Source organism: Ixodes scapularis, unplaced genomic scaffold, assembly GCF_016920785.2.
Source record: "Ixodes scapularis isolate PalLabHiFi unplaced genomic scaffold, ASM1692078v2 PGA_scaffold2__306_contigs__length_199485367, whole genome shotgun sequence".
In the NCBI taxonomy this organism is placed as follows: domain Eukaryota; kingdom Metazoa; phylum Arthropoda; class Arachnida; order Ixodida; family Ixodidae; genus Ixodes; species Ixodes scapularis.
Window position 1 is genome coordinate 170,321,186 of NW_024609857.1, and position 72,089 is coordinate 170,393,274.

The following is a 72,089-nucleotide window of genomic DNA, read 5'->3' on the forward strand; positions in this document are numbered from 1 at the left end:
TCCATGTTTGAGAACAAGCACATTTGCCCACAGAAGCAACACCAGCGTGCAGAAACTTGTCTTCGGGAAAACGAGTCAATTGTGCATAATGCGCCAAACAGAGAGAGAAAGAGAAGACTTGCGAAAGAGGAAACACTAATGAGGGAGTTACAGCCAAGGGGCGAACGGTCAACGCTAGGCACCACACACCCTTGATGCGACCTTAGAATAGCATCCAGAAAATGCCACGGCCGTCTCAATGCTATTTCCAGTGAACGCCGGGGACATCAGGACGATGTCTCTCACCATAACAGATAAAAGACGGGTATGATTATACAACAGAATTTAGGTTCAATGGTGATTTATTCTCTTTGCACAATGAACGGCACGAATTTGGCATTCACAAACAGTTGGCCGTACCCCGATGCATGCAGTATGCCAGACTGTAGCAGTGGAGCCAAATGGCACTGCTCTTTTTGTAAATGAGAAGAGCTTCTAGTGCCCCATTCCAAGAGGAAACCACCGGAAAGGCACCGTGATGCTAGCACCGCGATGTCGGCACCGCGATGCCTCCGCTCCCTTCACGAGCCGACAGTCGCGCAGAGACGTGAGGTCTGAAACCAGGCTCCTCCTTCACAGAAGCAGCTCCTCCCTTACAAGAGTAACTCGACGAACGACACACTAGTCTCTGGGTACGTGAGCTTGCACGAACGACTCTAGTTGATACGCACGCTCCGTTAGTCAAAGTCGTGAGGTGGAGGTTTGGCAAATCTAGCGATGCACCGGGAAGAGAAAATTTGAAGCGTCTTTTAACGAGAACCCGCACCCGTGGGTTCGGCAAGAACTGGTCTCTAGACCTCCCGTCACGAGAGCGAGCATTAAAATGCGGCTACGTTTTGGTTTGTGTGCACACGCTGGCACTTTGACGCAGTACCACAGGAGGTATTTACACATTGTCGTCATCAAGATGTTGTCTGCCACAAACAACAGTTCGACGGTGCGAAAAATCTGGCAAACGCTGACAGTCGCCACGGGCTGCAGAGCGCACAACTATGGCCACCGGTGAATGCTCCCAACACTCGTGGCGTCTTCGAGGCCAATCGGTCCTTCGCGTAATGGACACCGATGCCGCACCCATTTTTCGGGACGTAGTCCAAAGCAGAGGTGCTTGGCCCACCGGCGTCACGCGTCTGTGGCACGGCCCTCCGTAAAGGTGCCGCCGAGACCGTCGTTAACTTTGGAGTGGGGACCGAAGCGTCATCAGCGCACGCGCTCGATCTTGGCCACGTACAAGGGGCCAAAGTTGTTGGGCAGGTAGGGCAGGGCCAGGCAACCGTAGCGGCTGCCCCCAAAGAAGCGGAAGGTGCCCTCCAGGGGCCGCAGGGCCGACGACAGGTCCACCACGGCAAACTCTAGCGGGGTCGTCTCCCACAGCTGCTGCAGCGCCATGTGGACCACCCCGTCGTTCTGGATCGGCGACAGGGAGCACGTGCTGTACACCAGGCTGCCTCCCGGGAGCAGGCACTGCAGGGCATTGCTGCACAAACCCACCGCAGCGGTGACTCGCGGGAAGCTGCGCCGCCCGCAACCTCTGCCCAAGCTTCCCCAGCCCATACTTAAAGGAAAGCTGAAACACTTTTTGAAAGAATTGAGTTAGACGTGAATTCTGGCGTATTTTTATCCCATGAATCTGAATATGACATCATTTTCCCGAGGATGTAACTGAACTTTTTCCACGGGGATGTAACTAACGTCGTGACACCATATTAGGATCTTGGGGCTGCCAAGCGCATGTCGCTTGTGTGGGCAGCACATGCGATATCAAGCTTGCCAGGTATATTTTTCCAGTGACGCCAGTCGTGACGTCTGTTTTTGACCCTTTTAAAAATAGCGAGAGTGTGCGTCCATGGCTTTGACAGGCGCTGAAGAAGCGCGAGAGCAGGGATTTCGAAAACTCCTCGTATGACGTTAAGCTCCGGGGAGGAAGGGCTTTGGCGGTACTTTCAAATTTAATTTCTGCGGCCTCCGTGCACCAAATTGAAAAATAATCTCGATATTCGTGATCTTGGAGGCCAAATGAAAACGATTTAGGTGCTTTTCCTCAAATACAAAACTGCTTCAGCTTCCCTTTAAAGTTCAAGCTGACTCATCCCCAATATGTACCAGCTATCTCAAATAAACCCCCTGGTCAGACTGGATAAAATTCCCAGGATCTATATGATGGTAGCTTTCGACAATAAGCCTTATCACCTCTTTTAGGAAACTAAATGCGGGTGAAATAAATGTGGAAATAATTACAAAAATAAAAACAAAATTCCTCAGTTATTTAGTCTCTGGATCAACGGCATTAATATTTGTCGCAATACTAGCATAGATTAAAGGGGAACACTACCCAGGAAAAAAAAAATTCTGCAAAAAATGATGAATTCTAAAAATGCCTTATCTACATCCCCCAATATCTATAGAGTATTCCGAAAAATTTTCATTTGTTTTCACCACAAAGTTATTTTTTCTATAAATTATTTTCTGTCCACCGATGCTAAAAACAAAAAGGGACAGGCTCGAGCACTTTGAACAAATTTTGCTCTGTTCCACTTTCTGGAATAAATTTCACTTTATGAAAACTATTGTTTCGTAATGGGATAAAAGGAAAGGCTTAGTCATTATTTTTCCTACCTGGAATTGAATGGGCAATGCAATTGTGGCAAAGTTTTTTTTAGTTTGTGGATGTCTTTTACAAAAAATGTTCAGATTTTGTCGACAACATAGAAGGCAAAAAATTTTGTCAATTTTTCGGCGCAACGTCAGCATAAAATAAATTAATAAATTTAATAAAATAAAATAAAAACGACCATAATTTCTTTCGCAATTCACGTGCACAGATGAAACTTTGCACTGCATTCTATCTTGCAACTGCCAGTATGTACGGTAAATTTAATTCATATTAAGCTGCAGGTCCAAATATTCACCCTTTTGGGTAGTGTCCTCCCACGGCCTTGTTCCTTTCTGCAGACGGGTCTAACTCTCGTCTGCTAAGGCGCAACTCGCAAAGACTTCCGTTCTTGAACGAGGTAAATGCGTATGTATGCGTAGCGCAAGTTTGTCTGCCGCTTTTGCAGGAGTTGTGGTGACGTCAGAACGCCGAACTCTGATTGAAGAATAGTGGGTAGATTTCAAAGCCACCTACCTTGAGATCCACCCACTATTCTTCAACCAGAGCAAATCAGAGATCGGCGTTCTGACGTCACCACAACTCCTGGAAAAGAAGCAGACAAACTTGCGCTCTGTATTACCCGCGTGTGCGGGGGCGGCCGCCACAGTGCAGGGCCCACCCACCAGAGCATGTGCATCTGCTTCTGGGGCAGGGCCAGACGCTCCTCCATGCGCTTGGGGCTGAACAGGTTGTTGTCATCCTCTTCCAGAGAGTGGCGGTCGTTGGAGCAGGGCACGTCCAACAGAATCTGTTCGGGGCAAGACCAAGCTCCAATTCTTTTCCTCCAATTGGGGAAGGGAAGTAGAGGCAAAGGCAACTCCAACATTGCTCAACGAGCATCCCCAATGGCGGAGGAGAAAACAGTTCAAACATTCCCATGCGAGATTCCAAATAATAATACAAACACGCTCAAAACTACGAAGTGGCTGCGAGGGGAAAAAGGAAGTGATCATTTGATCCGGGCTTCTGCTCTCTGCTACGGTCGTCGGAGACTTTTTAACAAACGTTGAAAGCACATTTTTTTTTGGTTTCACTCGAGAGATCTATGTACCGTAGGAATGTGCGAATGTTAGATTTTAGATTCGAAGAGGCTTTAATTGAATATTTTCTAATCAAATGTTGAATCCTTTCACTACTGCACCATGCTTAAAGGGGCCCTGCAAGGGCTTTTTTACCAGTTTTTAATTTGCACCGAATCTGAGCGCACTGAACGTAGTAACTTGGTGAAACGTTTCTTTTCTCAAAATTCGCTTTATTTTAAAAGTTATAGGCAAATTAAAATGACAAAAACAAGCAAAAAATAACCTCCCTCATGACGTCCTTGGTTGCTTGAGTGGCCGTGAACCAGAGGAGGGATAGTGAGCTCATCGAGCGCTCACGGCTGCCGCACTCCGTGTCGACGGCGCGAGAGGGCGCCACTAAAGCATGTTCTGGATAGGCTGTACGCAGCGGGTGGCCAGAGCGGCTCTCACTGCATTTGCTGCGCGATTAAACACTAATTCGGCATGACACTTCATTGGCCACAAACGACATCAAACACGGGGTAAAGATCAGTTCAGAATGAGAGCCACTTCGCGCTGCCATACCGCGAAACGGTCAAAACGCAAGACAAAGCTTCTCTCCGAAGGCCTTCGGAACGCTCGGAGCCGGGCGGATCCTCCTGTTCATACGACCGCAGCGCCGCCGTGCACATCCGGGACCTTTCCGTGTCGGCGCCTGATCCCACTACTCTTTTCTAGTATGCACCGCCTTTTCCACCGCTTGGTGGCGGGTATGTCGACGGGTCATTTCTTGTTTCCGTACTTTATAAACTGCATTTGTTTCTTTTCTGATCTAAAATACTGAACAAAAACTACTTTTACAAATAATTGAAACGGTTCGCGCCACTTATATTTTGCATTTTGACTAAAAAGAAGCTTTTAGCGGCTCTGACCAGTAGTAAACCCAAGACCAAAGACGTCACATTTTGCGCGCTTTCGGTACCGCGGGTCGCCCTCGTCGATGGAGGAGTTTTCCGCGTCGTCCAGTTAAAATATGACGCACTGACATTTAGTCACACTTTCCGTGCCCGCTGGCTTGCCCGAACCCCACGAGTCGTGGAAACTGCAAAAAAGATAGACGCTTAAATATGATTGCAGGGCCCCTTTAAGCGAAAATCCAGTTGAACTCGCAAAGTTTCTAATTCCCAAGCTTCCACTTGTCCATTTCTAAGCTAATTTTATTCAACATATTTAGTGGACCTTGGCCTCGGGGAAGTCCAATGCCTACGTCGAGATGGAAAGTGAACGAAGCATTCGACATAAAGTTATACCTATCGAGATGCCCGGCTACACCTAATTGAGGAGATGAATAAATCAGGGTAATATGCCAATGTTTTTTTCTAAATTTGAAATTCAACAAAAAAAAAAAAATCAGGAACGATGAACGCTAGTTGTTGGCACATCTTGGCCTAACATTTCCTCTCGCGTAATAGCCGCAGTTTAATTTAGAAAACTTTACCGTAGCGAAGATACAGTATACCCTCACTTGAGCAAACTTTAAGAGACCTAAGGAAATACCTGGTTCACTTAACAGAAAGTTCACTAAACTGAATATATTCACTAGAACATGGAACAGTATAGGGCACAGCATACATTGAGTCAAGAGTGTGAAATGCAATTTATGGAGCCACATACATTGATATGTACAAAGTGCAACACAGCGCAGAGAGACAAAAGGCCAACAATGTGGTCGATCACTCCCGCCGTGGGAAGAGGTGGCCTGCCTGTGCCTCCACATAGCAGTGGCAAGCATATTTTTATGCACTAAATCTAGAACGCTGGTCCTTCACGCACCTAGGGCTCTCAAGCCGGGTTCCCCGAGCCAGCAAATTTCTTCGACCCTCTCCACACTCTGGAAAGCATTTTTCCTGTTGAAACACTATTCTAGTACACACGTTTTCATTTCAAGAACCGAAGTAAAGCAAGTGCAGCCAGTGGCGGAGTGTTCTGGCTTTCCACCAATGAAAAGGCGTGACATCGCGTAGACTTCGCCACTCTTCATCAGAAGGTGGTGGGATCTACAATTAAAGACCGAAACCAAAACCAACTTAGCAGAGCAACATTCTCTAGTGGCAAAGAGCCGATAAGCAAGCTTACGTTACGCCCAATTTTACGTCGCTTCTTTAAACTGTTTCCAATAAACATATTTTTGTATCATCGGCTTTCTCAAGACACAATGAGGAAAAAAATCGTTGTGTGTTTTAGCATACTGACAGTCTTTAACGGCAACCATGAAGCGCTAAAGCAAAAAGATCAGTTAACATCATCGACATTGCCACAGATTTGATGAACTGGGATTGATCTGATCTGCTCCATGCCACGAACGTAAGTCTGTATAGTTCATTCTGTCGTAATATACCTTCGTTTATGTTATTACGTGGAGAATCGGTTTCCTTGCGTATGGCGGTGACTTTCAATTTTTACTCCGTAATTTGTTCTCTTACGTTCCATGGGTACGCATTTTGCACTGGCGAAGTTTGCAGCATGCTGTTATCGACACGGCCCTCTGTACTCTTTTTTTCTAACTTTATCGAAGAGCATGCCATTGATTGGTAACACAGCCGTACCAACTGTTTACTGATGTCCCGTGGGCCAGCGGTACCTCACGCCGTGTTTGTTATTCGGCTGCGCATCAGGCCACTTTTTTTGGGGGTTCGAAGCAGAACTCGAGCGTAGTGCTTTTGCAACGTGCTGCAATAAAATCTAAGTGCATGGTGAACGCTAAGTGCAGTAACAAAGATGTTCAGTTCGATTTCCTGTTGGCACATGCACAAAAATAAACACGTTATGCCGATTACTGAAGAAACAATGACTGTTTTAGTGGTACAGCGTGTGTTTTATAATTTTATTTTCCGGATGCTCAGGATAGGGCACCGTTTTACAGGGGTTTATATCCAGCTTTGACTTCTTGCACATGCCAGAATCAGTTTTGCCGTAGAGGAGGACAGGTTCTTGGTGGGATAGCCTGGTGGCATTACAGTTTTTCACGTCATCGCAGTAAGGTTTGTTTATGCTTCTTGTTGCAAATCCTATTTTATGTCACAACAGTTTTGTTTTAATGTCACAGGTTAAAATATTTTTAACTTAACTTGAAATGCATATCCGAAGTGCACTAATTACCATCAGAGCTTCTCTGTATCCCTTGTGTTCAACAGATACGGAGTTTCCCAATTCTACTGTGTATTCAACAAATGTACCGGCCTGTACGTCTTTCCCCTCCACGCATTCACTGTATTCGCGACAGCCTATACATTCTGGAGTGTTCTTCGCCTTCCCGGCGTAGGCAGCTGGGCAGCCCATGCAGAGGTCTGGGAGCTGAGGCTTTGAGATTTTGCTTTTCTTGCCTGGTCTGTCCTTGGGGAGAGGAGCTCAATGATTGATGGCATCTACAGAATGCAAAACACCTCTCCTACGGGTGCATACAGCTTGTCCTCTGCCAATGAATGATTTCTGCGCTATTTCATCAATGTCAGTGGGTCACTGCTTCGAAGTTCAGGTGTTCTATGTCGCACTCCTCACTAGTGCAGGTCAGCTCTCCGTCGTGCTGCCTTCTTGCGTAGGATGTGCTTTTTGTCCAAGTGATATAGATGACATGTATGCCTAAGCACGTAGGCTTCTTCCAAGGAAGTTCTGGTTTTCCTTTCCTTTGTTATGCATGCCATCTACAGCATACTCAAGTTTGCCTCATCTGTTTTTGTTGTTATATAACCACATTTAACACCATACATATCAAAACTTCAACATTTGCCTGTGGCTTGCCAAGACAAAGTTAAGGTACTTTTCTGATGAGAATTTACCGTACATATTTCCTATTTAAGGCATCCTTGTTGCGTTGTCAAAAGGGCACATGTAACTGGTAACCTTTTTTATTCTTACAGGCGAGAAACCTGATAAATCAAGATCCAGGGTGGAGCTCTACAGTCAGGAATTCAAGGAGTCGGCCAACACAAATACCCTCAAAACTGGGAGCACTCCTTATGGTTGCATTTTGATTTGACAGAATTAAATCGGTCGAAGGTGTTCTGTGTTGCGCTCTTTTTAGGCACCACATATAGGCATTTTGGGTCTGTTGATTCAAAGGGTTCATAACAGATGGAAGAGCTGTGGAGGAATCCCTGCCCGGCAATCTGGGCACTGTGGTGATGGTGGATGGATGTGAGATACGCTCTTCCGGGATCCCAGCCCAGCTTACACTTGTTGCCAGAGTGGCCTTGAGGTTCGTGGATGGCATTAAAAATCCTCAGTATAATCAGATATAGCAAGGTGGATGTGAGATACACTCCTCCAGGATCCTATCTCAGCTTACGCTTGTTGCACGGGTGGCGCTGTGCGTGGATTGCGGTAAGAATCCCAATTATAATGTGAAGCAACATGGTGGATGTGATATACGCTATATTGCCAGAGCAGCCCCAAGGCAGTGGATGGCAGTTTGTGAGTTTACTATCCCACGGACCGCCTGGAGAACTGATCACTGCAATCTAAGGAGCTATCTCAATGAAAGACAGGGCTTAACGTAATGTTTAGACCCCAATATAAAGTGCATCTGACACTGATCATGCATGAGGTGAGCAAGTGCAATTGCAGAACAATGCTCCACTTTCAGCATGACACCGACACTGTGTCTTCTTTCTTGGATGGAAGCAGAGCTGTCCATTTTCCTTCAAAGTGTAATTTTCTGCAAATAGGTTTAGAAACCAGGAAGTCAAAATGGCGTCCGACACCTCTGCTGTAGATGGGCAAACTAGTGAGTGCAGTACAACTGCAAACATTTTTTTCGTAGGGTGAAACTTTGCACTGGTGATTCACGGTGCAGTGGAAGACAATAGAACCTCGTTGATATGTTCCCGGTTGATACGTATTCCTGGCTGTTACGTTCAAAAGCGCGGGTCCCGTTTCACTCCCATAGAGATACTTGTACCAGTTTCCTGTCTGTTACGTTTGATTTCCCGGTTGTTACGTCCAAAATCTGCACCTCGGTGCTCCCGAACCCATGCTCCTAGGCTCCGTGCGGCGGATTTTCGGTCTTCTGTTGGTAATGTATGCCTCTCTGCCTCTCCGCTGGATTCTTCAAATTATCTAGTCGAATCCAAGTCCAAATCCGTACGAATCTATAGCGGCTAGCGAGCAAGCGATAGCGCAATCGGAGTCCGTTTAAGATAAGTAGCTCAACCAGCTCAAAGATTTCAAAGTTTTAACGTGCTAGTCTCTAGCGCGTTTTAGATTTTGGATCTTAAAGGATTCCGTTTCTGTTGGACGTTTTGATGGAACTGATGGCAACGCGGCGGGCTCAGTGTGGCGCCCGTTTCGACTTCGGGAGCTGAGAAAAACTTGGTCGCTGCTCGATGTGAATGAGTGCAGTTGCCAAAAATCGTGCTGCAAATGATTTCTAGGAAAATAAAGGTACCGTTTTATTTCTCTATTAGCCTCGTGCAACATTCATGGTTCTATTTTCCCCACTGAGCAATATGAAAAGTTGCCCCTCAAAGTAGCAATCGTGGTCGTGCTTTAATTGGGTAGATACGGAATAGGTTGACTGCCAGTTCTAAACAACTGTGCCGAAAGAGAATGCCCAGCTATATGGTAACTAACATGGTAGTTCTCCGAACCCCCAAAAGTCATTCTGAAGTAAATCCCAGTGTAAGGATTGCTTCCCCTCACATCTGTAGCCCCACCATTATCAGTTGCTACGTTTTGCCGGACGATACATTTTTTTCCCGCGGTCCCCTGAAAAACGTATCAGCAAGGTTCTACTGTACATACAGCACATTTCAATGACTTCGAGAAGCCACAAACAAGGCTGTTACTTAATGAAAGGTATAATCACAACCACACCACAAGACACGGGAAGTGAGGCGTGTATAAAGTCGAGAATCCAATTTCGCAGTATATGAATGGTCCTTAAAAAACAGTTTTGTTTTCTGGGGTGTGACAAACAGAGTCCGAAGTTTCAGCCACTGTCAGCAGAGCACATGTCATAAAGGGACATTACAGAAGTCCATTGTTATTCCATTCCAAAGGCTAAACATTGAAGATCTCTCCACCCCGTTCTCGTCGCCTGCTTTGCTCTCCTCCACTCTCCTCCTCTGTGCCGCCTGCTTCAAGTGGGATGATGACTGGTTCAAGGTTCAACCTTGGGACATCACGTTCCCAAAACTTCACCTCCATTTTTTTTTTTCCACATGCTCTACAGTGTCATGCCAATGGACAGCTGTTACATTGTCCACTGCTTCCTTGAACAGCCTCTCAGCGTCAATGGGCTTGAATCTGATGTTCGTGGAGGCGACCTCCCGCTTGACTCGTGCCCATACCAACTCTATGGGATGTAGTTCGCAATGGTACGGTGGGAGCCTCAGTACCGTGTGTCCGGCGTCTGTAGGCACGACGTCAACCTTGTACTTCGTGTAGCGATCCTTCACCATTGCCACAATGATTGGAAGGTCTTCTTTCTTTGTTGTGCAAGTCCAGTCTTGGCTCTTGAAAGAGAGCCACTACTGAATCTTGTCCTTCTTTGTTGCCGTTGTGGGAACAGCTTCAGCCTTTCTGCTGTAATACGGCACATTATCTATAACAATTACGCTGTTAGGCTCGATGCGGTCCAGCAGATTAAGAAACCATGCTTCAAACCTGCTCGAGTTTATTTCATCGTGGTGCTCCCCCTCTCTTTCTTCCCGCGGAACACATCCAAGCAGCCGGACACGAATGTCACCTGCGTGAATGGCAATCACTTTTTCACCTTTTCCAGAAGGAGCCTTTAGCCAGGTCGCCAGCCCAGACATAAAGGCGTGACCTGCAGACTTTATGGGGCTGCCAGTCCAAACCTCGTTAACTGTGAGGCCGGTGTTCACCTAAATCTCGTTTTTGAAGCAGATCTTGCGGTTGTCGGCTCTGTGCTTCCCGACTGCCCTCAAATACCGCCGCCTCCACTCGAGGATGCGCTCTCGCTCGATTAGGAAGGAGTTGTGATTTTGTTTATGTCCTTCGAATCCCAGGTCCTTCAGCGGACGATACGGGACACTCCCGGGACAGGAAGGCAACACGTCGTCTTCCTGAAGACGATTTTCTTCAGCGTCGGGATTTCCCCTCGACGCAAAAAGTTGTGTGGGCAGCTTCTCACGGCCGTCAACGTGTGCACGTCATGATTTGAAATTCTCTTCGTTTTGTCAGCAGATTTCGGGCGCTTCTTCCAAGGAGTTTTCGCAGCTCCCTCGGCACGCTGGAAGGCACGCCCAATATCGTAGATCGAGCTAACACTGATCCCTGTTGTGTCGGCACTCAGCTAGACGACTTGCACCCCATTTTTTTCTCGGTACTGCCGCCGCATCCAAGAATAAACGCTCGTAACGCCCTGTCTAGTCTGGCTCGACAAGACATTTCCACTCGCGTGACATTTGTAGTACACCCGAGGGGGAAACATCTTCGAGAGTGAGTGCCAACAACACGAACTGCGCAGCCAAGCGTCACCATTTTAGAAAGCGAGCGACGGCAGCTGTTGAGGTGGCTCCGAACATCTACTTTCAGATCTTGTGGGGCAATCAATTAGGTGAATACGTGCATATTAAGGAGATATACTGTTTATCCTATTAACGAATATGAATTTATTTCATCTTAAACAACGCTAGATTTTTCTAGAGCAAACTTTTATCGGAACTACTTTCCAAAACGAATTAATGCGTGCGATGGCACGCAAACAATAAGCGTGTGTTGAGAAGGACGCACCCACTTTTTTTCTTGAGGTGAAAACGAGTATAGAAAATCAGAATCGCCCATTGATGAGTAGCTATGTGCCAATCAGTATGGGAATTATTGTTCAGAGGGCCTCCACAGTGTCAATGCCGAAACTGGGAAGGGTTTTTGGGCCGTCAGTAGTCAGGAAAAAGGTTCCTCGAGATGGAACGGGGTGAGAACCCCCACCACAGACAGAGTCACAAGTACCTTGTCGAAGGAGTCCTTGGCCAGCTTGTTAGGCTCGAGGATGTTCTTCTGCTGGATCTGCACTGAACCCAGCTGCGAATCCGGAACGTAGCTCTGCACCGCCGCCTGCAGGCGCTTGAGCCTCGAGGGAGACTGGTCGTAGGCCTCACACCGCGCTGGAAACAAGAGGGTCAGACTGGAACAAGAGGGACGAACTCCAGCCAATTGTGACCAACCCCGGATTCAGACCGAGGAGCAGCGCCCCCTCACGACTATCACGACATTCCGAAAGATGGTCGTCCCCTTTTTCTCGATTCAATGACTGCAGGACCAAAAATTTCCAAACGCCGACCATGCTGTCAAATTAAGAGTAAATTTTCGACGGGACTCCCTCCAGTTGCCACACTCCTGGCTAAAAGGAAATGTGCTGGTGTTGCAAATGGAGTGGGTTCGAGGGTAATGCCGCACCACGTCCCCGACTGGACTTAGCCCACTTAATTTTAACGCGGTTGCGGAAAAGCAATGCAAATATGCCAAACAAAAAACTGCCACCAGCGAGTTCCTAAGATTTCTTATTCCCCCTTTCAGGTGTCGGTTGAGCGGGCTTAAAAAGATGGGGCAAATACGCAGATATAGTGAATGCTGAAATCAAATTAAGGGAAGACCCTAATCCTAGAACATCTTAAAAATCTTAAAACAAAAAGACCAATATCAATATTTTTTCTTTTATTATTTGACGACAATAATCGGCAATTCGGGTTTTCCCGCTGAATTTGGTGGGGAAATTGAAGCGGTGTAAGACAATGTACCGATTCGGGTTTTCCCATCATACCACATTTAGAGGGAAAATGCTTCTCGCTAATTGTGCGGGGAGGTCGGATTAGTGCACGATTAAACGCCGCTGCAAGTATCCCCGATGAACCGGGCTACAGAGCCATAACGGAGGACGAATGCAGTCTCGCAACTCAGCAACAATCTCAAACCTGACCAGCCTTCCGGAGACGGATGTGCGCACGCACCTGGCAAGAGGGTGAACCGCGTGGCGAGGAGCTTGCCTCCCGGAGCGGCACAGAAGTCCCCGACCACGTCGCCCTTCTGGAGGTCCAGGGCGAGCACCGGCAGGACGGACGCCCCGTCCATCAGGTAGTACTCTGGGCACACGGGCAAGCCGGTCACAGCAAGGGCGGTGTCCCGGAGGAGCCCGGGATGGCGCCGGGCGTTGTGCACTGGGACGGCTCAGGTACGCCGCTAACTAAGCTCACTCCGAACGTGCCAAGTTGGCCCGTCGACACCGGCAACCTATACGCCACTTTGAATGAGGCCGAGTCGCCAAAGTTGGGAATTCGGCCGCCTCGGCAAAATACGTTGTTCCGAGGGGTCAGCTGGCCAGTGGTGAAGAATGTCACTACGGGGAGTTCCAACACCATTTGGTTGTACAAAAAATGAGTACAAATGGGACAATGACTGGAGTGCAATGGAACATTTTACGAAGACTTTGGGTGGCGCATTTATCCTACTGAAATTTCACAAGTGCGTGCATTTATAGAAAAAAACGTGTGAAAAGGGTGTTTTTTCGGTGCACAGGCGAGAAGAATGAAAACGTCTGGTTCATGCCACTATTTGCAGATGGCACCGTACATGCTCATATCCGCCGCATTTTCTCGTTCATCTAGAAGCTTTCGAGGTTTGTGCTACCAAAGAGACACGTGGAACACAGCAGTCACTGCATGCAACCAAAGTGGAGCCCTACGGTGACCACCATCAGTGCCAAGCATAGTCCTCGCAAGTAAGCGTCTGTAGCGGGGGTTCTGAAACTGGGTTTCACAAAACGCAAGGGTTCTGCAGTCAGGTCTCATGTGTTCCAAGAACAACCGAATTGCAGTCCTCCCCCTTGTTTAACCTTCCACGGACTGAGCCATAAATTGAGTTGGTGTTGCGGGCAAAGCAACCTCACCCTTTGCACGGATATGTACATATATATTTTACGTTGTGCCCCAGGTTAACCCCTCTGCCTCTTTATTCTGTCAGTGCAATAAACTCTTGTTTACTATCTAAAGCCTCTATTGCCCAGTATTATCATTCAGCAACAAGGGGTAGGGGGTGGTTTCTTGGGACTTTTTGAGGCTTGCTGGGGTTCCCTGGGACGAAGAAGTTTGGGAACACCTGGTTTATAGCCCCTGACGAGCAACACCGATGCCAACACTCTGCATTTCCAGCCAGAAAATAAAAAAGCCCCAGAATTCACAGCTATCTTTGAAGCTTCACAAAACAGGCGCACAGTTTAAGATCTGAGTAGTGCTCCGAGGCACTTGCACTGGTATTCAACAGTGACAAACAACTGTGGCAATGCAGGTCATATGAACATTACTACTGGGTGACCCAACGAGCGACCAGGCTCTTTAAATCTACCACAAAATTCGGTTTCTTAACTTATCGCTCTACGACTTTGTGCAGCGTTGCCCACAGATGGTGCATTTTTTTTGTAAAATTTGCAAAGAGCAAACTTACTTGAGGAAAAAGTAAAGAAAGAAAAAGGCTTAGCTCCTATGGAAACACAGCGAAGCCACCAGTCTTCAAACAATACAGCGCCGTTTCGCATGGGAGACAAGAGACGGCGCAAGCGGTCGCGACGCCAACTGCCGCCAACGAACAGGCATACAGCGCTGAGAACCGGCGTCTTTAGCCGACGATCTTTTCGACTCAAAAGAGGCGCAAGCTTTTCTGATGTCAGGTGCCAATGCATCATTTTATCATCCTTACTAATAAAACATATTGAATGGACATATAATCGATTAAAAAAATGGTCTGTCGGGTTATTTTGACTGTTTTTTTCGTGGTACTTTTGTCGTCTGCTTTGCAGTTCCTTGCTGTTACCGTGCCTGTTTTTGGTTCTGCGACTGTTGCTGCCTGCGGAACGCACGTCGCTTTTGAGTGGTAAAGATTGTCTGCTAAAAATGCCGGCTCTCGTTTGTTGGCGGCAGTAGGCGTCACGAACGCTTGCACCATTTTTTGTCTCCCGTGCGAATTGGCGCCGTATAGTTTGAAGACGGGTGGCTTCGCTGCGTTTCCATAGGAGCTAAGCCTTTTTCTCTCTTTACTTTTTCCTCAGGTAAGTTCGCTCTTTGCAAATTTTACAAAAAAAGAAATGCACCATTTGTGGGCAACGCTGCACAAAGTTGTAGCGCGATAGGTTAAGAAACCGAATTTTGCGGTCGATTTAAAGAGCCTGGCCGCTCCTTGGGTCACCCAGTAGATCAAAGTCAGCTAATACAAGTCGAAAAACGGCTATATTTCTACAAAAAACGTGATCATGGGTTTTATGGTATTTTAATCTTCATATTTTACGTATGCTTCTCGCTAATTGTGCGGGGAGGTCGAATTGGTGCACGATTAAACGCCGCTGCAAGTTTCCCCAATGAACCGGGCTACAGAGCCACGATGTGCATGTGCATTTCAAGAACTCCCGGCAACCCAGAACGGCATAAAATTGAGCCAGTTTTGTGAGCACGGTTTTTCAAATTGTGATGTCACCCGCCATCACATTTATGCTGAGAAGTAGGCCTAGCCGTCTCCTCTCCAAAGCAGTACTCTGTAGCTTCAAATTCTCACAAAAAAATTTTTTTTTCCTTGACACATTTTTTTTTTGTATGTAATTTGAAACATTTTTGCCGATTTGCACCCATGAATTTTTGTTGTTAATATTGTCCTATCATAACCAAATTTTGCACGCATATGCTTTAGAGTATATAGAATGCAACTATTGCAGTTTGGCTGGAATGTGTATTTGTTTCTATTTATAAAGAAATTATGAATCTTTTGTTAGCCCTTCAGAAATGGTGTCTTTGCAATTTTTATTTAATTTAAAATAAAATAGGTGTCACGCACACTATTTTTTTTTTGTTTATTGTACCCAGTTGTTTAAAAGGAGCGAATTAGATTATTTTACTAGGCTCTTTTAGGTCTGTTTCCATGCCCCACGTGTGCACAAGAACATTTTTTTTCTGCATGAGTATGCCGATGCTGAAAAAAACTTTCAGAACATAAAATACAAGCTATATCAATACTAACATCAGATTTATAAAAAGATCAAGCACTAAAAACTGTAAAATTTTTATTCAGTTACCGTAAATAATAATAAAAATGTTTTCCCCTGGCGCATGCCTGCTTCCTAGAGCACCTGGCTCCCTTCTTGTGGCACGTTCGCTCAGTGGCATTCACTACCCTAATCAGCACCCCCTATGGGCAGAAGTGATGTAATCAGTGGAATATTAGATGCACATTGCTTGTGATGAAAAGTGATTCTAATGTGGTTTTTATAGCAAGCCTTAAGTTTGCCAACTAGAGCATCGTTAAAAAAAACGGTCCTTCTCCGCTCCCCATGGAGGCATGGGTGGCGACGAATGCTATTCACCCGTACCTGCTCGCGTGCGGGCAACAGAGAAGAACCGTTTTCAACCGACGCTCTTCCGTGAAGCTTGTTGGCCGACAGATCTAAGAACGCCGAGTGCGTACGTTGCGAGCACTATCTGACAAGCTCATAAGGGGTGAATGATGCTTCAAATATCAACACCAGCAAGTTTTCACTTGTTTACAACCTCAATGCGATTCCTGACAAAAGTTGACAATTTCCTACTTACGATCGCTTCTACCATATTATGACAGTGACAAGCCCACAGGAAAATGGAACAGTAAATACTGCACAAAAAGGGTGACGACATGGAAGGAGTAACCAGCCGTTTAAAAGAGCACACATCTTAACGCAGATTTCGTCCCCAAGGGCGCCAGGCCCCTGGGTAGGTTGGGGCAACTTGCGTATGCCAAAGAGATTAGACCGACACTGGGGTGGTACCAACAGCCCATCTTTGTATCGAAAGCAGGAGGAAGGCTATCAAAATAGGATCCATATAGATATGCAGACACTACCCATTGTCACGCTTACTACTTGAAACAAGCTGGGCCAGAGCACCACAATTCCATTGTCTCTGTAAGGTATTCGGCATGCATGCATAATGTTGCACAAGCCCATCCTTTTCCTTAAAGGGCAACTCCGCTTCTTTTCCAGTAGTGCAAAACTATACAGTTCTCTTTGTTATCATCTACCAAACCCCCATGGCAAATATTACGACGAAATTCCGCCTAGAAGTTCATTAAAATCGCTGTCAAAGTTTGACAAGCACGAATCCGCTGGTTTTGGTTGAGACGTGCGGGCCAGACAACACTGCCCGGCTGCATTTCCGCTTCCTCCAAATTCCTTCTCCCGGCACGTCCGCGACGTCATCAAACATGTACAGCTTCTTCTTTTTTTTTCTTTTTTTCAATTTTGTTTTCTTTCCCGGGGAGAGCACGGGTGGCGCCAGCGCCGTGAAAGACGTGAGTGACGCGCTCGGCCGGCCCGGCACTAGACTATTGATACTACTGATAAGCCGATCGCCTCGTTGAGCGCGGCTTGTGTTACATCGCATACTTTTGAACACCAAGTAAAAGGAGGAGAGGGAAGCTGCTTTTGTAAGAATTTTGAGTGACAGGTTAATCTTCTATAATCTTCTGGGAGGAGAATAGCGACGCCTGTGCTAATCCAGGAGGCACAAAGGAGGATCCTGATAAGAGGGGAGCTGCTTCTTCCCCTTGTATATCACGTGGGTGTACATGCTTAGTGATGCCGAATACACAATGTTGTCCGGCTTTGCCACCGTTTCGGTTCCGGTTTGTGATCATGGCTAGAGTAAAATTGTACGAAAAATATTTTATTTTTCGCGAAACAAAGGATTGGGGATTGTTTTTGAGTGCTTCAAAAAGCAAAATCGGCCACTATCTCAAAATTTTTTAAATTAAACGGAGTTGCCCTTTAAATTTCAGTCCTGACCAGCATGTACCTTACATCTGGTTCAACTGAGCATTAACCCCCCATTTCGATGCATCTAATTTCAGGAGGACAATCACTCTGCATTGTATTGTAACTGCATTAATAGCCTTTTAGAGGAGAAGCAAACATATTTTTTAACCTGCACAGAATTCAGCATTTCTTTGAAACTGCAAATAAAACTAGATGAACTAACACCCAAATGCAAGAAAACATCTAGACGACACGGCTTAATTGAACTTTTTATGTGGAGATGTTTCGATGAAGATTTATTTTCTTCCTTCGGTCAAGTTGCTTTTTGTCACTGACGCTCATACCAATTAACCAACTGAATCTTGGGAGCTAAAGGAGCGTCATGCTCGTGACAGCCATCTGGTCCCGGCAACTGAGGTCACAGAAGCAACCGGTTAAGAGCAGTCGCCTGCCGACCGATTTTTCAGCCCAATCGCCGAGTTGCTGAGAAGTTGAGCGAAACAGCAGTGCCTCAGAGGCGACGCATTACATGTGTTTACCGACGTCCGGAATTTCGTTCAGTGGCAGGCGCAACCTTCGTATCCACACAATGCATTCGTGCGCAGTACTTGCCATGCAAGTCTCCATAGATGCTCCGATCAACGCTATTAACAGGGCGCTGACACTCCGAAGGTCGTTTCTTGTTTTGTTGCCTAAAACGATGCAAGTTGTAGCCATAGACACGCAAAAGTATGTTTCCCCACACATCCGCAGGTCTTTTTATCTTTGGTGCCCTTCTCTCTCTCTTGTCATCTCCTCGCCTCTTTTTATTTCGGACGTAATGAATTATAAAATTTAGAAGCTTGCTAAGCGACATTTCTAATAACATTTAATAACAACATATGCAAAACATGTTTTTTAACTAAATTCCGAACGCACTACGTCCCAGCCCTCCTTTTATGAAACACCGCAAATCGGAGTCCAGAGTAATGTCGCCTCCTGGTTTTTTAGTACAGCGGAGCTGTTAAGGGCTAGGTTCCCCAGGACCGTGTCCAGTATATTGATATGAACCTACCTGGACAGCTACCGCCATCTATAAGCGATGGCGGCAAGCACACAACCAGTATGGTTTCCGCCGTCGCTCGTAGATGGCGCCAACCTTTCCAGCTATCACAGAAGATTTGATAGTTGGGCGCGTTGGTGGGAATTCATCGTAGGAAACAGCGCAAAAAACAGACGACGACGAAGAAGAAGCACACGTAACGAGCGCAGCGCTCGTCACGTTTGTTTATTCGTCCTCGTCTATTTTGCGCGCTGTTTCCTACGCTGCTAAGCTCATATCAGTTGTGGTTTGGACTCATGATGGGTCGGCCGCGCACCCTACGCAGCAGCGCGAATGGGTCCGCAACCGCCGCAAAGCCGCTGTCGCCCCAACTTCTACTGCGTCCAGCGCTTCAGATTCCCTTGCTAAAGAGCACATCGCTCCCCTGTACAGCCGCTGCCAAGAACAGAACCAGCGATGTAAAGGGCGCCGGTGGCCCAACGCCACGGGCGACGATCGTGCCACGCAGGCCAAGCGCAAGCGCGAGGCCCGGCGACGATTGCACTCCACGCCGGCTGAACAGTTCCCGGGTGCGACAGCAAGGTTGCGGAGGGAGCTCGTGGAGAACCCGTTTGGCGTCACGTGCAGCGTGTGCAACCGACTCTGGTTCGCCGGAGACTTATCCACGATCAGCCGCGTGTCGGACGAGAAGCGGGAATCGGGCGCGTGCGCGTTGTGACAGTGTATCGAGTACAGCTCCACTGGTCTTCATTCTTCACGAGAGTGGAAAGGCTGAATGTTTTTCTCCCTCAGAAAACATGGCGGCGCCGCGGCGCACGGCACGTATGGCACTGAAGAAAATTGGCGAGTCGGGGAATCAAACAGTTTCCTTTTTTAGGTGCCCGACGACCACTCAGACTTACAAAGGGAAATCGTCAAACGGTCAAAACCACTGGGTTTGGTGTCTGTGTACCGTAGTTTCGGTAATGACTTCGCCGAGGCAGCCTTTCAATCAGAACCGGTGCGACGTGGCCCCTCACGTTGCTGACAATAGTCTACTGTGCGTTCCCTTCGACTTCACACCGTTTCAAAGAAGTTGAGATCGCTGAAAGGGCCTTAGAAGGACTTCAAACTCGCGAGTCAAACATTGTCTGCTCGCAGCAATAGGCGGGACGCACGGAGGAAAGCAGCTGTTCGCGGATCGCAGGCAAACACAACACTTCGGATCACGGCGGTTCAGAGGTGTGAGAAAAACTCGAGTTGCAGGACGACTCAGTCTTTGACGTCACTGCACTGGCACGGATTGCGAGAGAACTTCAAATATGGTTTTTGGAAATTGTTTTTCTACTTCATAAATACTGGGTTCCCTAGTTTCGATTTTTGAGGGTAATGTCCAGGCATCGTATTAAATTGTTTCAAATAATAAAAAGAAAAAGGATTTTGATGCATTAGCGCCTTTTTAAAGAGCATTCAGTTCTTTATAACAACCGGCGCCCCAGTTTGAAATGGATCTAAAAAAAAGACTTGGCTTGCCAACAAATAAGTGCCGCTATCCGCTTGACAGGTACATACTGTGCCAAGTAAGCTCGAGTGAGTCTACGTCAATTTAGCGATTGTGCTTTCATTGTACAGTTCACAAGGAGCCTCTCTAGTATAGCAAGTTTTTCTGTTGCGGCGAAAACGAGGAATGTGAAGCTGCACAACAACTAAAATGAAAAGGAAGATAAACGGGAACCCGTGCGGCAGCAGGAATCGACGGTGGCTCTTGAGAGCTTTCAAGAAGTGACCCGGAGCTAACCACTTGCCCTGGCCATTACATGCTCAGGTGTGAACACCGGTGGTGGCTAACCGTATGTGCTCGCCAAGCGCGCGACTGCTCTGGGTTGCAAGTGTAAATGCACCAGGCACCTCACCTCCCTTGAGAAGAGGAAAGTGTAAACTGCAAATATGAGTATACTGTTTTTCCTCGGAAAGACCACAGTAGCATTTTTGCTCAAAACAAAGAGTAATGGTCGGAATAATAAGTTATTGACACAGAATAAGCATTGCGTTTTCCCTGTAAAAGTTTTGAGAATCAAACGATCAAATTTAATTCTTAGAGACTTCAAGAGTCACAGTGCGTCGAATGTCTCCAAGTACCCTTACGAGATTTCTGCGGTGCAAGTAGGAGAAGCTGCTCGTGCCCAAAATTTTTGCCGGCTGGAAGAGGGAGGGCAGAAACCAGCCAGGGAAGAATGCTGGACACAAGGAGCACCGCGGGCCGACTCGGATTACAGAAAAAGAAGCGAGGAGACCCCGAGGTTCTCCGCACGGCGGGCGGCAATGGTGTTCCTGCCTCCTGTCTGGCTGGCCGCACATCTCCCCAGGGACCCCTCCACAGCACAATGGATGCTAATTTCGCCGGTGCAAAAATGCGCCAAATCGTTGCACAAGGCAGACTTGCGCGGATGGCACACAGCCATTGAGAAATTCGCGATGGTGTCATCCCTGAACGGGCACGGTACATGCGGAAAAGTGCGGTTGCACGCTGCTGGCCAAGCTTGGCTTGCCCGGACTGCCGTGCCGTGAAACAAAAGGCGCGGAGGCTTGACTTTTTTAGCTTTTATGTTCCACATGGACCTTGCCCTGGGGAACGTGGAAAGGAGAGAGAAGAATCCAAGAAAAGACACAAATTACAGGGACTGCAGCGACATGACAGATGCATTCACCCCTCTCGTTCCTCTCCGCTCGGTAACTTCGCTCTCTCTGCCTTTCTCTCTTGCTGCTCGCTGTATCCGACCTAGGTTTCTGACCCTCCCCCCATTGTCGCGTGTCCACGTCTCAAAATGTTCTGTGGAAAACCCTGGTTATAAAAAATGAATGCAGATAACAACCTTCTCACTTCTGTAACATGTGGTGTTAAATTTCCAACCAAACCAGCAATAATAACAAAAAGAAAACTGCACATTTCAGAAAGGTATATAATAACAAAAATTGTGCTGTGTGTACATTTATACAGCTGGAAGTTGATCTGTCCCATTGGGCATCTGGTGTTTCAGATGTAGATGAGCAATTTAGCCACTGCAGTACAACTGCTAGCCTGGGGTCTTTTAACGTGCATCACGCAGTAGTGATACACAACCGCACGCCGGTACGATGCTCATCCAGATCGAAACGGGCAGGGGTGGGGACTCGTAGTAACCGCGAAGCATCCAAAAGCGTACCCGAGCACAGTGTCCCAATCCTGTCAATCCTTCGCGCAAGGTCTGCCACCGTGCTCCCGTGAGACCGTTCTGGCAGACCCTCATTGTTTAATTCGCCCGTCCCGACCTTCATACTGCGTGCCGCCGAGCGTGCGGGCACTGCCTGGAATGCATCTTTGACCCGTGTGTTTAGCATCGCACATAACCCACACTTTGAAAGCGGCAATATATTACGTCGCAAGAGCAGGCACGTTGCGCTGCCAGACGTCGTAATCCCGACGGATGGTCGTAGAAGTTGATGCAGAAAAGAGGAGCGAATGCAAGCGTCAACGTTGTCTGAACTTCCAGATGTCGAAGTTTCTGTGAACTGTCGAACTGGAGCAGATTGGGCATCTGCCGTAGCTGCCTCCTACGTTACCGCCGGGACCGTGGCAGGCAAGAGCATGACACAAGAAACACATCGGATGAGAATCAAGAGACCGCAGAAGAGGATGCGGTAAACGCACCTATCAGAGACGCCTTTTGGACATTGCACCCCAACTTTCACGCCGTGCCCCACCGGGCACACAAGCAGGATGGATAAATGGATGGTAATGGCTATACCCTTTGTAACGGGCAGCAGCTTGCACCACCTAGCCTAACACTTCATCGTCCCTTTTAGGGGCGATGTGAGCACCGGCGTCCGTGCTCACATCGATTGCCATCCCATCTGTCTTTCTAAAAAAAGAAAAAAAAATGTTTGCACAGTCGACAGGATTCAAACCTGTGCGGGAGACCCCAATGGATTTCTAGTCCATCGCCTTAACCACTTGGCCACGACTGCGGAACGAGTAGGGGGCTCTGGGATGAGGTAGTAACTCAAGAGCTAGGGATGTCATGAATGAGGCGTTGCATGTAGCCGCTCAACGTCTATACAGGAGAGGGCGCCGCGGTCAAATGCGTATATATATTTTAAAAAATCAGCACCATCAGCACTACCTATGAACAAAATCAGTATCATGAGCACCACCAGAGCTTTGCCCCAATCAACATCATTCACCACGTGGAGATGCGGTAATTTTTTTTTTGTAAATTTGTATATATTTTATTTTAACAGAACCCCACCCCCTTTAAAGTGTTTCCATTGCTCATTTTTTACCCCTCCCTAGATCTTTTCCACCAATCTTCCAATCTCCTCTCAGTTACCGCAATTCTTTCCCCATCCATTCATCCCTCCATGTCTGCAAATCCCAGTGCCCCCTCCAAATCCATTGTCATCGCCCCCAAGAGGGTGGGACAAAGCCCCGTGCACCTTAGAATTACTACATGTTCTATAGTTTCTTTTTCGTGGTTGCACATGTCTCTATACTCTGATCGGCCTTATCTCGTTGAATGCATTTAGATCTCAGCTTGCGGGTTTGGTTTGTCAACTTAGTGTTTAGACTTTTCATATATAGATACTTGTACACTTCCCCTGCCCAGCGTGTATCCTCGACTTCAGCAAGTCTTTCTTCAAAGTTTACTTTACTGATCGCTTCTCTACCCTCGAAAGATGCCCACCCCATATCACCCTGTACTCCCTCAGATGAGTGAAGGGATGGCAGTGGCCCGACCTCCGGTATAGAGCAGATGCCTGCGCCGCTAGGCGTGCGAGGAAGTCCTCACCCAGCAGGTCGTTCGCCCTCCTCCGTGGCCGCCTAAACTCGGAGAGGTCTCCCGTGCCGAAGAGGGCGACGGTGAGCTTCTCCGGGAAGCGGCAGCCTTCCCAGCGCTTCAGCGGGATGCTCAGGCCCGCCTTGGGACGGTAGAAGTCGTAGTAGGCTCCTTCGCTGACCTGCTCCTCCTGGTAAACCGTGCGGGTGCTCGGCACAAAGCTGAGCAGCGGGCTGCCGCCGCCGGCCGTCAGCGAAGAGCCGGGCCGGATCAGCCGCGCCGAGTCATCGAAGGGCATCACCGCGGATGGGTCGTGCTGCTCTGGCTGCTCCTCCGGCTCCAGGAGCTCTAGGCCGCTCCCGGAGCGCTCCGGAGGTGCAGAGGCCGCCGTGCGTCTCCGCTCGTAAAGTGCGCCGAGACTCAGGGCTCCCTGTGCCTGCACAGCGAACGGGGTAAAGGAGCTGTCACGCCGCTCGTACGTCGTAGAAAACACTCTTGCCCCAGACATGCCTCAAGTGTGTTCCAGGCACGTCTGCTTCGTGCACGCTTTAAATAAAGACGGTTTTTGAATGGCGAGGACAGTTTCTGCAGACTGTCTTTTGTATGATGCATTATGAATTAAAGGGAGACATGGGCCCTTGGAGCCAAAAAATCCACAAACAACAGTTTTTTTCCAAAACGATGACTTTGAAATCTACAACCATTTTTCTTTTGATCTTTCAAGTTTCTTATTCTGAAGATTAATATTTAAGCCATAGTATCACTTTATAATACCCATATAGGCTGAAATTGCACTGAAGCTGGTGCTAAAACAACACTTTCTCAAAACAGAAATTTTGGACTCCTTGCAAATTTTCAGAAGGGATATTTCAGCATCTAAGGCGGACAGAAAGATAACTTTCTAGCACCATAGAGCTAAATGTGCAAAGCATGCAATGTTGGAAACAGATTTTTCAATATAGGTGTAGGAAATTTTCTAACTGAAAAAATGTTTTTTTGCTTGGTAGCCACACATTGAGCACTGAAGTTCAACATGTTGTAAAGTCACTAATAATGGTTCTGTCTAAAAAGTGCTTCCAACATTGCATTGTATCTGACCATATGTTAAAACATTATTTTTTTTAAATGATTTTTCTCTATTGTTTTTGAAAATGAAGTCTATTTAATTATTATTTTCCTGAAAAGTAACCTACTAATTAAAAAAAAATATAGAGATATTTGAAGTCAGCTCAAAAGTCTGAACAAGCTTGTGCTGTTTCATTAGGCTTGGCCAAACAAATAAAAAAAAAGCCCCAAAACCAGTGTTCCCACTTAAAGGCCGACGATCAGTTACGGGATTCTGCAAGGCAGAAAATCCTCCTCACCATGGGGGAGGAGGAAACAGGCAACGGTGGACAGGGTGATAGGGGAGAGAGGAGGAAGCGGGGGACAAGTGGATACGCGAACTGGTCGTCGGTCTTTAAAGAGATGCTGAACCGAAATCTGGATTCCACAAAACAAGTGGCAAAAGCGTGCAACGGGATGCTACGAACACCAAAACATCACTCATACAGTGATATCTCCAACGGATGACCGTATTTTAAAAAAAAAAGAGGCGCATTCACAGAAATGGTTACGTCTTGTTTTTCGAGAAGGAGAGGGAGCGACCTCGCGTCTTTTCCACCTCGCTGCCTTGAGGGAGCGAAGTGAAGAGAGGAGGAAACGAGATATCTTCCCGTCACGTGCCTCGTCAGCCTGGTTCAATCTCGACCTCCTTCTTCAAAAATACCGCCGTCCATTCGAAATATCGCCTTACGAGTAGTGTGGTTGTGATTGTAGCGTCCTGCCTACATCTCCTGCATTGTTTTTTTCAAGCCTAAATTTCAGTTCACCATCCCTTTAGGAACCCCAAAGGGGTTTCTAGAAGAAACCTGAGTATGGTGGCTGCAAAGAGACTGGTGTGTTTGCCTCGCAAGTGGTCCCTCCATTTCTGCCCAAAGACATAGCATCACACTGTTGCCTGCCGCCATCCCGGAAGAGCATTAGACGTGGAGAAGGCAGACGCCCGTTTGCTCTAGGTCCATTTCCAGCTAATTATATTATGAACTTTTGGGGACATTTTTTTCTTTCGAGATATAGCTATTATTCTTTCCGGTTTGGACTAATTTCTGGACGAATAATTGTGTTTGACGAATCAAATATTGCATTAGAATACAAGCCTCTGCTCTGATCTTTAAATTATACCGCAAACCTAAAAAAAACAAAAAAACTTAACGAGCCACACAGAATGTGCATTTCCCGTAGCGAGGAAAGAGGGAGCCCAGCCAAACCCACCTGGAGGTCCCGCAGCGTCTCGTCCGACGTCCCGAGGAAGGAGTTGAGGACGGCGCATGGCTTGTTCGGGCAGAGCAGCGCCAGCCGGATGGAGGGCCACTCTGTCCCATACACGCCGCTGTAGAACTCGTCAAAGTGCCGCAGCGCCCTCTCTTTGCCCGAGGCGCCAGACCGCCCCTTGGCCTGCAACGGAGCAACGGTTCCCCATTTCACGGTGGGATGCATGGATGTTAACAGCTGGACCCTTTATAACAGGCAGTAGACCTAGCGGGAAAAACAAAAACACATTTCCTTCCCTCACTCTACAACCTTCTTTCTCCTCTGCATTTTAGAGCGCAGCACTTAGGCACCCGCTTCCCAGTTCCGTGGCATCACTGTCGGCATAACCGTGCTAAATTTAACAAGAAAATTGACGTCACGTGACCTCAACAGCAATTCAATTTCCCGTTAAATTTAGCGGGGAATTGAGTTGCTGTTGAGGTCACGTGGCATCAATTTTTCAGCTAAATTTAGCGGCGAAACTGTGGGAGGAGGGGAGGGTAAAGAGCAGGAGGAGGGGAGAGGATGAAGATGGATGAAGGAGGATGAGGGGAGAGGATGAGGAAGGGTAGGAGGAAAGGAGGACGAGAAGCAGAGGAGGACAGGAGGAGGAGAGGGCATGAAAGAGGAGGAGGCACATACCCTCCCCTTTGTACCCTTCCCTCCTCCTTCTCAAGAGCTGTGCTCTAATTTTGCATTACAGGGATTTGTAAACTTCTTTCAATTTTTTGTAAGGGAGAGGATGTTTTGCCGGCAGCTGGCATTGGAGCTCGGGAAAGAAATTGCCGGCAGTGTTCTCTCGATGGCTGGCTACCATCGAGGGGAGTCCAACTCCGCCAAAATTTTCTAGGCACTCTCTGTTGGAATTCCAAAGAGATGAAAAGTGTGTATCCACATCTCCGATTGACGGCAAGTGCAAGTGCAGCCGTACCTTTGATCGGACTGCCACAGGAACGCTGCCACCACACCTGGCTTACGGTGCAGAAGAAGGGGGGTCCGGGGCTTAGGTTACATTTTCCCGGTGTTATACATTAGAGGCTTTTAGGAGTTCTGAGATTTTGTTTTGCTGCAAAAGTTGCTGTCTTCAGTGTCAGTGCCTGCTAATTATTTTACAGCGCACAAGTGAGTGTCACACACACCGCTTGTAGGGCCCACGAGTTTAATTCCTTTTCCACGGGCATTTTGATAAGACAATGAATTTAGTCTTCTAAAAAAAAAAGAAAAGGTGAATCAATGCAAGTGATGGGCTTGCCGATTCTAGACCGGTTAATGGGCGTCTAAAGCAGTCAGCACCCTTTTTCCAACGTTCATTGGGGGGATCAGTGGCTGGGTGGGTTAGCGCACACCAGCTCAAAACACGTAGAGCAAAAGCTCGCTTTGCTGTGCTGGCTGCGGGCAAAATGTTTACGTCCTTTTTGTAACTCTCACCAGGCACTGTGGGATGTTGCCAGGATGACCTTTTGGGGATTAGGCAAAAAGCATAAAACCCACACCCCCCGTCTGCTCCCCCAGCGAAGGAGTAAGACTACAGTGTACTAGAATACGGGGTAGCGTTGGGACCGGCGTGGCTCGGCAATGGGAGCTGGTGAGGCTGCGTCTGTAGACAACAATCTCGGCGCTGCAGTCGTCACGATAGCAGTTAGTCGTCGCAGTTTGCCAAGTATGGCAAATATTGCATCAGGAATTCGTAAGCATTCGCAACATGCGCCTATCGTAGCACATGTGCACACAACCCTACTAGCGTACTAGAGATACGGCAGTCTCGACACCTATCGCGATCTTAACCATATGCGTCTTGCGAGCTGCCCGGATCCCAACACTACCCCGTATTTCAGTACACCGGAGTATACACTTTTGCAAGAAAGGCTCCTGTGCGCTGCCATTTTGAGCGATGCTGGCGCCCCGTACCGTTTCCGCCATGCTGGGGTGCGCCAGGGGTACGTCAGTGGGGTGCGCGATGACAAGATGGGGCCGTTTGCTGCCTCGCCGATGGCTAAAGTTAGCGGCACACTTACTGTCTCGGAACGCAGGAGGAGGTATCCACACAGTATCGTAGTATCACATATTGTAGACGGGACATCTTTAAGGGTTGGAGCTGACTTTATAACGATCGCAGCCTCTGTTCCTGCATGTTGTGGAAGCCAGAGCTGCCGCGAGCGCAGCCATCGTTGATGCAAAGGCCATGCGACTTGTGGCGCATTCTGAAGAGCGCCTTGAGACTTTAGATATTTTTGAAATTTTTTTATTTGTTACCGGTTTAGGCATTTTATTTAACTGTCCTTGCTCTTTCGCGGTCGAAGACGACACGTGTACGTTTTATAATTATTTTTTAAATTTCTTTCTGCCCTCAGTGGTGTATGCTTCGGCGAGAGACGCTTGGCAACATTGTACGACAACCAGCAAACGTCCTGGCTGGAGAGTAGGTCCGCCTCACCTTGGCGCGCGGTTCGAGGTTAAGCCGGGATTCCACTTGCAAAGGTGTATAATAGCAAAAGTTTACTCAAGGTGGTCCACATTTTTGTTGTGAACAGCTCATTCTAGTTATGCGCATCAATTATTCTCGGAGCTGGTGCCAAAAGGTGAAACCAGTGGCATGTAGATCATTTAACCAGATAAACCAGTTGTTCTAACATATTGCGATGTAATTCAGTGCAGCGATTTCATCAGATTGCCCACCATGGCGTCCCAACCCTCCATGGCAAAAGTTACGTGGCCCTACCTGACATTCCAGCGGAAACTTGTGTACTCGAAAGACATTCAACGAAGTTAGACGGCCAGAAATCAGCAGAGATGTGTAATTGTTTTGTGTTTTTCGTGCACGCGAGGGCGTGCACGGGCAGAACATTGCTTCGTCAACAGTGCGTCGTCACCATGAGTGTTTTTCTAAAGCGAAATTACGCTAAGCCTGCCGGACGTAGTTGAAGAAGGGTGTAAAGGATTCTGCCACTCATGCTCGATCGTGCCCGGGAAAAGTGAGCAATGCGTTTTCGACGACAAGTAGAGATATCGTGATTGGGATAAAGCTGTCACAGTGTGCACAACTGCGCAGCTTGTTTGCAAAAAAACAAGCAGCGTGTTTCCAATGACGAGTGAAGATATTGTGATTGTGATGAGGTCAACCTAACGCGGCGGTCCCGTGAATGATGTTCACGTGGATACGGACGCGGATGTCAAAAGGCTATTTTAGATTTTAGAATCCAGGCAATGGGGTAAGAAAACTAGTTTCACGTTCGACTTGTTACAGTCACGCAACATACCTGGGAACATATCCCATTCGTTCAAACTGTTCTGTTTGGGCAAACACACTGAAACGCTGTTGTGTTTGACGGTGTGGGCAAGTAATAAAATCGAAAGGGTGGTACTAGTGGTTTCATGCTATGTTTCACGTCTTGTTTTAATGGTGTCACAAACAGATGCTTGATTGCATACTGAAAAGGAAAATCTGGCTCTTTGAAATTGACATTTCTGAAATTCATGTGGAACTAACCCCAGGTTCAGTTTCATCTGAAAAGATCTGAAGTCCTCCACTGACACACTCTCTCAAAATTTGCTTTATCTTTTTTTTTTTTAGTTCTTCCATAGGTCTTTGTTAGAGTTCGTTCAGGACTCTCGCATAAACCACCTGTTTACAAGCTCGCATGCACATGCAAAGATAACCGTCGGTAAACATCTGCACTAAGATTTAAAAAAAAAAAAAGGATAATCATTATTATTTTAGTGACTAAACATTTTATGCAGTACCAGTATGCTGGTCTGTGTCAGTGGTCAACGTTATGAAAATCTGGGTTCAGGCTCAAATATAGAGTTGTATTCGGCAAAATATTAATTAATATTTCTATCAATCCTTTATTCGCATAAGAACTCAAGAGAGATTCGTTCGATCAAGTTTCTTGGCTGTCTGGAATTAAGTAATCCTAGCATCGAGCAAGCAATAGACACGCGTGTGACACAAACTGTTTGCGCTCGACGGCCGCCGAGCTGCGGCTGGTTGTATCTTTTATTTCACGGCGATTGAGCCACAGCAAAGTTGCTCAGTCAATTGCAAAACATTACAGAATTCAAGAAGCCAGTGGATGCAGAAAACATAACAAAAGAGCGATTTAATTGCAGAAGACACAAAACATAGTGGTGATGTTTCCCTTTAAAAGCATGCAAACAATACCCGAACCGGAAGTGTTCTCGGCTCCTTGTCATGGCAGCCGGAAGTGGCCTGAATACCATGTAACGTGCCTTGCACCTGACGTCATCCCATCAAAAGAGGGGAAGAAGGAGCTTCCCTTTCACCGGAACACTCTTGTGTGTCCCAGACGTCACTATTCTCCCTCTACAAGATTATACATGATTAACCTGACACTCGAAATTCGTGCAAAAGCAGCTTTCCCCTCTCTCTCCTCCGCGGTGGTCCGAAATGGATTATGTGACGTCAGTGCAAGACCATGTATACGCATACTATTACTCGCTCCTAGCTATCATTCTCCTTGCTTACACAATCTGCAAAGAAGGCGGATAGATGGATGAATGCGAACAGCTCTACCCTTTATAACGGGCAATAGGTTGCGCCAGTTAGCCTAAAAACCAAAAGTATAAAGCTTCTTGCCAGCTTCTTTTTTTTTTTTTTTTCTTTTTGTAAATATTAACAGGTGGTGTGGGGCTTCACGGCGCACCAAGGCTACCGTGCACCGAAACAAACCCAAGAGCGCGCGATAGGTGCAAGCACACTGGACAAGGTATCTGACCGTGAAAATACGGAAGTGGCAGATGCACAGAACAAAATGAATGACGAAGGAGGAGCCAATTAAGGATTTTAGGCTGCTTGCAGGACTCACGCGAAAGTGAGCAGCAAATGGCACTCGTAATGACGAGGAAAGTATTACAAATAAAGTAGTGTAAAAGGAAAAGTGGGGCAACGAAGTACAGGAACGGAAACCAGGCAAAGCGCCGAAGCGGCTGCTTGAAATGAACCGCTCTCGCGGCATGCCAAGTTCAAAGTTCTGCACCTGGGTGCGATTAGTTCGCAAGATAAGTGCGCCATGAGCGCCATAAAGTACGAAAGGCACGACGCAAAAGGGAACAAATAGTTACCTTGTGAGCCGCTGTTGCGTAAGATTTCGCGCTGAGACTTCTGAAAACTGAGCCATCACCAGAAACCACGCCGAAAATCCACGACCGGCACAACCTGAAGGAACCCATTTTGTTTGTTGCTTACACATTGGATGGATGGATTTTAATTGCGCTACCCTATGTAACGGGCGGTAGCTTGCGTCACCTAGCCCAAGTCTAAAAAGACAAAAACGTGATTCCTCCCGCCCTTTTAAAGGGACACTGACACCCCCCAAAAATTTTTTTTTCATTTTTTGCCAGGCGCTTCATTATGGTGTCGGAGGACTACCCAATTAATATTTTGCAACAGAGTAGCGTATTTCTTTAATAAAGCCAAAAGACGCAACTGCTCGAAACCGAAACCGAAACCCGACGGAGGTCGGAGAAGTGGGCTATGTTCCAAATCTTACCCGAGTAACCTGCCTCCTACGTCAGCGGGTAATACCACGTGACATCGCGAGTAAACGATCCGCGACTCGATTTTGGAACGGCCAGGATAATCACCTGGATACTACGCGGATTGGCTTCGTCTTGGGCGACGGCAAAAAGAAAACACAGCTGCGATGGCCGAAAATAGCAGACGATCCTTTCTCCTGCGATCATGGAGAAAGCACCCGAAGAACGGTAATGTTAATGACGACGCGGTGTTTTTTGAGGTGGATCCACCAGCTCCTTTCACTCACCTTCGTTTTGAGCTGTATATTGAGATCAAAATTACTTACTCCTTACAGCTAGACATAAAAAAATGTGTTTTTATTAATCAGCGCGATCGCTGCAATTCTAGTCACGGTGCCCTAAACGCATATATTCCACGCATTGTAATTTGCACCGATTATGTTTTGCAGGAATATATTCCACACGGTGTAGCGGTACAGCGCGAGGGTGCTTTCTCCAGAATGATATGAAACTCACGTTCGCTTTAACGCGAATGTGATTACAGTGAAATTTTCGAAGCATTCACTGCTTTACAAACCTTATCCTCTCGTTACACGCACTCTGGAGGAAACAAAAATACTACATTGTCATATACCGAGGTCAAACATTTTCGGCCTTGAACGTGAGAATACGGCATTCCCCCAACGCCGAGGACGAGGATGCGGAGAAGCTCCTGTTTACGCTCGCACTCAGATAATAACAAGTACACGTTCCCGGGGAAGGTGGACGGTCTGGATGTAATGCAGTCAATTCCTGCGTTGACAACAGCAAATCGCAATAACCACACATGCTGCACCTAATTCTTTGTCATTTCGAACGTCCGCCACCAAAACCAACGAAGCAAGCGTGCTTTGACGGCTGTCGGCGCAGAAAGCAGACGACGAACAGATCACGTGACGTATTTACTCGATTTGATCCGACTTTACCCTCCGATCGAGGAGGGTAGCGCGAGTAATTACTCCGGAGTAAACAACCCGCTTCTGGAACGCGAGTTCTGACGTCATCGAGTAAGCTCGAGTGAGTTTTGGAACGCCACGGTACGAAACTTTTACTCCGGAGTCGGATCGAGTAAATTTTGGAACACAGCCGTGGAGAGAAGAGAGCGACTAGCGGAAGTCACGTGGCTACACCCGACCGTACGGGTTTTTTTTTTTTTTTTCTCCTCTCCGGTAGCAGACGACACGACATGCGGCGTGCGATGCGGCGTGCGGGAACTGCTTGCCGTGCGATTTTTTTGCAGTTATGTTTGTTCCGCTCGTTGTTCTGTACTCCAAGATGAGTTGTTTTGTGCATTGAGGAGTTGGAGATGAGTAGTGAGTGCCCGTGGTGAATTTCCATGATCGGCCCCGAAAAGAATAAACCCAAGGTGTTGCGTGAAGAGCTGGCTCACATGTCCTGCATCCGAAAAAAAGTAGCATTGTGCGACAGTTTCCGAAAGATCAACGGGATCGGGACCAATGGCTGGCTGCAATTCCTGTAGAACATTTACGGGCACCTCGGAAAGCGGACGCTACCTGATTTATATGCTCCTTGCATTTTGTGGAAAGTGATTACATTGAGTTCGCATGTGTCAAAACGGAAATACCATACCGTTTAATTCAGCGAAGTATCGTCCACAATATTTGTTTGTTATTTTTTCGTTTGTTTCTTCAGTGATGATTGTAAAAAAAAAAGAAAAAGATATGTAAACATCAAAAAATGATTGAAAAAAAAAAAAAAAAAATTCACGGGGGATCGAACCCGGACCGGGTTCGATCCCCCGTGAATTATTTTTTTTTTTTTTTTTTTTTTCAATCATTTTTTGATGGGGGGGGGGGGGGGGGGGGGGCGGCGGTGGCGCCTTTCACCAGTGAAGTTCAACACATATCCGAATGCGTCTGCGCCTGTAATATTGCACGGCTGGTACGTCATCAGCCGACGTGAACGTGACCTGCTGCTCTAGTGATCCGATACCCAGGAAGGAGGCCAGACGTGGCCTCGCTGTGCGGACCCAGACATCGTACACTTTCGACTCGTCTCGAGCGCGCTGCTTCTCGAAGAGCCCGCACCTGTGCCGGCCATCTCAGGTCGCAATCCACGAGGACCCTGCATGAATGATGCTAGGCGAAACTTGAAGACATTCATGCGCTGGAGGCGGAGAGTCGGCAGGAAGCACCGTCACAACAGGGATGCCACCGTATCGATTTTTCAACCGTAACAGAAGATAATACATGCGCTTCAGGATGCTTCAGGTGGTCCACTTTTCTCGAAAATTCCAAATGCAACTGCCCGCGTGGCCTTCAACGAGGTCAGCTACAACGAAAGTATGTATTGTCCTTTCATACAGCAGCGTGGGTAAAGTTTCATGTTCAAGGCAACACCTACAGATTCAAGAGTACTGGTTCATCCCACCGTAACGTCATGCAGTGCTGACAGGGGCGCCCTTATTGGGCGGGGAAGTGGTGAGTTTTTGATGGAATTTATTTTACAGGTCAGTCTTTTCGCATCACTGGTCAGTCAGACAGGATGTCATGGAAGGGACCGCGGTCAATCCTTGATGGAACGTTTTTTAAACCCATTTAGGACTCTTCATCCGGAACCACTAACTTCAAGGCAAAGTGCCAAGCCTAAGGAAAAGTAATTAAGGGATAAAAAAAAAAAAAAAAAAGAAACTTCCACTTCAAACTTAAAGCCTCATCTCAGTTGGCGTCTCAAAGAAATTTGAAAATGTATTGTATTATCAGTATTTATATTTCTGCCCTCCCTAAAATGTATTCTTGTATTTGTATTTCCAAAGACTTTTTGCCTCTTTTTAAAATGTATTTCCGATACGTATCACGATACATTTTTATGGATATATTTGAGACTTGAGTATCAGTATTTTAGCTACTATTTTCATCTATCCCAGTATTTGTATTTCCAAATACATTTCTGGATATTTCTGCCGAACCCTGCAACGTAATGCAGCTGTCAAGTGACACTTTTAACGTTTAGGAATTGGAGGAATGGAATGGAGCGACTCAGCCATTCCAGGAGTTGAAATGGGCCCAGTGTCCCCATTCCTAGGAGTTGAAAGGAATGGAATTATCGAAAACTCTATTTCCCCGGAATGGAATTTGAATGGAATGGGGGTGCCCATTCCGCAACACTGCTGAAGACAACGCTCGCGCAAACGTCAAGCACGACGTGTCTACTTCGAGTTGAATATGCACGCGTACGATTTCTTTACTAGGTGCGAATGTCCCCAAAGCGTGGTGCTTCCCGACTTCGACCCGGGAGTGCTTTTGCTAGAGAAAAATCGACAGCAAACTTTCCAACTTACAGTTTACCGGCTGAATTATTACTAAGAAAAGAAATCCACCAGAAAAGAGATGCCGAAAGGCGTCCGCTTCACACGCGGTAGGACCGGGTTCAATCCCCCGCGAAATTTTTTTTTTTTCAAACATTTTCCGATGCTTACATATCTTTTTTCTTTTTTTTTTTACAGTCATCACTGAAGAAACAAAAAAAAAAAAAACAAATGTTGTGGACGATACTTCGCTGAATTAAATGGTATGGGATTTCCGTTTTGACACCTGCGAACTCAATGTAATCACTTTCCACAAAATGCAAGGAGCATATAGATCAGGTAGCGTCCGCTTTCCGAGGTGCCCCTAAATGTTCTACAGGAATTGCAGCCAGCCATTGGTCCCGATCCCGTTGATCTTTCGGAAACTCTGTCGCACAATGCCACTTTTTTTTCGGATGCAGGACATGTGAGCCAGCTCTTCACGCAACATCTTGGGTGTATTCTTTTCGGAGCCGATCATGGAAATTCACCACGGGCACTCACTACTCATCTCCAACTCCTCAATGTACAAAAAAACTCATCTTGGAGTACAGAACAACGAGCGGAACAAACATAACTGCAAAAGAATCGCACGGCGAGCAGTTCCCGCACGCCGCATCGCACGCCGCATGTCGTGTCGTCTGCTACGAAAAGGAGAAAAAAAAAAAAAAAAAACGCACGGTCGGGTGTAGCCACGTGACTTCCGCCACTCACTCTCTTCTCTCCACTTCTCCGACCTCCGTCGGGTTTCGGTTTCGGTTTCGAGCAGTTGCGTCTTTTGGCTTTATTAAAAAAATACGCTACTCTGTTGCAAAATATTAATTGGGTAGTCCTCTGAAACCATAATGAAGCGCCTGGCAAAAGAGAAAAAAAAATTTTTGAGGGGTGTCAGTGTCTCTTTAAAGGGACAATGAAGGCAATTTCGGAGATCTTTTTGGCGATTGAACTGGGTTCCAGGCACGTCTCAGGCCACGTTGCCCAAATTTCAGCCGAAACCGGCGCTTGTGTGCCGCGCAAATCAATGAAACAGTCGCGGTAATAATCGTACCGGGAACGACTGGGGCGACGCCCCAAGAGTTGCGGGAGACGCCAGGAGAAGCGGAGCTCACGTGACCGATGCGGGGCCAAAGAGCGCGACGTCACAAGAGACGCGTCAGAGATTGGTCGAAACGAGAAACGTGCCCTCGGTCACGTTTTAGTTCGCGATTTTTAGAAATACTGTTCTAATTTCCGCTTGAATAACCATCAAAAGTATAATTCGGATCGGAAATGATTACTAAACCGTAAATAAAGCAGCATCATTGTTTTTTTCTTTGCTACGCTGGACGCGAAACCGGCAACGAGCAACTATGGGCCAACAAAATAAAATTAAAAAAGAACACGTACGGTACTCGAAAGATCCGAAAGATTTTGCAAAATGGTAGCTGTAGATGGCTGTTCTAACGGTCGACTGAAGACCCGTTCGGGCGACGCTAGTTTTCACGTGTGGGTAGCTGTTCGTGTTCTTTGACGACAAAAAGAGGACGTCCGCGGAGGAACCGGATCCCGGAACGGCGGGATCGCTGCCGCTTTCCCTTCGGCATCTCCCCCGCGTCCGTCCTTCGGCATGCGGGCCGCTCGTTGCCGGCTGGGCGGTCTCCGTCGGGTGATGGCAGTGGCCGCCACACACGTACTCCCGTTCCGTTGGTGTTCGGTCACTGAACAGAAGCTCGAACTCGCTCGCGAGAGCGGCATTCGTCCATGTTGACAGAGTCGGCGCAACGACCGCGCCACCGCGCTGCTATAACCCACCGCGATAACCAGAGTCTCGATCTCCTAAATACTACCGATACCGACTATTCACACTTGACGTCACTCCCTACGTCACCTCCGTTTTCGTCGGCACATAAATACGCGTCATAAATGTCTACAAAAAATTGGGCGGCATGCTATGTTCCCAAGAAGCATTAAAACACCATTTAAAAAAATTAAATAAAATCGTCCTCATTGTCCCTTTAAGAACAAATTCGTATTCACGAAACGAAATTTTCGTAAGTTTTGCGCAGGTTACGACGAAATCCTTCGACAGCTCCTAAGCTGTCTTACGCACTTCTTACGATCAATCAGCATGGCCGACAGCGTCGCGGTCGCGACGACCCACGGACGTTTATTTTTCTACGTGCGCTTCTCACGCGTCCCGACTTCAAGCAGCAAGAAAAAAGTACTTGAAACGGACCACGACGAACAAGAACGCTGGATCCACAAACACCCGAAAAAAGCTCCAACGGCCACGATTCCACCGAACACGACAGTTACGGCAGTTAGGCCTAGCAGGCACTCCGCGACTCGGCGACCGTCTGCCCACGACCGGCTGGCGTGCTGAATAGAATATGCCCGCGCGATCCTTGTGAACCCTTCCCGTATTATACTTTGATCGCTGACCTCAATTTTAGATTAAAGAGGTCAATTTCTTTCTCTTGTTATCTCCTTGTTTCCCGAGGCAACGGTGACTCTCGCCGGTGAAAAAGCGGTGAATCTCCGACAGACGCAGGAAAGGTAAAGCAGCCATCGCTTTGACTAGCAGACGTAAAGCAGACGATGTTAACTGCGCCAACCCGCCGACGCCGTTAAAGAATGAGGGGTCTCGCCGCACACGAAAGGAGAGAACAAGTATTTGGGAGGGAACTCGCCGACACTAACACGCTCACTCTCGGTTCTTAGCAAACAAACCTCGGCGCCTCGGGACACCTCGCCAGTGGGTCCTTTGACTTCCCTCCTTGATGCGCGTCTGCTAGTTAGACAAAAACAACGTACCGCTCGAGTTATTTCGTCTGCCCTCTCTGAAAGGCGACGTCGAGCTCGCTCGTAAAGACCTGCACTTCCGAAAGTCGCGGGAAAGGTAAGACAGACGCGGACGATTTTGCGAGCAGACGACGTTGCAAAGAAGCAGACGACGCTGAGGTAGGGGGTCGTGATCAGCCAACCAGGGCTCCGCGTTCTGACGTCACCGCTGTTTCCTTTCTCATGCGCAGAAGACGAAAATGAGCCCACTTGCGAGGCAAGGAGAGGCCAGGCTCTTTAAATCGACCGCAAAATTCGGTTTCTTAACCTATCGCGCTACGACTTTGTGCAGCGTTGCCCACAGATGGTGCATTTTTTTTTGTAAAATTTGCAAAGAGCGAACTTACCTGAGGAAAAAGTAAAGAAAGGCAAAGGCTTAGCTCATATGGAAACGCAGCGACGCCACCGGTTCTCAAACAACACGGCGCCGTTTCGCACGGGAGACAAGAGATGGCGCAACGAACGCCGCCAACGTATACTTTTCTGTAAAGGGCTTCACCCAACAGTTAACAGTGACCGGGCGGATTTAATCAAAGCATTGGGTTTTAAAGACAGTGAAGGAAAAATAGACTTTACACGGGTAGAAATAACCAAGCGGAGGTTATCAGACTGGTGGCTAAAATCGAGGCAGGGGTGAGATTTAATCTTGGAGTTCAAAACATATCATTAGATTTATAATGTTGGCTAGGTGGCGCAAGCCACCGCCCGATTCACAGGGTTTAGCCAGATCCATCCATCCATCCATCCAACCACGTAACATCGAGGGACTTTACGCCAACGAACGAGCATACGGCGCCGAGAGCCGGCGTCTTTAGCAGCCGATCTTTTAGACTCAAAAGCGGCGCGCGTTCCGCAGGCGATGACTGTCGCAGAAACAAAAACAGGCGCGGTAACAACTAAAGACGCCGGCTCTCGGCGTGGCGGCAGTTGGCGTTGCGACCGCTTGCGCCATCTCTTGTCTCCCGTGCGAAACGGTGCCGTGTTGTTTGCAGACCGGTGGCTTCGCTGCGTTTCCATAGGAGCTAAGCCTTTTTCTTTCTTTACTTTTTCCTCAGGTAAGTTCGCTCTTTGCAAATTTTACAAAAAAAAAAATCCACCATTTGTGGGCAACGCTGCACAAAGCCGTAGCTCATAGGTTAAGAAACCGAGTTTTGCGGTCGATTTAAAGAGCCTGGCCTCTCCTTGAATCACCCTGTAGTTACAACATTTTTCTTTCCCACTGAACGATGTTAAACTTCGCTCTATTTTAGGCCCAAACTTCTGTTTCAAGGAAGGTATGTGAAAACGAGCGACGATTCTAAGCAAACTAACGATCGAAAGGAATGTAGTAAAATTTCGAGGGGGTCAGAACCCCCCCCCCCCCCCCCCCCCCCCCCCTTCCTGGTTACGGCCCTGAGTGTGTGTTCAAGGTTCGCTAGCATTTCGGTGGTGCCCGTCCTGTCGTTGCCATGAAAATGGCTCCGTCGTGCATCTTTACGATCGGTTAAACAAACATTCGAACGCAAAAAAATTAAGCACGTGAGCTACGAAAGGTATGTCTTTTTATTATTTCCTACGTCGGGCAGTTTTTATCGGGCACGTGCTCTCTGGCTCCCCCTATTTGCAAAGATTTGGAGCACGCGGGTGATGATTTGAACCCAGAACAAGCATCTTCGCACATATTCATGAGCAGAAAGAATAAAGCCGTACTTATATATTGCAAATCCGACTATAATACGTGGCTTTCAATTTATTTTGATCGTCTGTGTGCACAAGGAGTTACTTATCCAGTGTTACTGTGTAGTTCTTGCTGTCCCGTACGAAAATGTCAGATTCAGGCCGGAATGAAAAATGCCGGTTCCGCCTAGACCCAAAATGGGGGCACCAGTTTGTATCCAGCCTGGAACCGCGCATTTCCAGCCTCAATTTTAAACCTAGGCGGTGCACCGCCGGAATTCCCGCTGCACTCACCACTGGACTCTACAAAGAATTTCGTGTTATGCCCTTAGCCGTTACAAGTGAGACATCGTCGCGATTTCAGACCCAGGCGGACTGGGTCTGAAATCGCGACGAACTTTCGCTTGTGACGGCTAAGGGCATCGCGCGAAAGACTTCCGTAGAGTCCAGTGGTGAGCGCAGCGGGAATTCCGGCGGCGCACATGGTCGTCCAGCCGTCGTTGTGTCGTCATTAAACACGCTGCACGGAACACAAAGACAGCACACACAAGCACAGTACCCAGTGTTGAGTGCATCGGGAAGTTCCGGCGGGCAAGCGGTATGCGAGTTGTCCGAGTATTTTCACCAAGCACACCAGCGCCAAGCGCATCCAGATGCCGAGCCGAAGTGGAATGGGTCGGCAGCTTCACACATATATCAAGATTCAAAGCCGAGGTCAGTGGGTATCCATCCAGGGTAACGATGGGCGCGTCCGTATCCGTGCACCCGCAGCGCGAACGTCGCCGCCGGGCGAGCGCAGAATGACAGTCCGACGAGAGCGAAGGAAACTAAACTGACTAAACTCTCGTCGCTGCGCTGCCGCCGACTGCAACAGACAACAAAGCCAGGCGTGCGCGCGGAGTGAGAACGCCCGCTCGCAGCGCCTCCGCAGCGGATGCGCCTGTCCCTAACACGTAACCTGCGAGAAACCTCAAAAATTCCCCGCCGGCCACCCCCCCCCCCCCCCCCCCCCCCTAATCCCACCCCTCCCTCCCCTCCTCCAATCACGCATGTGCGCGCCCGCTGGCTGGGAGCTGACTGTCACTCTACTGCAAGGGGAGCGGATCGGATCCACCGAACACCGTGCGATTCCAGCGCGTTGCGTCTCCCTGGATCGGATTGAGAAAGATTCGCGCCCCGGCTGGACGTGCTCCGCATGGGCTCCGCTTCCACCTGGTTATAGCTTTGTATCATCGCAACCACACCAGTCAAATTGATACCAAAGTGTTCCTAACGTCACCAGGACCACATCAATGCCAACATCTTCGCCCATCGATACCGGGTACGTGAATCACCACCGAATTATGACCAGCCACGCCGGCACTCCTCGCTAAGCCTAACGTCGCCTTCGCTTGGCGAGGCGGCCGCCGGCTCGACGTCAGCCCTTAGCGACAGAGGCAGCAACCACCTGCGCACGTGCGGTTCGCTCCACCCAACGCACCGACATGAGCGCCTCCCAACCAGCTGCCGACGCGGGAACTTCAAACTCTCCGCCGCCGCCTACCACCAACTCGCCGCCGCAGCAGCTCCCAACTTCTCCGACTAACACCACCATTCTAATCACGCCAAAGCGTGTCGAATACATGTTGAAGGAGACGAAATCGATCCCGACATCCTACGTGAACCTGGATGGAAGACAATTCGCTCCCGCATCGCAGCAACAACCGCTACTTCAGCCACCACCACACCCGCTGCTGAACCCACCAAGTCCCAACAAAAACGCCGACAACATCGCAAGAAACCTACCACCCCGCCAGAAGACCCGCTCCCCCCTAATGACTTCAAGGTTGTCATTCGTCCTCAGGGCGGTCTGGACCTCAGCACAACTAATGCAGCCCAGCTAGCCGACTGCATCTTCCACCAAGCCAAGATAACAGACTTTGCTCAAGACCAAGTACGCATAAACACCCGTTCAAACTTCATCGTAGTAAGTACCCCCCGATGAACGCAGAGCCCAACAATACATGGACCTCAGTGCAATCACTTGGAACGCTACCCACTACCCCGTCCAAAGCCACATTCCCCCACCCAGCACCACCACGCCAGGAGCAATATTCCAGATCCCAGCTGAAGACTCCGAACCACTAATCATGGAAAGCCTCACGCGTCATAACCCCACCATAACAGTCCTCGACGCCCGTCGCATCAAAGACACGGGCATCGTGCAAGTCCTCTTTTTGGGGCCGCATGTACCTTTCTGGGTGCGGTACTGTGCGGTTATTCTTCGTTGCTACCCCTACAAGAGGAAAACCGAAGCATGCATGGCCTGTTGGTCAGCTGGCCACAGGCGAGACGTCTGCCCCAAACCCTCACCGAAACCCCACTGTACAATTTGTGGTACACCGGGCCCCACACCAAATCACCCATGCCAGCCTCGCTGCATCCTCTGTGGACAAGATCACCTGACAGGTGCAGCGGGATGCCCTAAACGCTTCCAGCCTCGCCGCACCCTACCGAAAACCCTACCCAACATAACCCCCTTCACCCCCGAGACCGGACCTGACCGCAACACCACGACCTTCACCACACCCGGACTCACCTACAGCCAAGCCGCACAGGGCCAGGTGCGCGCAGCTCTGCTCCCAAATCCCCCAATTCGCCCACCCCCACCCCCGCCCTCCACATAGCAAAACGAAATGCGCCAAGTGCGCCAGGAAATGCAGCAATTGCGTAACAGTATCACCCTCCTTCGCGCAGACAATGAGCGTCTACAAGCGGAAAACCGTCTCCTTAAACAGCGACTCCAAACCTCCCACAACCCTCCAGCCCCGTCACCCGATCAGCTAACCACCTCCCCCCCGAATAAGAAACGGGCACTGCCCCCCAATACTGACTCTCTCCCCACATCCTCAGGCAACGCAGAAATAGCCACCCTACGCGCCGAAATAGAAACGGCTTTCGATAACCACCGCCAACAGACCTCTGCCCAAATCAATGCAATCCAGGAATCGGTACATTCCCTACATCAAGAAGTCCTACAATGGATGCACCTTGCCGCCCCAGCTACCACACCCCTACCTATAACCCACGAAAATGACCCGGACCTCTAACCCACAATACATCTGGCAATGGAACTGCCGCGGTTTTCGAACTAAAAGAGCCAACCTCCAAGCACACATTGCATCCATACCCAACCCCCCCATCCTCATAGCACTACAGGAAACATACCACTCACCCAAGCTCAAAGACTATGCATCTCACTCCCCATCGGATTTCCCCCAGATAGCCACCCTTGTACATCGCAATATTGCCACCCAGCACGTAACTTTCGCCTCACCGATCCCACATATACTCACCACACTCCACCTTCCCAAATCCCATGTCACACGCCTGCATGTTCTTAATATCTATAGCCCCCCTAAATCCAAACACATATCCTTCAAATACATCTTCCAGCAGGCACTCGCTTTCACTAAACGTGACCCTCTCCTAATTGTAGGTGCCTTGAACGCCCCTAGCATAGAGTGGGGCTACTCTTATACCACTCGCAAAGGCCGCCTACTCTCTGAACTCACCCATTCCCTGAACCTCACCCTTCACACCGACCCTTCCTCCCCCACACGCATTGGCAACAGTGCCCAGCGCGATACCACTCCCGACCTCACCTTTAGCACCGGTAGACTCACCCTTCACACATCCACAACACCACACACACTTGGCAGCGATCACTACATCATCAGCACATGTCTTACCCTCAAAGGCATCTCCACAAGCCCCCCACTTCCACCACCAACACACACAGATTGGGATCTATTCCGTACCGAATGCCCACTCCCACCCACCACCACCTGTGATTCCGACCTAGAACAATGGACGACCCACCTTCTCTCAGCTAAACAGATTGCAACCAAAACTATCGACCCTCCTCCCCCAGCGGAATATGTAGATACCCACCTCCGTAACCTCTGGGAGGCCTACACCAGCCTAGAGCAGCGCTGGCGGAAACATAAACACCGACGCAACCTTCGCCTCAAACTACAAACTCTCCGCACTAAGATCGAGACGCACGCACTCACATTAGCCAGGAACAACTGGAACAATATTTGCGACGAAATGCGAGGCCAGCTCTCCACTAAGAAGGTTTGGCACATCCTCCGTGCCCTACTGGACCCGCGCACTACTAAGACGCAATCTCGCCACCAAACCACACAAGTTATAGCGGAAACTCAGCTCTCACCCACCGCCCTATGCGACACCCTCCGCTCCATATACATCCCACCTCCATCATCACACCCTGTTGGTCCTCCACAATACACTGCACTGGCAACCCCAACCCAGAGCTCGACGCCCCCATCACCTCTGCAGAACTACAAGCGGCGGTGCGAGCCCTCAAACGCAACACCACACCAGGACATGACAACATCACAAACACCCTCTTACGTCACCTCAATGAGGAGGTCCTAGAACACCTTGTACAGCTCTTCAACCAACATTGGCTTAACCACACCCTTCCCTCCACCTGGAAACACTCTGACATCACCCTTATCCCCAAACCTGGAAAAACACCCTCCATACACAACCTTCGCCCAATCTCACTCACCTCCTGTCTCGGCAAACTTCTCGAACACGTCCTGCAGAATCGCGTCAATGCGCACCTTGAATACACACAAACCTACCCACCTAATATGATCGGCTTTCGACCCAACTTACCCACGCAAGACGCCCTGATACAGTATCATCATGATTTCTACCAACACCCCCCGCAACGAGATCACACCTCTATACTCTCACTAGACCTCCAAAAAGCCTTTGACAGTATCTCACACCATAGCATCCTTCAGGCAATCTCATCCCAAAACCTAGGCCTACACTTCTACCACTATATCTGTAACTTTCTCGCAAAACGTACCGCTACCATCCGTTTGGGCCATGTCCAGTCTGATTCTTTCCACATGCCAGACCGCGGAACGCCACAAGGAGCGGTCCTCTCGCCCATGCTCTTTAACCTCACCCTAATCCCACTTGCCCGTACTCTCCTCACTATCCCCACACTACGCAGTACACTGTACGCAGATGACATTGCCCTTTGGGTCCACTCTGGCTCCGACCAACACATTGAAGCAACACTTCAACACGGCCTCAACCAAGTCCTTCATCACATCGAACCTTTGGAGCTCCGATGTTCCCCACACAAATCCGCTCTCCTCACCTTTACGCCGCCTCGTCACAAACCCCTCCATAACCCCCCCCCCCCCCCCCCATCCAACTTTTTATACACTCTGACCCAATACCACACACACAACAAGTTCGACTTTTAGGCCTCACCCTCACACACAACAGATCACCCGCACCCACCCTCCAATACGTAAAGAAATATGTTACCCAAACCTCACACCTCATTAGAAGGATCGCCACTAAACACCACGGCATCAAGGAACAGGACCGCCTCCGACTCGTCCATAGTTTTCTACTCAACCGTATCCTATACCAGCCACCCTACCTTAACCTTACACCCACTGTTGCGACGGCCTTCACTGGGGGCTTTAAACTAAAAACAGAACGTCTTCCTGAAGCCACGAGACCATCTGGAATCGCGGGCCCTCGCAAGGAGAAACACCGGCGTACGTGTGCGTGCCTGTCTGTGTGTGGGTCTGTCGGTGTTGAGTTTCAGCAGGAACGTCGACTCCTTACATCAGCCACTGGAGCGCGGCAAGAACGTCGAGGGGTTACATCATCTGCCCCTCGCTGAAAGAACACCGGGAAATTGCCTCAGCCGCCCCCGCACTTCGGACACCTCGTGAACACTTCAACACCAGGGAAGGCTCCTCTCTCTCAGAGGGCCTTCTCGCCCTCGAAGGGCTATATAACTTGGGCACAGAGAGCCCGAAGCCGCCGACTGCAGACTGCCGATTGCCGAATAATTAGTCGACCATGCTCTTGTATATTCACTGTATATAAAAGTTCTCCTTCAGTACTCCCACTCCAGGCCTGTTTCTTCGGGGCCATGGTAGCAGCGAGCCGCAGCCCCAACTCTTGGTTCCGCGCCTGAGGTCGCCACCCCCCCGAACGCAACAACTGGTTGGCAGCGACGGGATCGACTCCACGCAGACCATTGATCACACTTGTGGGTGAGTGTCTGGTTTTTCCCTTTGAGTACTCACCAGGCTTTACCTTCTGGGTTAAATAGTGTAAAGCGGGTGTTTTGTTTTGTGGCTATCTGTGACGCAGCATTTGTTGCACGTCATAATAGTAGTTTTGGGATTTAGCCAGTGCTCGGAACGATCATGGACCTCAATTCGCTGCGTAAGCCAGAATTGATACGTATCTGCGAGGAGTTAGGTGTGGATATCAGGGGATTAAAAAGAAAGCCGATCATTATCAAGGCAATTCTCGACTTTGGTACAGATGAGGCCGAGTTATCCGAGTGTTGGGAGGAAGTGCAGAGAATAGACAAAGAGAAAAGGGAACTAGAGGAACAGGAGTGGAGCGACAGACTCAAGTCGCAAGAGGCGGAATTGAAACGACAAGAGCAGGAGCGGAGCGACAGACTCAAGTCGCAAGAGGCAGAATTGAAGCTCCAAGAGACGGAATTGAAACGCCAAGAGCAGGAGCTCGAGATGAAGAGGCTTGAACTCGAGCTAGTAAAGTCAAGGGGTGATCGGGAGGGAAGCCCGGCATCCAGCACAGGAGAAGGCAAATCATTTAAAGGGACACTGACAGGGTATTTATGCTCGCCGAGGTTTTTAGTTGTACGTGACATATGAGAGCTCAACTACCCAGAACAGAATTTGCGGCTCGAAATTCGGTTTCTTTCCGCCCGAAAACCGCCGATCAAGAACTGGCCGGTTCGAGTCTCGCTCACTCTCTTTTCCGCGGTCACGGGCCGTTTTCTAAGGTATCGATGCGACCACCAAATTTAATCAAAGTCGTGGGTCACTGAAGGGACACACTCGATATTAAAAAATAGAAAAAAATATAAAACCCATTTTTTGTGGCTTCTAAAAAGCTGCAAATACGTTGATTGAAAAAAAAGTTCCACAGACAACCGGAAGCATTCTCTGCGTGCGTCGTTTCGCGTATCGTGGGACTCGCGGGGACGGCGAGGGCAGCGGACGACGGGCGTGGGACCTCTATTTCAGAACTGTCGTTCGCGGTACCGGCGAATTTTGTCTGCCTTTAAAAGAGAAATTTGGGACTGATCAAAAGAACTGGTATTCATCCCGTACGACACGCCCGATCACCAAGCCGATTTGCACGAAGACGTCGCCAAGCCGTCGCTCCCTTCTCGTGGCTGAAGACATCGCTCGCGCAAACGTCAAGCACGACGTGTCTACTTCGAGTTGAGTATGCACGCGTACGATTTCTTCACTACGTGAGAATGTCGCCAATGCGCGGTGCATCCCGACTTCGACCCGGGAGTGCTTTTGCTAGAGGAAAATCAGCAGCAAACTTTCCAACTTACAGTTTATCGGCCGCATTATTACTAAGGAAAGAGATTCCCCAGTTTGCTATGCCCAACTACCATGCAATAAAGAAGCAATAAAAAAGAGAAGGGGGAGAGAGAGGAGAAAAAAAAAAAAAAAAAAAAAAAAAGCCCCAGTAGCTTAGTGGGAAAGACGCCCGCTTGACACGCGGTAGGACCGGGTTCGATCCCCCGTGCAACCTTTTTTTTTTTTTAATATTTTTTGATGTCTACATTTCTTTTTCTTTTTAAACAATTATCACTGAAGAAACAAAAAATAAGAAACAAATGTTGTGGACGACGCGTCGCTGAATTAAATGGTACGGGATTTCCTTTTTGACACCTGCGAACTCAATGTAATTACTTTCCACAAAATGCAAGGAGCATATAAATCAGGTAGCGTCCGCTTTCCGAGGTGCCCGTAAATGGTCTACAGGAATTGCAGCCAGCCATTGGTCCCGATCCCTTTGATCTTTCGGAAACTCTGTCGCACAATGCCACTTCTGTTTCGGACGCAGGGCATGTGAGCCAGCTCTTCACGCAACATCTTGGGTGTATTCTTTTCGGAGCCGATCAAAATTCGCCACGGGCACTCACTACTCATCTCCAACTCCTCAATGTACAAAACAACTCATCTTGGAGTACAGAACAACGAGCGGAACATACAGAACTGCAAAAGAATCGCTCGGTGAACAGTTCCGGTACGCCGCATGTCGTCTGCTACGGGAAGGAGAGAGAAAAAAAAAAAAAAACACACACACACACACACACGGTCGCGTGTAGCCACGTGACTTCCGCCACTCACTCTCTTCTCTCCACCTCTCCGACCTCCGTCGGGTTTCGGTTTCGGTTTCGAGCAGTTGCGTCTTTTGGCTTTATTAAAGAAATACGCTACTCTGTTGCAAAATATTAATTGGGTAGTCCTCCGACACCATAATGAAGCGCCTGGCAAAAAATTAAAAAAAAAATTTTGGGGGGTGTCAGTGTCCCTTTAAGATGAAGAACTTAATGCAGCCTTTTAAAATCGGAGAGGACGTTGGTTTGTTCCTGGTGAACTTTGAGCGCACTTGCGAAAAGGTCGGGTTCGCTAGGCAAACCTGGCCTCAACTTGCCCGGCGGCGGACGTGGTCGCAAGGCTCACGAAAGACGAAGCGGAGGACTATGAAAAGGTCAAAACAAGCCTCCTTAGAAAGTATCGTCTTTCCGCTGAAGCCTTTCGGCAGCGTTTTCGTAGCGCCGAGAAGAAGCCGAACGAGTCATTTCCGGAGTTTGCTTACAATTTGAGAGCAAATCTAGTGGAACGGCTCAAAGGCGTAGACGCGCACGGGGACCACGATAAAGTAGTGGAGTGCATTTGCCTAGAGCAGTTTTTGCGTCGCATCCCTGAGGAGACCCGCTTTTGGGTTCAGGATAAGCCGGACGCCAGGGCTGTTCAGAGGGCCGCGGAGCTGGCGGAAGAGGTTGCGACTCGCCGGGCCTTAGACGAGAAAGGTCACCCGCGTAAAGAGAAAGCGTTCCCGCCTCGCAAAAGAGATGACGGGAAGTGGCCAGGGGGTCGATTTTCGAGAGACGGGCGGCCAAAGAGGGTCGAGGGCGAAAACCGGAAGGAACCAGCGCGAACGAAAGGAGAGGCCGGCGACGGCGCCGATGGCAGGGTGGATCACGAGAAAAAGAAGTCATTTGAGGCTCGCCGGCCCCTAACATGCTATAACTGCCAAAAGCCCGGTCATGTCGCGGCCGGATGCAGAGAGCCCAAGGTGGTCTTCGCCTACGTAAACGATGGCGAAGAGAACCTCCGGTTACTAGAGCCATATTTGCGCGACCTAACGGTGAACGGCAGGCAGTGCCGAGTGCTTCGCGATTCGGCCGCCACTATGGATGTGATTCACCCCTCTTACGTAGACTCTACGAAGTACACGGGAGAGTGCGCGTGGATTAAACAGGTGGTCGAAGAGCATAGCGTGTGCCTGCCGGTCGCCAGGGTGCGCATCGAGGGTCCTTTCGGCGCGCTTGAGACGGAGGCGGCCGTGTCGGCCAATCTCCCGTTGGGGTATCCGTACCTGTTTTCCAACAGGTCGGAGGAGCTGCTGCGGGAGAGAGGCCAAACGTTTTGTGAGGGCACCGTCCTGGCCTTAACTAGGGCTAAAGCCCGAGACTTGGCAGCAAAACTAGAGTACGGAAATGAGGCAGACGTTCCCACCGGGAGAACCCCACTTTCGAACGCCTCGCGTTCGACTGTCATGGATGACGTTGGCGCTGCCGGTCCAGAGAAGCGAAAAGAACAAGAAACACCGGTAGAGGAAACCTCGGAAGGGAAGGCTGAAGAATGTCTCGACATGGAGGGTTCCGAAGGCCTCTGTGTTACCCCCGAGTCGGGTGAATTGCAGAAACTGCTGGGTGTCGATCGCGATTCTCTGATCGCACAGCAGGAAGCAGACCCCACTATTAAGGATCTGAGGTCGAGAACGGAAGAAGGAGTCTCCAGACGGAATGTAGCTTTCCAAAAAAGGAAAGGGGTGTGGTATCGGAAGTATAAAGACCGAAAGGGTATTGAATTTGATCAGCTTGTGGTGCCTGCAAAGTACCGGCGCGATCTCATCCACCTAGCGCATGGCAACTCTTGGTCAGGACACTTAGGAGTGAGAAAAACGAAAGATCGCCTCCTCCAGGAGTTTTACTGGCCTGGGTGCTTCAAAGAGGTTGAGGAGGTCGTCCGGTCCTGCGACACGTGTCAACGAATCGGAAAACCACATGACAAGACCAAGGCACCGCTAAAGCTCGTGCCGATAATTACAGAACCCTTTCGCCGTTTGGTGATTGACACGGTTGGCCCCCTCCCCGTTACACAGTCGGGATACCGCCATATCCTGACGATTCTTTGCCCCGCGACAAAGTTTCCCGAAGCGATCCCGCTAAAAGAGCTCAGCTCTCTGGAAGTGGTGAACGCGTTGCTTTCGGTGTTCGCACGCGTTGGATTTCCCGCCGAAATCCAAAGCGACCAGGGGAGTATGTTCACCAGTGCTCTGACCACTACGTTTTTGGAGAGATGTGGTATTAAGCTGATTCATAGCTCCGTCTACCACCCGCAATCCAACAGCGTAGAAAAATGGCACTCGGTGATGAAACGGGTGCTGCGAGCATTGTGTTATGAGCACAAGACTGACTGGGAGGCATGCCTCCCAGCCACGATGTTTGCTTTGAGATCAGTGCCACACGAGGCAACTGGTTTTAGCCCCGCCGAGCTAGTATACGGCCGATCTTTGAGATCCCCGCTCCAAATGCTAAGAGAGTCATGGGAGGGTTACGGGGAAGACCCCACTGTAGTGGAGTACGTGCTCGAGCTTCTTGATCGCCTGAACCGCAGTCGAAGTACTGCCGAAAGTAATATGAAGGACGCTCAGGTGAAGGCGAAGCGGTATTACGACCAAACCGCTAAGCCGCGAACCTTTTCCGTCGGCGACAAGGTGATGCTTTTGAGGCCATCGACGAAGAATAAGCTCGAGGTGCAATGGGAAGGACCCGTGGAAGTGTTGCATAAACTTTCGGACGTGAACTACGTCGTGAGCACGCCCGGGAAACGTAGAATCCAGAGGGTGTATCACAGCAATCTAATGAAGCCGTACCGGCAACGTGAGACTGTGATGAGTTTGACGGTAAACCACCCCGAGGAGGTCAGTCTTGAGTTTCCCGAGATTAGCGAAACCCCGATCGCGTGCTCGGTCGAACAGGTACTCGAGAAGGCTGTTGTATCGGCTGATTTGGAACCAAAGCAACTAGGTGATCTGAAGGCACTCCTTGGGGAGTTTATAGATCAGTTCCAGAGTAAGCCAGGAATAACCGATCTTGTAGTTCACGACATCGAGCTTACCACCGACTAGCCCGTGCGGTCAAAGCCCTACCGAGTCTCGCCTAGACAGAGGGAAATCATGGAGCGGGAGGTGAAGCGCATGCTTGATCTGGGGGTGATTGAGGCAGGAGAGAGCGACTACACTTCTCCTTTGATACTTGTGGAGGTACCGGGAAAAGAACCTCGCCCGTGCGTTGACTACCGGCGCCTCAACCTTATCACCAAAGATCAGACGTATCCCATCCCCAATATTGAAGAACGGGTGGAGATGGTGAGCGCTGCCAAGTATATCTCCACGTTGGACCTTGTTCGAGGCTACTGGCAAGTCCCCCTTTCGGAGAGAGCGAGCCGGTATGCCGCTTTTATATCCCCCTTAGGAACGTTCCGGCCTCGTGTCCTCAGTTTCGGCCTCAAAAATGCACCGTTTTGTTTTTCAAGCTTAATGGATCGGGTGCACCGAGGTCTAGAGGAGTTTGCCGTTCCGTACTTGGACGACATCGCCGTGTTTTCCGAGTCCTGGGACGAACATCTTGCACATCTTCGGGTTGTTTTCGAACGACTCCGAGACGCAAACCTCACCGTAAAGGCGGAAAAGTGTCAATTGGGAAGGGGAGAAGTAACGTACTTGGGACACGTGGTGGGTCGCGGTTGCCGCCGACCGTCCGAGGTAAAGCTTGCAGCCATCGAGGAGTTTCCTCAACCGCTCACAAAAACAGACATTAGGTCTTTCCTAGGCATTGCAGGATACTACCAACACTACATCCCAAATTATTCGGATGTTACTAGCCCACTCACTGACGCCCTCCGAAAGACAGAGCCTCAAGAGGTTCGTTGGAATGATCGAAAAGAGCAGGCTTTTCGCGCTCTGCAGAAGGCTCTAATGAGCAAACCAGTCCTGAGGGCGCCAGATTATGAGCGCACGTTTATCATTCAGTGCGACGCCAGCAACCGCGGTCTTGGGGTCGTGCTAAGCCAGAGGGACGACTTAGGCGATGAGCATCCCATCTTGTACGTCAGTACAAGATGGGATGCTCCTCGCGAAGAAGCCTGCAGCGCTTCGGAAAAAGAGTGCGCTTGCTTGGTGTGGGCCGTGCAAAAGCTTGCGTGCTATGTGGCAGGCTCGAGGTTCATCATCGAGACGGACCATTGTCCCCTCCAATGGTTGCAGAATATGTCACCCAAAAATGGCCGACTCCTTCGCTGGAGCCTAGCTTTGCAACAGTTTTCTTTGGAGGTCAGGTACAAAAAGGGTAAACTGCACACCAACGCGGATGGCTTGAGCCGACGCTCATAAGTGAGTAGAGACAAGTCTTTACTGAGCGAGCTCATGGATGCCAAAAATTTACTTTATTTTGCTAAACAATTGTACCCAAGCTGGGATACTATTGATTTTGGTTTCGTGCCTTTTGTTGCTTTCTTGTGGGTGCCGAGCCCTGGTAGGGGTTTCGTCTTATTTATGATCTTGCTAAGAGCGATTTTCATACCTTTTAGTGCCTGGTGTGTGTTCGAGGGGGTCTGCTAGATGCGAATTTGCAGTGCGGTCTTGGTTCAATTTTCTCATCCTCTCAAGATTTTTCGCAAGCTGCCCCAAGCGCTTGGAGATGAGCAGAGAGAAGGCGCGGCACTCAAGAAAAGCCGGAGACGGTGATCCACCTCCTCATCGGCATTACTGCGGTCCCTCAAAGGAGTGGCTGCTGACCTCTTCTCTTCGGGACCGACTTCCGGGCGGCGGAGGGACTGTTGCGACGGCCTTCACTGGGGGCTTTAAACTAAAAACAGAACGTCTTCCTGAAGCCACGAGACCATCTGGAATCGCGGGCCCTCGCAAGGAGAAACACCGGCGTACGTGTGCGTGCCTGTGTGTGTGTGTGTGGGTCTGTCGGTGTTGAGTTTCAGCAAGAACGTCGACTCCTTACATCAGCCACTGGAGCGCGGCAAGAACGTCGAGGGGTTACATCATCTGCCCCTCGCTGAAAGAACACCGGGAAATTGCCTCAGCCGCCCCCGCACTTCGGACACCTCGTGAACACTCCAACACCAGGGAAGGCTCCTCTCTCTCAGAGGGCCTTCTCGCCCTCGAAGGGCTATATAACTTGGGCTCAGAGAGCCCGAAGCCGCCGACTGCAGACTGCCGATTGCCGAATAATTAGTCGACCATGCTCTTGTATATTCACTGTATATAAAAGTTCTCCTTCAGTACTCCCACTCCAGGCCTGTTTCTTCGGGGCCATGGTAGCAGCGAGCCGCAGCCCCAACTCTTGGTTCCGCGCCTGAGGTCGCCACCCTCCCGAACGCAACACCACCCAACTCGACTCCCTTGATGCGCTCCTCAGGAAGACATATAGACATGCTCTCCTACTCCCCCCTCACGCCCCAACGCACCGCCTGCTCGACCTCGGCATACACAACACAATACGCGAACACCTAGACGCTCACCACATGTCCCAACTCACCCGCCTCGCATCCTCACCCACAGGGCACTACATTCTTAACACTATAAACATACTCCCCCCCACCATCCCAATCCCCCCACTCCCCATTCCACCGCACATACGTAACCGCATTCCAGTCCACCCAATCCATCGCCACATGCACTCAACTTTACATAAAGCCCGGCGACTAGCACGAGCCAACATCCACGCCAAACTATACCCACCATCACCATGCACACTACACTGATGCCACACCCTACCCTCTGAAACCTGCACACTGTGTAACTGTTCTCGGCCAACATCCATCACCAAACGTCACGGCGGCCACCATCCTCACTACAAACACAACCACGGCGGAGGAAGCGGCCATTGCCCTTGCGCTCGCCCAGAGCCCCACCCCCCAATTCGTCCTATCTGATTCTCAGCAGGCCATCCGCAATTTTATTCGCGGCAATACTCCCCCATGGCCTTCCAAATTCTCACCAACAACCCTCCATCCGACACCGTGACCCTGCTGTGGACACCAGCCCACACAGGCGTGGGCGCTAATGAGATGGTGCACGATCGTGCTCGCGAACTTATCGACCGAGCCGCCGTTTCAACTGCGCCTACACGCGATGCCCCTGCAGGCAAGCCTACCTCCCTCTTGCAGTACAGGGATATTACCCTACACTACAGCCTCCTCCGCCGCCAATACCCACCTCCGCACCCCCACCTCTCCCAAGAGGCAGCACACATGCTGCGCCTCTTACTAACACACACTTTCCCCCACCGAATACAACTAATACACACTCACCCACACCTCTTTACCACCCCCGCCTGTCCTGCCTGCGGGGCATTCGACACTCATTACCATTCCCTTTGCGAATGCCCCGCAGACCCATACCCCCCTCTTCCCTCCCCTCACCTCTGGGAGCAGATGTTGCGCGACCCGGAGGAGTCAGCCCAAGTCCTGACCACCTCCCGGGCCCTGGCGATCGCGGCGGCCCTCTGGGCCTCCACCACCCCCAATACCTGATCCCGGAAGAATGATAAAGTTTCCTCCTCCTCCTCCTCTCCCTGGATCCGACTGGTTACTCCCAGAATCGCGCGGATCGGAACTGTCCACAAGTTTAGAATCCCGCGGATCCGAACTGGAACCGCTCCGATCTGACATTTTCGTACGGGGTCTCTCTTGGTTTTCCACATGTCCTTCGTTCGTTTGGCACGTATATCCCCCATGCTGGAAAGCGTCGACGCCGTGTTCGCGCTAACAGTGTCCGACAGTGCACATAAATACACGTACGAAGAGGTTTTAACACCGTTTTTCATGCCACGAATTTCAAATAAAAATGCTGTAACTTACCAATTATTTCGTCTGCGTGACTGAGAAATGTTCCAATGTGCCTAGTACATACACATTATTTGTGATATTTGCTCTTATAATCGAGCGCAGAGAGAAAATGCACTCGCTTTTTCCCATAGAAATGCATTACCGGAAGTCAATTTCTGACTGCTTGCTTTCTGCTTGCACAACAGCACACTAGCGCCAAATACCATGTAAACTAATACTGGCAACTCTCGCGGATCGCGGGCGAAAAGGGATCGCAGCGCCCCTGGCGAGCGCGGAGTCTCCGCTAGCAGACGATTTCTCCACAATGCATTGGTTTTGCTTATCTCCGTGCGAGGTAAGCAATGAAAAAAAAAAAAATTATTCACGGGTATTCGCTGCTTGAATGTTAAAAAGTAGGTTCCACCTCATGAGTCAAGGACATTTCCTTCGCGAGGGCAAGATGTTACAGCTTGTAGGGTGCAATTTGCGGGCTCTCCCGAAGAAAACATTCCGTCAGAAGACTCAGAACTTATGTCTGCCAGGCAAGACACGAATGTACCTTCGCCCGGTTTCTTTGGAAAGGGCAATGTAAAAAATGTTTTAGAACATTAATACGTTTCAACTTTACTGTGCACATAGGCGAGCTGGCTATATCCCGATCGTCTCCGGATGAAGAAGTAAAAGGCAATTTCGAACCGCGTACCTTACTGCGATGTATGTATGCTCTGGAAAAAGACGATTGTGCGCATGCAAATCTGACGCTATTACTGAAACTAATAAAAGCGGAGTTACACAAAAGAACACCCGATGGACGGTCGTGCACCTCCTTCCATTTTTCAAAGTCTACTTTCATTTTATGTTTGAGGCGACGCTACGCCGCCGCGGTCTTTCTTCCTCCTGCGTTTAGGTTTTTGTTTGCTTTTTTTTCTTTCTTGCGCTTACTTGAGGTTCAAACCATCGCGTATTTTGCTTTGCCTTGTTTTGGCTTAGTTTTTACTTTCTTTCCTTCGCTTCGTCGCTTACTACCACCGGTTCGTCTGCTGCGCTATGCCCAGTCATCTGCAGGGCCGTCTGCAGCTCTGTTGTTGTTGTTGTTGTTTTTCCACTGTCGTCTATGAGAACCTCCTATGTTCGCCTTCGATTGAGTATCTGATCCAAAATCTTCATATGTACTTTTTGATACTTAATAAATATATTAAGAAGTGTAAGCTCGTCATACATTTCTATTTGGATTTTATTTGAGTACGCGGTCACGTCTGCTATGAGTCATCGTTGGTTGATCAACCGGCCGCCTTCGGGCATACACCAGCGCATACCTGGAGAGGGCAGGCATGCCATGTGCCTGCCATCTCCACTGCGAAAGCAAGTTTTTCTGATGTGGTGGAAAATCCTTCTTCCGCTTCCTGAAGACGGAACAAACGTGAGTAATTAAGTTACTTCAAATTAAACTGGAACAGCTATACAAGTCTAGCTTCAAAATCGCCACTGACGCCTCAACAGACAAATATTTCACCAAACAAAAGTTAAGCTGAAAACGCACTTGAGGCCGCTGATCGACACTCAAAACAAAGGCACGGTGTGCAAGGATTGCCTGGACATAAATACGCCAACAAGTACTGGGATGTACTTTTGAACTGCTGCGCCAAGCGAGCAAACAAACAACCTGCCAAAGTCACTGGGAAAAGAAACGCGAAAGCAAAAAAGGTCACACACCGCTAGCACGTAGGAGATTGCAGCTCTTTTGTTCTTAGTTCCTACTAACGCCGCGAAAGCAAATAAACAAACGTGTAACGGGCAACTGAAAAAAAAGTGAAGCTCTTTTTTTTATTAGTTTCGTCGTGTTGCTTCCGCTTTGTTTGTTGTGGACTCAACACCGAGGGCGAGCAACACTGGCTAATTTTCAACCGACGCCCCGTGCGACCGTCGTCGTTGAAGGAGGTATTTGCTGGGTGATTTGTATTTTTGTATCGTCTGCTAACTTCTTCGTTGCAATCGCCGGCCGTTGTTCGCGACTGTTCTCTATTTCTTTTTATTTTCGTCTGGGATCCGAACCTCATCTTTTCTGCAAAGTTCGGAAAGTGTTTGCACGGTCATTTTAGAGCGCAGCTCTTAGGGGCCCGTTCCCGGCTTGAGCGGCGTCGGCGTCGCCGTCGGCGTAACCAAAGTCACCCCAAGGTCACGTGACCCCCAAGGTCACGTGACCCCCCTCCCCCGAGGTCACGTGACCCCCCCCCCCCGAAGTCACGTGACAACCCCCGAGGTCGCGTGACCTCCCCGATGACGTCATCGCCACTGATGACGTCACCGGCATCCGCATCGTCATCATCACTGATGACGTCATCAGTGACGTCAGTGATGACGTCCCCGGCATCCGCATCGCCATCATCACTGATGACGTCATCAGTGACGTCACTGGTGACGTCACCGGTATCCGCATCGTCATCATCACGGATGACGTCATCAGTGACGTCACCGATGATGTCACTGACATCCGCATTGTCATCATCGCTGATGACGTCACCAGTGACGTCACTGATGACGTCATCGGAATCCGCATCGTCATCGTCACTGATGACGTCATCAGTGACGTCACTGATGGCATCATCGGCATCGTCACGTGACCCCCCCAGGTCACTTGACGCCCCCCGGTACCCTTACCTCCTCCTCCTCAACTGATGACGTCATCAGTGACGTCAGTGATGACGTCCCCGGCATCCGCATCGCCATCATCACTGATGACGTCATCAGTGACGTCACTGGTGACGTCACCGGTATCCGCATCGTCATCATCACGGATGACGTCATCAGTGACGTCACCGATGATGTCACTGACATCCGCATTGTCATCATCGCTGATGACGTCACCAGGGACGTCACTGATGACGTCATCGGAATCCGCATCGTCATCGTCACTGATGACGTCATCAGTGACGTCACTGATGGCATCATCGGCATCGTCACGTGACCCCCCCAGGTCACTTGACGCCCCCCGGTACCCTTACCTCCTCCTCCTCAACTGATGACGTCATCAGTGACGTCAGTGATGACGTCCCCGGCATCCGCATCGCCATCATCACTGATGACGTCATCAGTGACGTCACTGGTGACGTCACCGGTATCCGCATCGTCATCATCACGGATGACGTCATCAGTGACGTCACCGATGACGTCACTGACATCCGCATCGTCATCATCGCTGATGACGTCACCAGTGACGTCACTGATGACGTCATCGGAATCCGCATCGTCATCGTCACTGATGACGTCATCAGTGACGTCACTGATGACATCATCGGCATCGTCACGTGACCCCCCCAGGTCACTTGACGCCCCCCCAGTACCCTTACCTCCTCCTCCTCAAGAGCTGCGCTCTAATTCGGTGTTACAGGGAGTTGTAAACGGCTTTCACTTTTTTTTCGTTACTTTTGTTTTTGTAATGCTGCAGAGGCTGGTGCGCTTGCTCTGGTAATTTTAACATATTGTTTGCGCACGTTTTAATAATCACCTATTCAGGTAAGAAATTGTGACAACACAGACTGTAACGGTTCAAGAGTAACTTCTTACGAGGTAGTTCGAGTAGCTAAACGCCTTTTTTCCGCTTCCCAGATGCGCTTCAAACGCGTGTGATCCCCCTGAGTGGCGTTTGAGACCTCTAAATAAACTGCTCTATCTTCGTTTATGGGCGCGTTGTTATTTGTTTGCTGCTGCAGTTGCGATCGGTGGATTCCGCTTTGCAAACGGGTTGACCGTAATGAATTGTTTCAGCTGTTGGGGTGAAGAAACGGGGCTCGCAGCAAAGCTCGAGGACGTCGCGGAGCTTATACTTTTCCATTGCGTCGTCTCCTTCCGTAGACTCCGAGTCCGCTAGAGGCGCCACTGTCACGTTCGCCGCCGCTTCCATAGGTTTTCGGAGGAGTTTCCAGTATTGGCGAAGCTATATCGTATTTGCTAGCGCCACTTGAGCCTCAAGCGTTTATTGTAATAACTCTATGCTTGAGTGGCCGTGAACTAGAGGAGGGGTAGTGAGCTCAGCGAGCGCTCACGGCTGCCGCACTTTGTGTCGACGGCGGGAGAGGGCACCACTAAAGCATGTTCTGGAAAGGCTGTATGCAGCGGGCAGCCAGAGCGGCTCTCATTGCATTTGCTGCGCGATTGAGCACTAATTCGGCATGAAACTTCATTGGTCACAAACGACAGCAAACATGGGGTAAATATCAGTTTAGTATGGGAGCCACTTCGCGCTGCCATACAACAAAACAGCCAAACCGCCAGAGAAAGCTGCTCGCCGAAGGCCTTCGGAACGCTCGGAGCCGGTCGGATCCTCCAGTCCCTACGACCGCAGCGCCGCCGCGTACATCCGGGACCTTTCTTTGTCGGCGCCTAATCCCACAACTCCTTTCTTGTATGCGCCGCCTTTTCCACCGCTTGGTGGCGTTACTTTTAAAATAGAGCAAAATTCGAGAAAAGAAAAGTTTTATTAAGTTACTGCGTTCAGTGCGCTCAGGTTCGGTGCAAATTAAAAAACAGTAAAAAAGTCCTTGCAGGGCCCCTTTAAGCACAACCGTACCGAAAAACCCTGTGTAACTTTTATGGATTACGAAAATGGAAATCTAACTGGAATTATTTCTGGAAACCTGAAATCCAGATTGCAGGCAAAGGAATAATTTTTTAAAAGCTGAAATCCAGATAGAATTTACATATATAGGGTTGTTCTTTTTTCTTTTTTTTTAAGCTTTACAGATTTGTTTAAAGACAGCTGTGAAAGCTACACTTCTGCGGTTTGTGTAGGTGAGTTTAACGGCCAGGGGGACATAGTATATAGGGCTAATCGTAACGATAAGTTGGATAATTAAGTAAACTTTGTTAATTAACTTTTTAATTAGTGAAAATAGTCATATGGTTCATAGTAGAAAGTTGGCCCGAGATCCCCCCGAAATCTTCCATTTTGGTGGGACCTCCTCTCCCCCTCCCCCTCATACAGCATTTTGTCATGGGCTGCCCCCCCCCCCCCCCCCTCTCCCCCGAAACAAAATCCTGGCTACGTGCCTGCCTCAATCAGTAATTTTTACAAAGACTTTGAGCACGAGAGAAGCGCAATAGTGCGCTAAAGTTACCACTCGTGGAGCAGGCACAGGGCTGGGGCTCTCATAAGAGACGGACAAATCGCGCGGGCGCCTTACCGTAACCGCTAGCCCTGTACCTGTTCCACGAGTGGAAACTTTAGTGCACTACTGCGCTTCTGACGCGCTCAAATTCTTTCTGAAAATTACTGATTTAGTGGTTTTCGATGACGCTCAAGACGTTTCTAATTGGAACCATATGCCTATTTTCATTCATTAAAAAGTTAATGAATAAACTTCACTTATTAGCTAACTGATCCTTGCGATTAGCCCCCTGTTCTATGTTCTCCTAGCCGTATAACTCACCTGTCCAAACCACATAAGTGTGGCTTTCACAACGTGTTTTAAAAATAAACCTGTAAAACTTAAAAAAAAGAAAAAAAAAAACAAAAAAAAAAAAAACATGTATTTCAAGTTCTATAATCCAGATAGCGAAAAATTGTACTCGGTTCTTTAGTGGGGAAGTCACGCTTATTTGGACCTGTGCTCCATAGGCTGCTCGCCACGAATTTCCTTTATCATCAAATGCGAACGAGGCCAACGCCAGGGCCCTACGGCACTACTGTCTCCAACACGGCGCCAAGGAACTCATGGCAGAGTCAATCTTGGTTTCGGTCTCGAGGCTAACCGAAAGTGATGTCAGGTGCTAGAAGCCTGTCACGGGCAGCTGTTAGTAGCTGCAAAGGCAGCCTAAAAACAATCTGCTGGGCAGCTTTTACAGTTGTTCTTGTTGTTTTGTATTGAGCTCTTACTCGTTTAGATTTGGTTTAGTGCAGTATGCGTGTATCGCTACTCGTCAGTTGCCCTCGCTGCTTTATATGTAAGTGTAAAATAGTTTGATAAAAAGTTATATGACGGTGTAAAGTAACTAAAAACAAAATAAAAGCAGTGAAAAAAAGAAGACAGTAGTAACTAGATTTGAACCCAGGGCAGCGGCGTGGGGACTTGACGCTCCAATTGAACCAGGCCTTTCTTTGTCTCCTTTGTTGACGGCTTTTTTTTTTTTTTTTTTATTGCTCCGCAAAACGAGAGTAACAGCCTGGGTTCAGCTTTTGAAGACCACTCATGTAGGTAAGTTGCGGAAAATGCGCTCAGGATGTTTTCTTCCGGCTGGTACCGTTTACTCTCTTGCCTAAAGAGCCCGCCCATTGTCCGGGCAGTCGTATATCCATTTTTTTTTTTCTTTTTCAATAGCATATTGGTCGAATTTTAATCGCAATTTGAACAACTTTTCCGCTCTTTTTTAGGAGCCTACGTTTTGCACGAATACGGTTTCCGTGATATGTGTGCTACAGAGCACACCCAACTGAGGCTTTTTTTCCTATTTCTCAGAGAACGCTAAAAATAGATAATAAAGAATATATATTTGAAGTCGCTTTCCTAGCAGTGGGCTAATTTTTACTTTAATAAAAAAAAAAAAGCTTTCTGCTTTTCCACTCAGGTGAAGAAGGAAGACCCGCGAAGCCGTACTATGGTGCGAGTGAAGTAATGGCCAGCCGCAAGACGGCAAGCCAAAATGGAAAGGCTAAAACCAAATACAATATAGCTTCGCCAATACTGGAAACTCCTCCTAAAACACATACGGGCGGCGGCGAACGTGACAGTGACGCCTCTAGCGGACTCGGAGTCTACGGAAGCAGTCGTCGCAATGGAAAAGTATAGGCTCCGCGACGTCCTCGAGCTTTACAAGCCACGTATCGTCACCCTAACAGCAGAAACAATTTATTACGGTCAGTTCGCTTGCAAAGCGGAATCCACTGATCGCAACTGCAACGACAATCGAATAACAACGCGCACATAAACAAAGATAGAGCAGTTTATTTAGCGGTCTCAAACGCCTCTCAGGGGATCACACGCGTTTGAAACGCGTCTGGGAAGCGGAAAAAAGGCGTTTAGCTACTCGAACTACGTCGTAATCGTTAAAACATGCAAAAACGACATGTTAATATTACCAGAGCAAGCGCACGAGCTGCTGTAGCATGAAAACAAAACAAAAAGTAAAGATAAAAATGAACGTGCAAACACTTACCGAACTTTGCAGAAAAAATGGTGTCGCCGTTCCCGACGAAAATAAGAGGAAACGGGAAAGAGAAGCGAACAACGGCGAATAAAACAAAGAAGCTAGCAAAAAAACTATTTCAACGACGACGATCGTTGCGGCGCTTATAGAAAAAAAAAAAAGGAAGAACAATGGAAAGCAGCGAATGAATAGCTGGTGGTCGCCACCGGTGTTGAGTTCACGACAAACAAAGCGGAAGCAACAGACGAAACTAATGAAAAAAGAAGAAAGCGACCCTTTTTTGTTTTTCAGCTGCTTGTTGTACATTTCTTCATTTGCTTTAGCGGCGTAGGTACGAACTAAAAACAAAACAGGGGAAATAAATAACGTAGTGCAGCTCACACTGCCCGGTAAAAAAGAGTCGCAGAAATGTTTTAGTCGCGAGTCAGTTACTCGAGCTGCCACCAGTGGGCGCGCCCTTCGCGCGCGTCTGAGGAAAGTGAAGAAAGTTAAGGCCACAGAAAGAGATTGGTGGCTAGAGGGAATGCAGACAAAGACGGCTCTGGAAAGCTATAGATTAAACAAAAGAGTTATTGCCAAAGAAAGCATTTATGACAATTCTAGGGGAAGCTCATTGCTGTTTGAGGCAAGAACGGGTGTTCTGCGAACCAGAACATACAGAGTGAAGTACCAGGAAATTGATACAGTGTGCACTGCTTGTGGAGAGGAGGACGAGACGGCTGAGCACTTGATACTCTACTGTAAAGGGCTTCACCCTATGCCTACCGAAGACAACATAGATTTAATAAAGTCATTGGGTTTTAGAGACAGCGAAGGGAGAGTGGATTTCAAGACTGTAGAGATTACCAAGCAAAGATTAAGTGAATCATTTTGTTCTTAGCCCGAGACTGAGGCAGGAAAAGAGGAAAGTTTCGAAGTAGAAGAAAAATGAACAGTCGAGGACACGTCTCTACTAAATGGTTAACATCCACCAGCTCGCCTGCGCAATCACTACATTATCATTTATTATTAAGTGAATGGTGGCAGAAATCGAGAGAAAACTAGGTATTTTCTTATCCACTGATGGCAAGGGGGTTTCATAGCCTCACTTTCTTTGCACTGCGGAGTGAATATAGATTTCACATTTAAATATTCTAAGCTTAAATGGTAAAACAAAATGGCTAGGTGGCGTAAGCTACCGCCCGATCCAAAGGGCTCAGCCGTATTCATCCATCCATCCATTCCGGGCCGCCATAGCCGACCTTCAGTTTCTCGCCGTTGCTCTGCGTTGTGTGCTGCACAGGCCACTACCGGAGCTTTGTTTTCGTGTTCTTTTACGTTCCGCGTTGAAATCTTGTATTTTCTTTAGGTCTTTTCGATATTTAGGACTTTCATTTAATCATTAGATATTTATATTTCGACGTAGCTCTTGTATTTTCTTATTTATGGAATGGAATTGACGGCGAATGGGTCGACGATACAAGATTATGAGGCTTCAATGACCATGTAAGTTCATCCCATTTTCCCGTTTTTGTCGCTAATAAAGGGCAGTCAACACTATTGCGACATATGTAAATCGCAACTGACGCAGTAAGGCTATCACAGTCGTGCTTCTCGCTCCATGTGCGGGCTCGTTTCCGTAAAGCCGACCCGCATGTAAGCGATTTAGCGTGCGACGAGACGAGCGACGGAGATTTCTCACCGTCGCCCGTTGCATCGCTCGGTTTTGGGATTTCTAGAAAACGTCGCTCACCGTCCTGTCTGTCTATGCTAGATCGCAAACTCAACGATGAAGTTAACTCAATCGGTCGCTGATTGGCTGCCCTTTTGGTCACGTGATGTGACGTTGCGATTGAGTTTTTCCCTACGGATTCCGATGGAGTTCGAGCTATGCTGTTGAAATAATGAAGTTCGCGGTGACGTCAAAATGTCGTCACGATTGAGTTTGGCGATGGAGATAACTTTGTAGTAGTCGGGCAGCAAAAGTTGCCAAAGTGAATGAAGATGGCGACGTTCAAGCTCGCGGACGGGGCGGACCAAAGCGGACTATCGCTACGTTTTTATGTGTTCGCCGTTCAAGGTTCGTCAGGGACATAATCGGGGAATACTGCCCGACACTCGCTGGTGCTGACATTTGCCGTGGAAGGTTTGGCGGCGTCGCGAGGGGCCCCATATGGTGACCGCCGAGCAGCAAGTGCTCTCTTTGAGCGTTGCTGGCGGCACATTTTGCTGCGACGAAGACGTCATCGTGCGTCGGTGTGCTGCGAGTCGCATTCTTTGGATGCTACAGAGGCGATAATCGATAACCCGGGGCTGAAGGTGGGTGGGCTTCGCGCGCCAAGTGAAGGCGGAAAGACGACGACCAAGAAGTTCAGCGATGCGAATTCAGCGGTGTTGTCGGTAAGTGGTCAATACACATTTTCTCAATGCGCTTGCACGAGAGCTCTCGGTGGAAAACGGGTGCCTCGTTCACCGTGATGAGTGTCGTGTGAGATAGTCGCACGGATTCAAGCTTACTCGTGATTGCATGTGTATCATCCAAATGTCTCGGGCCTCAACATCTGGAAAGTTGTTCTGCTGCAGCACGTTGTGTACGTTTTCATTTTACGATTGCAGGTTCAAACTGGTACTGTATCTTGTTCTTTGCTTGTGTTGTCTGAAACGTTTCTGCTGCTTTTCTGCCACACCGGGTAGGGCACCTCGTCAAGCTGCAAGCCATGCAGCTTGACGTTTGACATTATGTGTCCCATCTCCCACCTTTGTATATAAAGGAAAATAAAGAGATTATAAACTCACTTGACACCTCTTTGCTCTGAAGGCATAATTTTGGGTATTGTGCAAGACAAGTGGAATATCTCCACTTTTTTTTCAACTTTTTTATTATTACATTTTCAGCCTTTTTGGGATGCTATGCAACTACTATCTCCAAGTGGAGGCTGCATTAGCATATAGAATTTCTATCTAGTCTTGATGTGCTTTTGGACAACTGAAAAGGTTCTGAAACATTCATGTCAGATACCGCCTCACTGTTGTGTGCAGGTGACAGCGACAAAACCCTGAAGCCATGCTTGCACACCAATTCCTCGCAACCCCAATGGATGCTCTGCTCTTCTGAGGCCAAGCTTAACAAAAAGCATTGCTTAGGATTTTGTCGTAGAGGAGTGAATAGGATGCTGAAAAGCAGGTTCCGGTGGTTGCAAAGGTGCTAGGCACAGCAACATCATTTGACTTTCTGCACAATGCAGGCTTGTATAGCTCTATTTTGGGGCCTCTCCCTTGAGCCCCAAGAGTCCGACCCCGAGGACGGTGTAAGCTTTGACAGCAGAGGACACGCTGTGCAGTGCTCAAAATCTGAGAGGTGGCCACCTCTGCAAGTATGTGCTGCCTACCAAGGTCTCCCTGCTCAAACTTGAAGCCTGGCAGCTGTTGAGGCTACTACGAGCTTTGTTTCTCGTCACATCTGCGAAATATACTTGTGTGTATCCGCTTGCAATGTTTTGTCATACTTTGTAACTTGCCAAATCAAGTAGACATGGTAAGTCCCTTTGGCTGCCGAGTGGTTCTTACTAAAAGACAGGTCAAGTGGAGTTTTGGTATGGCACCTAAAAATGGAAGCTTGTAATAAGGTGATGTTTCTGAAAAAGCTTTTTAACACAATGTTTTTGGCAGGTTAACCTTGCAAAAATGCAAACCGCATAAGTGAAACGTCGAGGCATTAGAATAGAGAATAAAAGAGGGCCTCCTCATGGGTGGCATCTTGTTTCCCATTGACTGCATAAGCATTCTGGCTCTAACAGTATATTGTTCCAAGCATAGAGGAAGAAAAGGTGAAGAATTAACTGTGGTTGCTGGTATCTGGACGATTGAACTTGCACCGCCGTGTCACCGTTAATTGTGAAATTTCTGGTTCCCTGTATATGAAATATACATCGACATCTGAAGTCGAGATACGAGTCCCGGCACATAAACAATTGCACCGAGATTTCTTGACCCAAAATTTGTATTCGATGTATGACAATTTTGTTGGGTATGACCAAGGTAGTGCTGCAAACCTTTTTTCCATGCTATACTGAAATCATGACAGACGCAAAATGGTGCCTGGGGAGCATGTTTTATTGTGCATGGAAATTCTGCACCCCCATGAGGGGCAGCACGAGTGTGGTCAGTGAAGATGACTGCTGGCTATCTGCAGCTGCTTGTCCCTCCACAGCCTGCAAACAAAGTACACGAAAAGGGTGAATGTTTATAAAAACAAGCATTTTTAAAGACTATGTTACAGAAATTGCATAGAACAAGAAAATCACAGGGGTGTGGTGAGCACTAGTGTATGGCATACCACTGCTTTTATCTTTTAGAACTCTTATGCAGTGCTGGAAATATCAAGAATGCGAGACTCCTGAAAAACATTTTGTTTATGCGGGCACCTTCCTAACCAAGGAACTGCTCAGATCAGCAAGCTCATGCTGTGGGTCTTCCAGTACAACACGCAACCTATGAAGCAAGCAGCCTTGAGCAATGTGCACCTAGCATGATCCAATTACTTTGCAGCAGACAGGCCTACTCTGTCCATCACATGAAAAATGGAAAGCGAAAAGTTGGAAATCACTCACTTCGAAACACAACACAAGGTCCTAAAATGAAAAGGAGCGAAAACAGAAGAGTCCTGCATTCACTTTCCTTTATGCTATAACTGTCTCTCATAACTGATTCCCAATGACAAGTTAACTGTTGTTCCCGTCAACGTTTTTGGTGCTGTGGAAGTCCAGCTCTTCCGCACTGCATTGAGCAAACAACAAAGACTGTGAGCCCAAGCTGCTCTGGGTGTAACTCAATAAAGCAAGGACGAAGAAACTTGGCCTGGAATAATTCATTAGTGCCATACGACAGAGGTTTTCTTTCGACGGTTCTCCAAACAATGCTTGCCAGCCAATTTTAGACCTTGACTGCATTTCTCTACATCTAGGGCACTCGTGCTGTAATGTTGGGTGCCCAGCAGCATGTGCAATGCAACCAGCTGCTCCCGCTGAGTGGGCGAGAGGTCCTAAACAGTGGAGCTGGGGGCAGTTCAGGCCCTCACCATCCAGGGTGGCAGTGTACAGCTGCAGCTGAAAAAGATTAGCACAAGTGACCGATGACCGGAGTAGCAAAATTGCGACAGGCAGCGCTATTGTTCCCGAGCGCGCCGATAGCAAGTGCCAATCATGTTCCATGTCTCAACGTTGGTGGCTGCCAGAAAATTGAGGGATAAGATAGCTTTAGGATGGGCTGCTTTGTGCCGGCCACCACCGTGTGTCGCGATTTTGCTGCTCCGGTCGTTGGTCGCTTGTGCTTATCTTTTTCCGCTGCAGCTCTACCTGATGACTGGTGCACAGCTGACATGACACAGTTTCAGTAGCATGCATACATGGTTTGCAGGTAATGTCATGTCAGTATAAAAGACAAGACCTTTGAGTACTTCCAAGGGCACCGTGTTGGTGAGCACCACTTGGTACATGTCAGATGTGGTTAATGGCAGAGGCTGCTCATATTGCCATGCACGTCTCTGAGCAAGCTTGCCCGTGGCCGAATGGTTATTGTGCTTAGCTTGCACACAAAGGGCTGGGGTATGATGCCCGGCCGCACATGCACCTTTTTGTTATTTCTGTAAATGTTGCATTCTGGTTTAATTCAAGAATCCCATTGCTTGTTCAAAGTCAGAATGTTCTACGCACCGAACTTTCTATGCTGATTGTTCCAGAAGTCCACGCATATACATGAGGGGCTCTGCGTGGCGATACAGAGAGAGTCTCGCTCTTGCGCTCGATCGTGCTACTTCGCCGACCTTCGATGCCTGTGATGCTACCTCTTTGTATTTTTGTTTTTGGCACAAGTTTGCCAAATTAAACGTTTAGTTTCTGTTCATTCGTCACCTGACCATCTGTCATTCGCGAAATTTTGGTGGATGTGCGGGACATTAACAAAAAGGTGCATGCGCGGCCAGAAATCGAACCTTGGCCCTTTGTGTGGGAACCAAGTACGAGAACCATTCGGCCAAGGCCGCGCTTGCTCGGAGACGAGCGGGGAAATATGTGCTAGTGCAGGCACTTAGGCTAAGCCTAGGCAGAAGTTTAAACCGTCAAGTGATGATGACAAAGTTTGTCCGTGTTTTTCCAGTTCAGTACGCAGAAAATATTGCTCTGTGTGGTGGCGAGAACCATCTGCTACTTACTCTCAACTGTGACAGATTGTGATATCTAGCCAAAGGTGGAGGACGTGAATACCTGAGTGCAAAAAATGAAGAGAAGTATACAAAACTGCACGCCGATGATTTTGCCGAGTTCGACAGGCAATGCCCAGCCAGGTGCGTCCTGCTTCCACAGCCCTTTGCAGCAAATATTTTTAGAAGTGGACCTTTTATATAAATAGCAGACACCGGTTTTGGATATGGTGAGCCAGTTTTGTCTTAGTGTCATTCCCTTGTCAATTTCAGGGCAGTGGGTGGATGTGGTGCTGCCGGGAATGTTCGGTGGAAGCAGGTTGCTGTTGGGAAACAGGACCGGAGGCACCGTCGTTTTCCTGACACAGTCTCATTAATTGGATCTGTGTCTTGTCCGACACAAAACTCTAGTAACCATGTGTGGATTGTCTCTGCACCATGTGTACACTTAAGTTTATGTAAGTCTTGCTGAGGTGTCACCTTGCTAGAAACATCAACACGGTTAGACCTACAGTCACCTTGGGAGCTACCGACCAGGCACAATATGGTAATGACAGCAACTTCTACATAGTTATGCACAGTGCAGGTGATGTTCACATTTTTGTGCAATTGCTTAGATAGGTACAAAAGCTGTCACTTTGGGCCACTGGAGCCAGCGCAGTTCACCATGATCACAGTGTAGCAAAGCTGCAACCCCACAACATCAATGGCCACCAGCATGAGGCTACCGACAACACTCATGCATAATACATGTCCTGACACAGGCGCAAACCACGTATTATGGAGATGAATCCAGACTGTTTTTTATACCTACCATTTGGTGGTGGTGGAGCTGCCATCTGTGCTGGGTCCTCACCAGCACCTTTGGCCACAGCAGATGAGTCCTGCATCATCCGATCAAACGCAAGTTAACGCACAACAAATTGGCAGCCTTTCTGGTTCCGCGTTGATGTAATGCCCATTGCCTACACTTTAGAATTCAGGTGTCGGAGTGCCTCATGCACAGCTCTAGAGAAATTAACTCGTCAGCTTGAGCGCTACGATCCGAGCTTTCAAAGAAACATCACGAGGCAGCACACTCGTGCAAAGTCAATAAAACCAAAAACAACACAGTGTCTGTTTACTACAAGTAGCAAGTTTTAGGAGACCGTTACCGTGTTCTGCGGTGGCCACGGTACGGCTGGTAAGGCTTTAAGCGCGCTGAAAAGCATGCTTCAAAGTTACAGCGCGAGCTCCCAGTAGCAATTTCGCTGCGCACGGCAACGGTACGCTAAAACTGCCCATTGAGATGCCATGCACTTACTTACCGACACTGCAGCCGAGATGCCGTGTAGCGACGGACGAGGCGCGTCCGCCGTCGAAATCATCCGCCTTCTTCCGTGTCTTAGCGAGGAACCTTTCTCATATGGGCCAAGATTCTGTCCTACTCCTCGAGTTCAGCGAGGACACTTGGTTCACGTCCCCCACCAGACTGCCGAGTGGTAATCGCGACGTGAAAAAGCCCGACTTGACAGCGAAAATTCCAAAAGTGAGGCAAATCTTCGTACAGACACACGAGCACTTTACGTGCGACAACCACCGTCGGCCATGACGATTCATCACGATCGCGATGCAGCTCACGCATTGCGATCATCTAAATTGTTTCACTTACCTAGAAAGACATGATTCATGCGACCTAGACTTGACACCGGTAATTATATTTAGATTGTACCGCATTATACATTTTCAGAAGTTAAAAATGTTGCTTTTACGAGACCCTTCGATGCGACGTTGCGCATTTCCCTCTAGGGACATATTTTGGGGACAAATCCCGATGAAGTTTCAACTCAATCGCCACTCTCCGTCGACGTCATCAACGCGCCGCGATGAAGTTCCCTGCCAGTTGAGTTCGCCGCCGATTGAGATTAGACTCCTCCCACCGGCGACGTCACGATGAAGTTTCTTCATCGCTTTTTCCAGCATAGACAGATTGGTCACTTGCTCCCGTCGCTTCCATGCGGTTTTCCTCGTCGCGCGACTGACTGAGCGACAGCGAAGCGGGTCGCCGTCGGTTATCTGCTCGCTCGCCAAATCGCTGACATGCGGTTTATACTCAATTAATTTCCATGCACACAGCATTGAACCATTGGCGCCTCGATATTGAGTATAAACCGCATGCAAGCGATTCGGCGAGCAGCGAGACAAGCGACGGTGGCCCGCTTCGCTGTCGCTCGGGCAGTCGCGCGACGAGGCAAACCGCATGGAAGCGACGGGAGCAAGCGACCAAGACGGTGAGCGACGTTTTCTAGAAACCCAAAAAATTGAACGATGCAACAGGCGACAGTGAGAAATCTTCGTCGCTGACTCTCGTCGTTGTCGCCGTCGCTTGTCTCGCCGCACGCAAAATCGCTTACATGCGGGTCGGCTTTACGGAAACGAGCTCGCACATGCAGCGAGAAGCACGACTGGATTGCCGTACTGCGTCAATTGAAATTTGCATATGTCGCAGTGGTGTTGACTGTCCTTTATTAGCGAGAAAAACGTTAGAATGGGATGAACTTACATGGTCTCTGAAGTCATAATCCTGTATCGTCGATCAATTCGCTGTCCGATTCCATTTCATAAATAAGAAAATACAAGAGCTATGTTGAAATATAGATATCAAATGATTAAATGAAAGCCCGAAATACCGAAAAGACCTTCGTTGTCCGTCCCCCTTTCTATGTATCTTCCTCATGTCTAATGACCTAAAGTAAACACACGATTTCAACGCGGACCGTAAAAGAACGCGAAAACAAAGCTCGGTAGTGGCCGGTGCAGCGCACAACGCGGAGGAACGGCGAGAAACTGAAGGGCGGCTATGGCGGCAGGGTCACGTGACGCCAAGATGGCGGCGCCCATGAAATGTTGCCTGAAAGGGTCTATATGTGCTAGCAGTGAGTAACCCTTTTTTGCTTTCGAATTTCTTTTTCCAGTGACTTTGGCGGGTTGTTCGTTCGCTCGCTTGAAGAAGCGGTTTAAAAGTGCATTCAAGTACTTGTTGACGTAGGTGTCCGTAGGTTGACGTAGGAAGCAGAAGAAAGATTTTCCACCACATCGCACAAACTTGTTCTTGAATGCGGCCGGTTGATTAACAAACGATGACCCGTAGCAGACGTGCCGGCTAAAAATCGGAATTTGTGCACTGTAAATAAGGTGACTGAAATCATCTTTTTTCGCGGGCCTACGACGCTCTCCCCTTCTTTCTTTGCAAGCGCGAGAAGTCTGCTTTTTTCGTAACTCCGCTTTTGTTAATCTATAATCGCGTCAGATTTGCATATGCACAACGCCTTCTTTCGGAGCGATTACGAGACGGAATGTCCAACGAGCCTGAATGTCCAACGAGACGGAAGATCCAATAATGGATATTCAGGCACGTTGGACATTCAGGCTCGTTGGACATTCCGTCTCGGTTGGATCTTTCGTCTCGATGGACATTCAGGCTCGTTGGACATTCCGTCTCGATTGGATCTTTCGTCTCGATGGACATTCAGGCTCGTTGTATATTCCGTCTCGGTTGGATCTTTCGTCTCGTTGGACATTCAGGCACGTTGGACATTCCGTCTCGATTGGATCTTTCGTCTCGATGGACATTCAGGCTCGTTGTATATTCCGTCTCGGTTGGATCTTTCGTCTCGTTGGACATTCAGGCACGTTGGACATTCCGTCTCGCCTGTCACGTGCTAGAATAATTTTCCTTCTTAAATGTAAAAACTTGTGTGCATATTTAGTCCGCGTTCCTGCAGGCATTGCTGTAGTTTAATCATATTAAAATGTCGTGCCACAAAAGCCGACGTTGACGGACCGACGAAGAAACAGAGCAGACACAAATATTATAATTTCATCTATAGGAAGGCTTGATGGTTTGTTAGCTGAGTGCCGATGCGCAGCTATGTACCAATCAGTTAAAGGTGTCGATTGTACGACGCCAAACGCTCCGTTGATATTAAGAGCTCAAATGTTTGGAATGTTCCGATGACATAGGTCAGCCAGTTTAAAATATATAATAGAAATGCAAAGTCGGGGTATTCTAGTGCATCGCAATTGGGGCACGTCTATGAAAGCCGCGCTTCAGATCCCAGGGATTTCTAGTTACGTCCTCATCCCTGCCCATTTCGATTTCTATAGATGAGCTACATACGGAGACCCGCATTGTAAACACATGACCGCCCGCCAGCGCCACTGACCACGCGCAGAGTCAATATTTAATTTTTTTTTTTAAAGGAGCTTTGGGAGCTGTGGGTGCGTGGCATCAAGAGTTTGCACAAGCGTAATTTCCCACTAATAAAAAAATATAGATATCTTTTTTTAAAAATAAAATCTACATCTAACGCGTCCATAAATGCATGGGGAGGGTGTGACCCGACAATTGCATTCCCTGCAAATAGGTTTGTATGTCAGTGAGTAGAGCGATAATACTAGTATCACGCAGTACGCAACTTTTTTTTTTTGCATGTGACATGCATAGTGGTTTTCAGAAGCCCATGTAATTTAACTGGCTTCTGGAAGCACTCCAAAGTTCGCCATTCTGTCGAGGTAGTTCATGACGTCTTGGTAGGTGGGAGCTTGACTGCTGATAAAGGACGCGAACGCATCTGTCTCGGCGTGCAGTAGAAGGTTCACACCCGGATGTACTAATAGCCTGCATCATGTGTGAATATAACAATAGATCGTTCCACGTGGCTTTCTATTCTTGTAGAAGAAGCGTATTGCGCCACGAATCCAGTCACTTCGTCGAAATTC

The 72,089-nt window shown here is 48.6% G+C and overlaps 1 protein-coding gene across 1 annotated transcript; it reads right to left on the reverse strand.

The window, feature by feature from the left end:
* Window positions 1-307: 307 nt before the first annotated feature.
* LOC8038700 (5-methylcytosine rRNA methyltransferase NSUN4) lies at window positions 308-30,987 on the reverse strand. The gene is made up of 7 exons (XM_029994972.3): window positions 30,746-30,987; window positions 25,625-25,807; window positions 23,324-23,747; window positions 12,663-12,794; window positions 11,665-11,819; window positions 3,316-3,440; window positions 308-1,516 (listed from the first exon to the last, which is right to left on the reverse strand). The coding sequence occupies exons 1-7, from the start codon at window positions 30,851-30,853 to the stop codon at window positions 1,240-1,242; spliced, it is 1,404 nt and encodes a 467-aa protein (XP_029850832.1). The 5' UTR covers window positions 30,854-30,987; the 3' UTR covers window positions 308-1,239.
* Between the last annotated feature and the right edge of the window lie 41,102 nt (window positions 30,988-72,089).

What these genes read in the sequence shown, in the direction of transcription:
- LOC8038700 (XM_029994972.3), bottom strand. Translation starts at nt 30,853, where the DNA reads ATGGGTTCCTTCAGGTTGTGCCGGTCGTGGATTTTCGGCGTGGTTTCT. An exon ending in AGACGCTGCGGGACCTCCAG is followed by an intron (nt 23,748 to 25,624) that starts GTGGGTTTGGCT and finishes TTCGCTGTGCAG; the next exon opens with GCACAGGGAGCCCTGAGTCT. An exon ending in AAGCAGATGCACATGCTCTG is followed by an intron (nt 1,517 to 3,315) that starts GTGGGTGGGCCC and finishes GGGTTTGTGCAG; the next exon opens with CAATGCCCTGCAGTGCCTGC.